Source organism: Acomys minous, assembly GCF_964271855.1.
Source record: "Acomys minous genome assembly, chromosome: 9".
Classification (NCBI taxonomy): Eukaryota; Metazoa; Chordata; class Mammalia; order Rodentia; family Muridae; genus Acomys; species Acomys minous.
This window is the reverse complement of record NC_140490.1, coordinates 80195796-80256743: the sequence shown is the minus strand read 5'-3', so window position 1 is coordinate 80256743 and position 60948 is coordinate 80195796. Positions and strand designations below refer to the sequence as shown.

Below are 60948 nucleotides of genomic sequence, written 5' to 3'. Positions count from 1 at the left end.
GGGGTGGCTTCTCAGGTTCTGATACCCAGTCACACAACCTGGTGTGGGGTCTCAGCTTCCCTGGCATCTGCACATTCGGGGGTGGAGGCATTTTGCTTCCTGTCTTATGGAGACAAGGTCTGGCCTAACAGAGGCTGTGGCACTCAGTATGTGCTGAGGCTGACCCTGAACTCATGATCCTCCGGACTACACACCGCACCTGTTGCTATTTGTTTAAGACTTGCCAAATTGCTCCTAAGTGGAGGTGTGGAGAAGCTGGTTCAGAGTAAGCCCCATCTCTGACGGACTCTGCTGCCCTTATGGGCTAGGGTTGCACAATTAGGTGAGCCAGGGCCTGAGAGGGTTTGACAGGCCTGTCTGCCCAGAGCAGAAGTGACCAGCCAGCTGCTGGGTCCCTGTGGGGTCTATCCCATCAATGCATTTTTGTCTTATAAAGGCTCCTGGGCCCTGTCTCTGCCTGCCAGGTGGGGGCTGGGACTCATAAACCCTGCGGTCCCCAGGGAGGACTCCAGAGTCATTTCCAGATTGTTCAGAGGCTCTTGTGCCATCCTGAGCTCTGAGAGGCATGCAGTCAATATCCACCCCCTCTTTGGTTGTGTGGACAAGAGCCTGAACGATGCGGACCCGGCCCCTTGCTTCTCAAGGTAAACCACTGCTCTGGGGGTGAGCCCCACACAGGCCCCGCTGCCTAATCCTTCATTGTGCCCTGTCCTTTCTGGATGTAAGAGCCACAGGCCTGTCTCAGGACCCTAGGAAGAGCAAGCATGCCGGCTAGGGCAGCACCCGCAGTTGTGGGGGGAGGGCTTGTCTTATGGCCAGAATCCCAGCTTCACCACAGGTATGGGAGTGGGTGCCCTGGACTTCCCTCAGCAAAGGCCCATGAGGACACTGTGTAGGACCTCAGGAAGGTCCTATCCTGTTCTAAGGGTTCCACAAGGAGGGAGCCGCCCAGGGATCTCCAGGTGCAGGTGCGCACTGTGTATATACCCCAACCACTTGGTCTGGGGCAACAGGTTTCCTCAGTGGACGCAGGTGCAGTGCCCTCTGGTGGCTGGAAGGCCAGGGAGGTATCTGAGGGACCACAGGCTGTTCCCTCAGGTCCTCAGGAGACCCTGCCTCCCCTAACCACCACCACTCTGGAATGTGTTGTGCTAGGACCAAAGCTACCTCCCATCTCTCTAGAGCCGGACTATGCAATGCCCCACCCCCACCCAGGGCCAGATCCTGAGTTGGAAACGAGCTGGATGTGAAACTGCCTGACCACGCCCTAGCTCCAGGAAGTCCTCAGCCCCACCTACCTCCCACACCCCAGGACGCCCCCTGGAGGTTAGCCAGAGGACAGCGCAGGAAGGCAGTGATGGCCAACAGTGCCCTCATGAGGCCGGCTTTTCTTCCACACCCTAGGACAGTGGTTCTCAGCCTGTGGGTCAGGACCCCTAGCCATAGTGGAGCACGGGGTGGAGTATTGTGCCATTTTTTTCCCCAAGGGAACACACATTAGGTATTCTGCATAACATATTTACATTACAATTCACAACAGCAGCAAAATTAGTTATGAAGTCGCAGTGAAAACGCTTTCATGACTGGGGGTCATAACATAAGGACATTAAATGAAGGTTGAAAACCAGTGGCCTAGACTGTGCCCATCTGTGATTCCAACATTCGCTGTCATTAAAGATGGGCTCTTGGAGCCAGGCTGCTGGTGCACACCTTTAATCCCAGCACTCTGGAGGCAGAGGGGGGCGGATCTCTGTGAGTTGGAGGCCAGCCTGGTCCATCAATCAGTAAAGGCTACATAGACAAACCTTGTCTCGAAAAACAAAAGATGGTGTCTTGGAACCCTAGGCAGCAAACACACACGTGGTGGGTAGGTCTTTATTTGTGCGGTGCCAGCAGGCCCAGCCATGGTGCCCATGGTGGGGATGGGCAGCCCACCGAGAAGTCAGAGCTTGGCCTGGCCTCTCCTCATGACCAAGGACCAGGCTCCACTCCCGACTCCACAGGGCCGCAGTGACACGCGTAAAAGAGGGAAAGGAAAATAAAAAACCAGAAACCCCTAAGGAACGAATTCTCTGCATAGGAACCTCATTTAGTTTAAACTAGAGATGGGTGATGCGAGTGCCTGGCTTCCTCCAGGTGGGCGTCCGGCAAGGTGAGACTGTCTTCACCGGGGTGGGACAGGTAGGGCTGGGTAGGCTCAGGTCAGGACAGGGAGGGACAGAGTGGAGGCCGACGCTGGCTGGGGTCAGGCACGCTGGCGCCACTCCCACCTGCCCCGCCGCTCAGCTGGCGTTCCTCTGGCGTACGTTCTTGTCGTTCAAGTGATGCCCGCTGCCCTTCCTGAGACACAGAAAAGGCTCAGGCCCGCTTCTGAGTCTGGATTGTCCCAACAGCAACCACCCACCTTCTTTGAACCCACCCAGGCCCATAAAAGGTGGATGCCCACATTGGGGAGCCTGCCCCCCACTTCTAGGGGACCCCAGCAGCTACCCAGAGCCCACAACGAGTTGGACTTACAGTGGGGCGGCACCAGGGTCGTCCTCTGTGATAACGAGCAGCCACAGAGGAGAGAGAGAGAGAGGACAGGTGTCAGTGTCTACCAGGGTCTTCCAAGGGAGCCTTGTGGTGGGCAAGTCCACTGCAGCCCCACACTGCCACCCTTATGACGCTGCACAGGTGCCAGCACCTTCTGAAGCCAACACAGCCCAAGCCCACCCAGCTGTTACCTGAGCTACAGGACACCACCAGCTTATAGCCAAGTGAGGGAGAGAGGGAAGGGTTGGCCATGAGCAGATCAACACGCTGCAGGGCACCCCACCCACTCACCCAGGCCCAGGCCCACTCACCGTCCAGGGCCTGGTCTGGCTTCCGCCGTTTCTCATAGATAAAGATGATGGTGACCAACACCAAGACCTCAGTCACGATGCCTAGGAAGGGCCAGAGGGCAGCCATGCGGCTGCGCACTCGCAGCTTGATGGTGTCCTGGACACTGCCCTCAGAATTGGTGGCGTTGCACATGTAGGTGCCAGGGTCTTCATTCATGTTCAGGGCGTTGATGATCAGCTCCGTCTTCTCAGGGGTGGAAGTCACGATAAACTTGTCAGAGGTGTTGGTGATGAGCTGGGAAGAATGGCTTGTCATGTCGTGCCAGGGCCTTTCCCTCCTTGTTCTGGGGGCTGTGCCATGCCTGCAGCCTCATGCATGTCCCCCGCCCCATGCCCACAATCTCCACCACGCTGGCCCATGGCCCTCACCTCATTCCCAGTGTCATAGACCTTAAGCCAGGACCACTCAGTGATAGGCGGGTGGCTCGAATCGGACTTGCAGACCAGCTTCACCGTCTCTTCCTCATTGGCATGCTCAGATTTCTTTCCGACCTTGATCCTGGGTAGCCCTATGAGGATGCGGAGGGAGCCTGATGCCAGCGCAGAGCCTGCCGTAGCCGCAGCCCCAGCCGCAGGCCTACACACAGCCACCTCCTGGCCCCTCTGCTTACCTTTGACGCTGATGTCACCTCTGCCTACAGGCTCGGGAAGAAAGATGCAGGAATATTCACCAGAGCGGTCATCTGCGTCCACTCTGTGGGGAAGAAGTGCTGAGGTAAGGAGTCTGCAAGGCGTGGTGTCCCCATCTCCACCCAGGTCTCAGTGCAACCACAGGACCTGTTCCCACCATGCTACACAGTGAGGCTGTGTGGAGCCCTGGCACAACTGTGGCAGCTCTGAGGCAAATTCCCCACGGGCTGTGCTTTGTGGGATGGCATCTAATATGGTCCTCTGAGAATCAAGGACTCACATGTACTGCATCTGCAGGTCGGGCAGCGAGTCCTCCAGTAGTAACTTGCCACCTCTCATCCAGCGGTGGCCAACAACCTCGACGCCACTGCTGTTCAAAGAGCAGGTAAGGTGTACCTTGGAGCCAATGTCCTGGACAGAGGTGATGATGGTGCCCGCTGAGAAGACACGGGGAGAGTTAGCTCAGCGCTGAAGAGGCTCGGCCCACCAGCCTGCCCCACACTTCTAACTAGGTCACAGTAGTCAACACCCTGCAGCCCCAGATGTCTAAGGCAAGCCGGTGCCCCACTAGAAACCCATTTCCAAAGTAAGAGACTCAGCTGCCCAGGCCCCACCTGCTGCTCTCACAGCTATATGGCTCATCACTCCTAACTCTCCACAGAGCAAACCACTTAGGTGCCTCATGTTCCCTTCACTCAGAACTGGAAACTAGCCCCCAGAAAGTCCTGGGGAGGCTGGATCCCTCACATTTGCAGTAGACCCCACCCCCACCAGACAAACACAGGGAGGCCGGGAGCCAGGAGGGCAGGTGCGCAGGGCAGAACAGGATGGGAGGGCAGCGTGGAATACCACAGACCACAGGCCTGCGGTGTGAGCTGAGGACCCACCTGCAAGAGGACAGAGCCAATTGGCACCCAGCAAGGTGACACGGATGAGTGTCCAGCCTACCCGTGTCCCCAGGTGGGCCTCAATGAGTGGTAGGGCAGAGCAGGATCTGATTCTACGAAGTGGGAATCAGGGTTGGGTGGCACAAGAGGTTAACAGAAGGTGCCTTGGCCACTCACGTTCAAGGACCACCACGCTCGCCTGGGCACGGACCCACTTGACCCTGGGTGGTCGGGTCAGGTGGTTGCGGTCAGGGTCACTGCTGGCCCGGCATTCGTAGGTGCCTACATCCTCTGCGGCAAGCCCATCAACAGACAGCGTGCTGGCTGCATGCTGGCGGTAGGTGGCATGGATGTGAACGCGGTTCTGCCTGGCGCCGTCCCAGAGCTGGGAGCAGCTGTCGTTTGGGTTATTCCCTTCAAACCACCACTGGATCTCAGGGACAGGGCTGCCCACAGCCTCACAGTGCAGGACCACACTCTCCCCTGCCCATTGCTCCTGTGACAGTGGCGCCTTGAGAAAGCCAGCTATGGGAGAGGGTTAGCACCCATTACCAAGAGGTGAGAGAAACAGGCAGGCAGGCCGGCCAACTGCCGGGCCGGCCACACCCCACTTCTTTTCTGCTTGCAGAGGGAAGTATGAAGTTAGGTGGAAACAAAAACAAAGGGGCTGGTAAATGTGGTTGCTAGCAAGCCTAAAGTCCAAAGTTCAATTCCCAAGACCTACATGGAGGACTTGTGTGCAACCAACACACACATGGGGGGCGGGGAGAGGAAGAGAGGGAGAGAGAGACAGACGGACAGACAGACACACACACACAGAGAGAGAAAATTTAATTTAAAAAAGAAACAAAGCCAGGCATGGTGGCACATGCCTTTAATCCCAGCACTCAGGAGGCAGACAGATCACTGTGAATTTGAGGTCAGCCTGGTCTTCAAAGTGAGTCCAGGACAGCCAGGGCTACACAGAGAAACCCTGTCTCGAAAAACCAAAAAGAAAAAGAAAGAAAGAGAAACAAACAAGCAAGGTATGGTGCATGCCTTTAATCCCAAGGCAGGCAAATCCGAGTTTGAGGCCAGCCTGGTCTACAAAGCAAGTCCAGGACAACCCAGGTGGTTACACAGAGAAACCCTGTCTCAAAAAAACAAAAACAAAACAAACCCCTGAGAACCAGAGCCAGGTGTTGTGGCTCACCTGTAATCCCACTACTCAGGAGTTCCCAGGCAAGATGGGCCACCTGCTTAACTCTGCCTCCAAAACAGAAAATGAAGATAGGGCCTCCCAGCATTTCATAGGGGCCTGGAACACTCAGACCTGTATGCCTGCCCCAAACACATGTCCCGGGGGAAGGCAGGTCCTTTGCATGTCTCCACATGACGTGGACATGAAGGTACAAGTGTGTGGGCTTAGGGCCAGCCTGAGGACCAAGAATGACACCTATCACCTAAGTGGCCCCAGGGCGCCTGGGGTGTAGAAAACAGCAGCTTTGGTGGAGGGATGGTTTCCTGGTACCGTACAGTACAGAGTGGAGATCTCCTAGGCTGCCCAGCCTGCAGCTCTGGGCAGTGGGGAAGGTGGCTGGTGAGTGCTTCAGGATGTCTGTATACACACCATTTCATCATGGACTGTCAGTCAGGAAAGACAGGTGCCCATGGGACCCTAGAGCCCCACCTGGGTTTCTGAAGAGACACTATGGGTGTCATCCACCTGGGACAGGACTGTCATGTTCCAGCAACCACATGCTGGGCTACTAGGAACCACTAGGTGGCCTATCATCTGGTCTTAGGAATGCAGGGTGCCCTGTGGTACTCCCTGGCACCCACCCACTTCTCTACATGGGAACCTCTGGAAGGGTACCATCTGTACTGCCAAGGGGTGACCAGTAACTCTGACCTCAACTTCAGGAGTTTCCACAGGGCCTCGAGAAGTCAAACTGGGAGTCTGGCCACATAATCTGTAGCCCACAGCTTGCAGCCGTCACCTCAGTCTAAAAACAGAACCCTCCTCCCTGCCCACTCACAGCCGGGGCAGGAGCAAGGCCAGACCCAGCCACTGGGTAAACAAGCCAGAATGACGAGGTGCAGGGAGGGGACGCTGTGGTGGAGGGCAGTTCACACCCAGCCTCCTGCTATCCAGTGCTGGCCCAGGCTGGAGCCTTGTCACCTCCCCCACCATGCAACTTGGTCATTTGAGGTACTAGGGTTAAGACAGACCTGGGTGACTACTGGAGTACCCATCTGAGAAAGACACCCTGCAGTGAGTTGTCTGATTGGCCTGGCCAGGGAGGCCACATTGACTACTCACTGAGAAAGCAGGTGTCTTCCTGCTGTGTGAAACCGGGGTGTGGAGCTCTTCAACCATCCTGTAAGAAGCCCTCGCATCAAATCCCAGTCTCACACAACGAGGAAAACAAACCAGAAGTGCCCAGCCCTCCAAGGTGAGCCCCCCACCACACCATGCAGAACAGGCTCTCTGAGTGGAGCCCCCCCAACACTACGTAACAGAAAACACATGGAAGGCTGTCCCGGGCTCTGGCCAGGCTGTAGACGACAGGGACCAGCCTGGAAGCTATACTTTGTGCTTGGCTCCCAGGCATGGCAAAGGTCTGCTTAAGGCCAGGCAGGAAGGCTCTTGTCCAACCAGGCTCCCCACCCAGCTTATCAGCTGCATCCACCTTGCCAGGGGGCAGCTATCTGCACCAGAGAGCCAGACTCACGGGAGAACCTCAAGATGTTTTGATGGAAAAGTGGGTCACGATTAACCCTGGGCAGTGCTGCCAGCCACAGTCCCCTCCCGAATCTACTGCTGATGGGGGTGGCAGTTGTGTGCCCCACTTCTCCAGTGGAGCTTTGGTTCTGCCCTTTGCTTGCTGTCTGAGGAGGCAGGAGAACAGCCCGTGGACTCCAGGCTTTCCTTCCACCTCAACCTTGCCACGACCTTGAGTACCTCCCTTCCCCACCTGGCCAGGCTCCAGGGTGGAGCAGGCTGTGTGCTGGGCCGCAGCCACGGGAAATCCCACCTAGAATGATAATCCAGCAAGTCCCTGTGCCAGAGGTCCAGGGCCAGGTGAGTCCTGGTCAGTCCTCGATCAGATGAGTTCCAACCACCTCGGAATGTCGGCTCCAGCCCAGAGGCCCGGGACTTCCATCTCCCTCCTTGGCCAGGGCCAAGGACAGGTGGCAATTGCCAAGGACCAGTGATGACTGATACAGCCCCTGTGGACCCTGGTGGGCCTAGGAGCTCGCTCTGGTGAGTATAGGGACAGCTAGGAGCACCTGAAGACGTATCTAGTTGGGATGGGAACTGCCCTTCTCGGGGACTGCCACCCCACCGCCACATGATGACACCTGGGCAATGACTCCACTCAGGCCCAGCCCTCCAAGCCCTAGGACACAGTACCCCCAGGGTCAAACGCTCATCCTCCAAGACTTGGGGTCACCACTTACAGGCATCGTTGTCCCCACCCCATGGCGACTTACTGTCATTCTTCAGGTTCCCCAGGCAGTGCTGTGGCCTCCATCAGCGTGCACCACGGTCCCCAAAGCCCCCCCAAGGCTGATGGGAGACTCCACTACTCTCATATTACCACAACATCAAGGACACTGTCCCCCAAATTCCCATTCAACACTCACCCACATGCCCAAATTTGGAGAATCACCTCCAGACACTTCTGTGTTCTGGGTCACCCACCTGCCTGGTCCCCCAAGTGTGGGCCCACTAAAATGGTGGCTCCTTCCACCCCAGACCCTCCAAACCTTGGAGACAGTTTCTTCAAGAAAGGTTGTCCCTCATCCTAGTCTTCCCAAGTGGTGACACCTAAGTGGCAAATCTAGCTCCATGCCCCCCCCCCAAATTAGGGACTGTCACTCCCAACGCTCCCCGAGCATGGACACCAATCCAGCAGTTCCTTCCAGTGCCTGATCTCCCAAACATGGGGTCATTTCCTGACACGTTCCCCTGGGTGGGGACCTCTCCCATGAGGGCAGCTTCCTCAGCTCCCAGAACTCTCCACATCTGGAGGAAGCCACCTGTGGTGCTGCTGTCCCCAACTCCAAGGCCCACAAACCTTCCCCAGACGTCCTACAATTCTCTCCCGCCCATGATTACTTTGCAGTCCTCTCTCCGGCGGCGGCGGGGAGCCCTCAGCGAGGCGGCTTCTTTCATCCTCGTCCTCCCAGGTGCCAAAACCAGGAGGAATCCAATCTCCAGGGTCGCCTCCCAGCCTGCTACCCAGGTGGGGACACCCTCCACTCAACCTTGGCGATGTTGCCCCAGAAATCTTACTGTCCCCGCACCCCCGACCCCCGGCCTCAGGGTCACCTCCTCCCTCCTACACCTTCCCCACCTCCCCCAAACCTAAGCCACTAACAGTCGCTGCTGTACCCCCCCCAATCCTCCAGAGTCACCTCCCAGTCCTATTCCGGGAGTCGGGACAGGAAAGCAGCGGCTCCATCCTCCCCAGCTGTCCCAAATCTGGCGTCTTTTCCACTCCTGGGCTCGAGTCCTCGGGCTAACCGCCCAGCCCGTACCCAGGTGGGAACAACCGCAAGGTGGAGGCGGCTCCCTCCACCCCCGGTTCCGACAACCTTACGATGTCTCCCCGGAGCCCAGCAGACACCTAACCTTGGCTTGTCTGTCCAGGCCGCACCCCTACGATGACCTCCCTCCACCTCGTAGCCCCACCGAGGTCTGGGGGGGGTCAACTCGCCGGTCACCCACAGCCACTGTAATCCCTCCACTAACCCCCAGCCCCGAGGGAACCGAAACTGTGGCTCCCACACTATCAGGTCCCCCTAAAACAGCGGCTCGACCCAGGTGTCCCCAGGCCGGGTCCCAGCGCCTCGCTCTTACCGGCCGCGAAGGCGCCTTGGCCGCCCAGGAGCGTGAAGCCCAGCGCCAGCAGCAGCGCCGCCGCCATGTCGCCTCGTCCAAGCGCGGCCGGGCAGCGGCGCTATAAGAAGGGAGGGAGGGCGGGGCGCGCGCACGCACGCACGCACGCACGTACGCCCGCGGTGGGCGGGGCGACCCGCGCACAGCGAGCAGGCACGTACCCAGCGTCCGCCTCAACGGCTCACGCGGTTAAAGCCGAGCGGGTGGGCGGGGACGCACGTGACCACACAGGCCCCACCCACGAAGGGGTGAGAGCTGGATCCTGGGCGGCCCGTGTGCATCAAGCTCCCTCCCTCCCTCCTTCCCTCCCCCTCCCTCCCTCTTTTTTTTTTTTTAATATTTATTTATTACCTATGCAGTGCTCTGCCTACATGTACGTCTGCAGGCCAGAGGAGGACATCAGATCACATTATAGATGGTTGTGAGCCACCATGTGGTTGCTGGGAATTGAACTCATGACCTCTGAAAGACCAGTCAGTGCTCTTAACCGCTCCCTGAGCCATCTCTCCAGCCTCCCTCTCTCTCTCTCTCTCTCTCTCTCTCTCTCTCTCTCTCTCTCTCTCTCTCTTTGTTTTGTGTTTTGAGACACGGTTTCTCAGCGTAGCCCTGGCTGTCCTGAAACCCACTCTATGGGGCAGGAGAGATGGCTCAGCAGTTAAGACTTCCAGAGGTCCTGAGTTCAATTCCCAGCAACCACATGGGTGACTCACAACCATCTATACCCTCTAAAGCCTTCTGGCGTGCAGGTGTACATGCAGACAGAGAACTTACATAAAAGAAAGAAAGAAAGAAAGAAAGAAAGAGAAATTAATTCAATCTATAGTCCTGACTGGCCTTAAACTCAGAGAGACCCACTTGCCTTTGCCTCTCGAGTGCTGGGTTTTGGGTTTTTTGGGTTTTTTGTTTTTTGTTTTTTTTAAGACAGGGTTTCTCTATGTAGACTCGGCTGTCCTGGACTCAGTTTGTAGACCAGACTGGTCTCGAACTCACAGCGATCCGCTTGCCTCTGCCTCCCGAGTGCTGGGATTAAATGCTTGCCCACCACACGTGCTTTCCTTTACATGTAAAACATTTTTATATTTCAGCCTGGCTGTGGTGGCCCATGCCTTTAATCCCAGCAATCGGGAGGCAATGGAAGGAGGAACTCTGTGAGTTCGAGGCCAGCCAGGGCTTAAGTAGTGAGACCCTATCTCAAAAAAGTACTTATTAAATTAATGAATTTATTTATTTGTTTGTTTGTGAGTGTGTGTGTGTACCACATGAATGCAGGTGCCACGGAGGTCTGAAGAGGGCACCTGATCCCCTGGAGTTGTTATTGTGGGCCTAATGTGGGTGCTGGGAACTGAACTGTGGTCCTCTGGAAAAGCAGCAAGCATTCTAAGAACCATCTCCCCAGCAGGACCTTGTTTTATTTTTCATTATTTTACATTTATTTTTGCCATTTTCGTTTTAAGCCTTGGGTCGTGGATACTTTGTCACAGTTTTGGCTGGACTGGAGTTTACTATGTAGATAGATCAGGCTAGCCTGAGACTCACAGAGATCCACCTGCCTCTGGCTCCTATGCTGGGATTAAAGGTGTGTTGTGGATGGTGGCCCATGCACTCGGAGGCAGAGGCAGGTGGATCTCGGTGAGTTCGAGGCCAGCCTGGTCTACAAAGTGAGTCCAGGACAGCCAAGGCTACACAGAGACCCTGTCTCAAAAAATAAAGAGTGGGAGGCAGAGGCAGGAGTAACCAGGGGGTTGGCAAGCAGCAGCTTCAGGGTTCTGCAGCTCCTTTGTGGAGGGGGTGGGGGAGGGGGGTGGGGGGGGAGGTTGCACACCATGGCAGGGGCTTTGAGAATGTCCAGGAAGGACACAGCATAGACACAGCCAGAGAAAATGGCAAGTGCAGGACCAAGCCTGGGGTAAGAGGGGCCAGGACGCAATGGTAGCTCACTCTGGGCCTGGTGACCCACTTACAGCAGCAGCTGCCTCTCAGAACTGCCTAGAATCCCAAAGCCTCCATGGACAGGCCCTCCCGAGCCCCCTCCAAACTACGTGCAGAACCGGGGCAAAGGCGGGGGAAGCTGCCAGCTGGCATCAAAGCACCCTCGGGGTCAAAACAAACAAGGCTGGGCTCAGTGGAATTCCTAACCCCCTGCATGTTCGGGCCTCTGGGAAATTTCAGGTTGGCCAGGAAGCCCAGCCTGTGTTTACTGAGTGAAGCCATCCCATCCCCCCAGTCCCTGGCCTGGCTTCTAAAGTCTTCTCTGACCCTGCACGGCCCGCGGGCCTCTGAAGTTCTTTAGGCTTACTCCACCCTAACCGCCTGACCTCCCAGCACTCGCTTTAGGATTAGCAGACTGCGCGCTGCGTGCCTCCCATTCCAGCACCTGTGGGTACAAGCCGGAGCAGCTGAAGTTCACGGATCTGTGGCAAAGGGGGAAAAAAAAAAAAAAGGAAAGGGCTCAGCTGTTTAAGAAGAGTACTGGCTGCTCTTCCGGAAGACCTCGGTTCTGTCTCCAGCCCCCACACGGCAACCTACAGACATCTGGAACTTCAGTTCTAGGGAATCTGCTGTTTCTGGTCTCCTCAGACACTAGGCATGCAACCAACACGCAGCATACAGGCAAAACACGGGCACACATAAAACTAAATTAAATTTAAGAAGGAACTAACTACGGGGAGGGGGCGGGGTGCTCCTTTAATCCCAGCACCCGGGAGGCAGAGGCAGGTGGATCTCTGTGAGTTCGAGGCCAGCCTGGTCTACAGAGTGAGTCCAGGGCTATACGGAGAAACCCTGTCTAAAAAACAAACAAACAAACAAAAAACAGAAAACAAAAAACAAAACACGAAACAAAACAAAAAGCAGCCAGCAACAAATGTAGATTTTACAGCTATATCTCAGTGGAGCAAGGGACGAGCAGGTGGGGGCTGGGAGAGGCAGGGAATGGCCACCCCACCCAGAACACATGCGGGTGGAAAGCCTTCCTATGGGGCTGGGCTGTACTGGCGCCTGCTGTTTCTTCTGTGGGATACTACTTCCTGTCTGCTCCTCAGAAGAGCCCACACCAAAAGTCAAAAGTCCTCACACAGCTTCAGAAAAAAAAAAGAACTGGCTGTGCGCTCTCATCTGCAGCCAGAATTCCAGACCTTGGGCTGGCAGGTGTTGCCTGGGAGGGCCCTTCTTGCTCTCCAGGCCCTGAGGCTTCCACGCCAACCTCTCCCCCAGATTCTTCTGCGTGTCTTTTCTTACTTACAGAGCCTCATAGGAGGCTGGAAAAATTAGTGACTGGCGGTGTGGGTGCAGGGAGAGCTCCTGCCTAGAATTCCCCAGGGTGGGGAAGGGGGGCAGGGAGGGGGGACTGGGGCGTGGCTCAGTGGCAGGGCTCTTGGTGAGCATGTGAATCTCTGAATTTCATCTCCAGCATAGCAAAAAATATTACGTTAATTAAGAATCCTGAATTTGGGCTGGAGAGATGGCTCAGAGGTCCTGCTCTTCCAGAGGTCCTGAGTTCAGTTCCCAGCAACAACATGGTGGCTCACAACCATCTATAATGAGATCTGATGCCCTCTTCTGGCCTGCAGGTGTACATGCCAGCAGAGCACTGTATACACAATAAATAAATACATCTTTAAAAAAAAAAAGTGCTGGGTGTGGTGGCACACACCTTTAATCCCAGCACTTGGGAGGCAGAGGCAGGTAGATCGCTGTGAGTTTGATGCCAACCTGGTCTACAAAGTGAGTTCAGGATAGCTAAGGCTACACAGAGAAACCCTGTCTCCAAAAACTACAAAAAAAAAAAAAATCCTGAATTTTAGCCTGACATTGTGGTGGTGGTGTCACACACCTTTGATCCCAGCACTGGGGAGTCAAAGGCAGGAGGATTTCTGTGAGTTCAAAACCAAGCTGGTGTATAGGGTGAATGTGCCACTACTGCACAGCTTTATATATTTTTTTAACTTTACATCTTTATATTTTTTAAATTTTTTAAAAAAGATGTATTTATTTATTATTATGCACACAATGCTCTGCCTGCATGTGCACCTGCGGGCCAGAAGAGGGCATCAGATCACATCCTAGATGGTTGTGAGCCACCATGTGGTTGCTGGGAATCGAACTCAGGACCTCTGGAAGAGCAGTCAGTGCTCTTAACCGCTGAGCCATCTCTCCAGCCCCCATATTTTTTAACTTTAATAAGAATGTTTATTTAATTGTATTTGATGTCTATGTGTGTTCGCCTTCATTTATGCGTGTGCTGCATGCGGGTGAGTTCCCAGGGAGGCCAGAAGAGGGCGCTGGATTCCCCCAAGAACTGGCGTTCCAGAGGGCTGTGAGCAACCCGGGGCCTCTGAGAGCAAGTGCGCTTAGGCACGGCGCCATCTCTAGCCTCACTTTTCTTTTGTTCCCTTTCGGCTCAGGGTTTCTTTCGGGTTTTCATGCAGTCTCGCCTTCTGAAACGCGGGGATGACGTGTCAGCATAGTCTCGGCCGTTTGAACTTGGTCCTGGGATGGTTTGAGGAGGTGGGTAGGCCCACTCTCTCAGCTTCTGCACCAGCAGCCGTGCCTGTGGCCGTGACAGACTCTACCCCTTAGAATCCGTAAGCCCAAATAAATGGATTCTAACACAGCAGGCATGGCCGCCGCCGCACATGAGCTCTGGATCCTCAGGGTCTCCCGTCCTGCGTCCTGTGCTGCGTCCTCCCTGCCTGGGCCTCCAGGACACTGCTAGCTGTGGCGTGGCTGTCTTCCACTTGGCTCTTCACCGTGTGGTGTTTCCTGAGTCCTGTCCTACGGCCCTCAGCCTGGCCGGTCCCATCCTGTGGGGTGTTGGTGTCTGCTGAGGGGCTGGGAAAGCCGGTGTGCTGGCACAGGTCTGTCATCCTGGCACTCAGGAAGATGGAGCAGGAGGATCGCCGCAAGCTGGGGGGTGGCGGGGAGAGCACACAGGGTCTCCGTCGCCAGGTGGGGCAGGCACTCCAGCCTCCGTTTTCCCTCCTCTGCGGAGGTAGTTCCTGTCTGGCTCCTGGCTCCTCATGGGGTTAGGTGGGACTGATTCTAGAAGGAAGCGCAGCTGAGAAGGCTTGGACGGCAATGGTAAACACCTTGCTGGACACACAGGCCTGGCCCCTCTGATCTGTGTCCAGCTGGAGCCACCCCAGAGCCCTGCTAGGGTGACTGAGAGCCCAGAGGAAGTCCAGCCGGCCATGAGTATTCAAGCCGGTGGCTGAGGCCCAGCTGGCCTCTTCTTCTTCACTCGAGGCTTTACCAGTGTTGTGAGAGGGACAGTCAGAGACGGAGGCCACCACACTTCTGCCTAAGCTGGGAAGGGGCTATGGCTGAGTGCTTGAGGGTTTATGGGATAAACCTCAAGAATTTATTTATTTATTATTTGGCTTATTTTATTTTATTTTATTTTATTTTTTGGTTTTTCGAGACAGGGTTTCTCTGTGTAGCCCTGGCTGTCCTGGACTCACTTTGTAGACCAGGCTGGGCTCGAACCCACAGCTATCTGCCTGCCTCTGCCTCCCGAGTGCTGGGATTAAAGGCATGTGCCACCATGCCTAGCTTATTATTTGATGTTGTTTTTCGAGACAGGGTTTCTCTGTGTGGCCCTTGCTGTTCTGGAACTTACTCTGTAGATCAGGCTGGCCTCGAACTCACAGAGATCGTCCTGCCTCTGCCTCCGGAGTGCTGGGATTCAGGGAGTATGCCACTGCCTCCTGGATCAGCCTCAAGGGTGTTAACTGGCAGAAGAAAGTATCAAAGGAGCTGGTTGCATAAATCGAAGTGTCTTGAGTTCAATCTGCTGAGAAAGCCTGGGCATCAAGGCTTTGTAAGCCCAGTGTTGGAAGGGAGAGAGAGGTGGGCAGGTCCCAGTCAGAGAGCCTGTCTCAGAAAACCAAGCTGGGGCCAGGTGTGGTGGCGCACACCTGTAATCCCAGCACTCGGGAGGCAGAGGCAGGCAGATCGCTGTGAGTTTGAGGCCAGCCTGATCTACAAAGCGAGTCCAGGACAGCCAAGGCTACACAGAGAAACCCTGTCTTGGAAAAACAAACAAAACCGAAACAACACAATTCAAACAATTTTTGTTGATGCCCAGGGTTCAGCTGCATACACAACCTGAAGTTTTCAGGACTGGTTTTGAAGGGCCAGAGATAGGACAAGCACAAATGTCCACGGCAAATGAGGTGACCAGACTTAGTGGCTCACTGTTAATAGGTTCAAGAAAGAAAGTCTAATGATACCATAAGAATCGCATGCAGGGCCTGGAGAGATGGCTGGCTCAGAGGTTAAGAGCACTGGCTGTTCTTCTGAAGGACCTGGGTTCGATTCCCAGCACCCACATGGCAGCTCACAACTGTCTGTAATTCCAGTTCCAGGGGATCTGACACCCTCACACAGATGTACATGCAGGCAAAATAAAGATAAATAAGATATATGTGTGTGTGTGTGTGTGTGTGTGTGTGTGTGTGTGTGTGTGTGTATATATATTTTTTTTTTTTTTTTTAAGGGATGAGCAGCTTCTGGTTCTGTTGAGCTAAGTGTCTCTTCTCTCTCCAGCTGCCGTCCCGCAAACAGTCATAGATCAGCTACACAATTTGTTGAGCTAAGCCGACAGTTCATAAAGGACTCAATCTGGTTGGTTAAAAGATGCCACCACGCCCAGCTTTCATTGGCTTCTTTGTGAAACTAATCCATATCCTCATCAATAACATCATTGTGGGGGGCTGAGTTTTTCTCATCCTGGGAACTAGTGAACAAATGAGGGTGTGACAAGCTCATGAAGTAAAAAGTTGCCTGCATACTTTGTGTCTTTCTTTTCTCCTCCCTATGCGGCTTCCTATTTCTAAATTAAAATAAATTCAAAATAAACATTTTTCCATAAAAAAAAAATCAGCTGGGCGGTGGTGACATATGCCTTTAATCCCAGCACTCTGGAGGCAGAGGCAGGTGGATTGCTATGAGTTCAAGGCCAGCCTGGTCTACAAAGCGAGCTCAGGACAGCCAAGGCTACACAGAGAAACCCAGTTACGGAAAAAAAAAAAAAAAAAAAAAAAAAAAGAAAGAAAGAAAGAAAGAAAAGAAAAGAAATCGATACAGCGCGGAGATTGAGTGGAAAGAGAGGGCATTTGGTGCAGAAGATACTGTTAGGAGGCAGCTGGGCCGGGAGGAGCTGAGCTAGTACTGGGGAAACTGGGAGGAGGGACGGTTTAGCAGACTGTGGGGGGAACTGAGGGAGGAACAGCTGGGAGAAACCTTTGAAGAGGCTGGGCTGGAAACGGAGAGGAAAGGTTTGGAAAGGAAGGATTCAGGGATGCTCCCCCCTCCCCCACCTCTCCCCCCACCCCCAGCCCCACCCCCTCCCCACCTGTGCTGGGCTTTTTCTGTCTTACTATGAAGGTCATAGGGTCAGGTAGCTCTAATTGCCTAAGAGTTCTTCCAGGGCCAATTGACCGCCACCCAGGGATCCCTTAGAGGGATCTGCCCAGCCCGGTGCTCTTAACGCTTACTCATAAACGTCATAGGTCTCCATGTCAATACTGGGCAGCTGAAACAGGAGCAGAAATGGCACATTGCAGCTCACCCTGTGACTCCCCACACTCTGAAGGTGGAGGCTCCAGGTTACCAAGAGTTTTCAAGGCCAGCCTGGCCTGCAGATGGGGTGTAACAGGACAGGCGGGGCTGCAGAGACCCTGTCTCAAAAAAAAAAAAAAAAAAAAATCAAAACAAACAAAGAAAAAGAGAAAAGACAGGGCCAGGCTAGGACGTAACTGGTATGCGCAGTGGCCTGGTGTGGGGGCTTCCACAGTGAAGAGATGTGTGGTACCTGCCTGTCTCAGGGAAGTAGAGGCAGGGGAAGGTCCCTTGTAGCTCAGGCTGGCCTCAAACCCCTAAGTAATTTCAGAACTTCATGCCTCCACCTCCCTTTTCTTTTAAGATTTATTTTAGCCAGGCACGGTGGCGCACACCTTTAATCCCAGCACTCGGGAGGCAGAGGCAGGTGGATTGCTGTGAGTTCGAGGCCACCCTGGTCTACAGAGTGAGCCTAGGACAGCCAGGGCTACATAGAGAAACCCTGTCTTGAAAAACCAAACCCCCTCCCCCCAAAAAAAAAGAAAAAGAAAAAGAAAAAAAAACAACCAAAAAGAGTGGGCAGTGCTCTAATTAATGAACTCGTCTGTCTAGCCTTGTTTTTTGTTTTGTTGTTTTGTTTTTTGATTTTAGCTTTGTGGTGCAGGCTGACTTGGAATTTTTGCCCTACCCACCTGAGCCTTCTGAGGGCTGGGATCCCAGGTGTACTCACCACTCCCAGATCTGTTTCTTCCAGGCCCTTCTATAAAAGCAAGTTAATCAGCTGATACCTTTGAAACCTCTTTTAGCAGAGCCAGGGCCACCCAGAGTCCAGAAGCCAGGTGAGGCAGGAAGGCCCTCCCTGGGGCACGGCAGAGAGCAAAGCTGAGCCGCCAAGAATTCTGGGACAAAGTGCAGGGTGGAAAAATAAGTCAGCGGAGGCATTTAAGCTCCATTGCTGTAATTCCGCCCTCTGACTTCTGGCTGGCCCTTCTGGCTGTTTTTGTGAAAGGAAGTAGGGAGCAGCTCAGAGCTTCATGCTCGCCCAGCACGAGGTTCAAGACGGTGCGTGGCACATACCTGTCACCCCAGCACCTAAAGGGTAGAAGCAGGAGGACCAAGATTTTAGGGGCATCACCGCCCCCCTCCCCCTCACACACACCTTGAGCTCATGGTGACTTTGGTTTTGGATTTTGTTTTGTTTTGCTTTTTAGAGATAGGGTGTCTCTGTGTAGCTCTCTGGCTGTCCTGGACTCGCTTTGTAGAGCAGGCTGGCCTCCAACTCACAGAGATCTACCTGCCTCTGCCTCCCCAAGTGTTGGGGTTAAAGGCAACTGCCACCATGCCTGGCTTTTTTTTTCTTTTTTTGTATTTTAATTTTAATTTTATTTTTATGTGCATTGCTATAAGGGTGTCAGATCCCTTGGAATTGGAGTTACAGTTGTGGGGTGCCAGGTGGGTGCTGGGAATTGAACCCAGGTCCTTTGGAAGAGTAGACAGTGCTCTTAAGCACTGAGCCATCTCCCCAGCCCCATGCCTGGCTTATTTATTTACTTCATGTGCATTCTCTGTGAGGGTATTGGGTTACCTAGAACTGGAATTACTGACAGTTGTGAGCTGCTGTGTGGGTGCTGGGAACTGAACCTGGGTTCTCTTGTTGTGAAAGTTTTGGTTTATATATAAATATATTTTTGTTTTAATCCCAAGTGTGGGGTATGGGGGCTGCTCCAGTTTGTCCACAGTTGCTAACTGCCTCATAAGAGGGCACGCGATATTTGTCAGCTGCGAACTGCCTTGAGCAGCGTTGGCATGTGACATGTAGCAATTGGAAGAGACCAGAGACGGAGAGAATTGTGGTTTGGAGCAGACAGATGGAGAGAAACACGAACGCTTTGGGGAGCAGTGGCTTGGAGGAGACCGCTGGCTGGTGCTGTTGGAGATGGGTATAGCCCAAAAGAACCAACTTGACCCTAAACATCTGGGAGAAGAGGCCCATCTCCTCACTAGCCGTCTCCTATGTAGGGTTGGGAGGTTGAGGCCTAAACATCACAAATAGAGTAGAGTTTAAAAGAAAGAGCACTAGCCAGGCGTGGTGGCCCATGCCTGCAATGGTAACACTTGGGAGGCAGAGGCAGGCGGATCGCTGTGAGTTCGAGGCCAGCCTGGTCTACAAAGTGAGTCCAGGACAGCCAAGGCTACACAGAGAAACCCTGTCTCGGAAAAACAAAAAACAAAAAACAAAAAACAAAAAACAAAAAAAAAAAAACAAAAAAAAAAAAAAAAGAAAAAGAAAAAGAAAGAGCGCTCCATTCTCTGGAAGAACAGCTGTTGCTCATAACTGCTGAGCTGTGTCTCTAGCCCCTCAGATTGGCTTTGAAATGGAGGTTACCCTCCTTTCTCAGCCTCCCAACTGCATATGGCAGGCAGGCGAGGGCCTATTTTCCAGTCACCCTTGGTGCTATCTTCTCTAATACCCAGTGATGGTTTCTCTCCTGCTGATCCGTTTTCTGTTGATCTAACTTAGAGCCTAAGATAACCTGGGAGCGGAGGAGGGAGGGTCTCCCTCTCGTCACCATATGAAGGGACCTTGAGGACATCATGCTCAGTACAGACCCAGATACAAAGGCCACCCAGCGTGGGCCTACATGACAGGAAGTACCTAGGGGAATCCAGAGAGGGCAGATTTATTGGGACTGGGGAGGGGAGGACGTGACCTCTCCTGGGGGTGGGCTTCGTTTTGGGGTGGAATCACAGTGATGGAATGTTCTGGAACTGATAATGCATGGGTTTACAGCCACTGGGCTGACTGACACTTGAGCTGTTCCTGTTGAGGTGTCTGCGAGCATCTTGTCTCTCCGAGGGCAGGTGGTGCCCCCTGCTGGCCACACTGGTCCCACTGCTCTTGCCTTTGCTCCCAGAAGGCCAGTGCCTTCTGTGTCTGCCTATCCTGTGTCCAAGGGCTTTCCTGACTGCCATTCAGAAGGGTCATCTTGGGTCTTACAGGGGAAACAGAGGCTTGCAGAGACCAAAGGCAGACAGGAGTGGATGCAACAAATATATCAGGATTTATTGGTCCCTTCCCTGCCCTGGCCAGTGAGAATGTCCTGGTCATCTGGGGCATTAGGCCAGAGGTTGAGGTGCCCAGCGACCTATGATCTTCCGGATCCAGGAGCTGTAGGGGGCCACTGCAGTGGCCACAGGGGGATTGAAGATGTCTGTGCAGTTTTTGGAGCTGAAAGATAGGATCCCAGCCACCTGGCCTTTTCCACATACCAGGGGCCCTCCAGAGTCACCCTGCCAAAGGTAAGAGACACACAGGTCAGCCTTTGTGCCTGCAAGGGGCATGGGGGTGGGGGGGTGGGGTGGAGAAGGGAGCAGGGGCCTGGGAGGGCTCTTTGCAAACTACACACGCACCCTGCCCTCCTGTCTCTTCCCCTTTGCCCCTCCTCTTCCCTTTTCTATCCCCTCTGTCCCCAAGGCCCCAGATGACTAGTCTGTGGCGCTGGAGTTCAAACCACAACTCTCTGGCTTCCTGACTTCCAACACAGACAGCATTTTTTATTCTCCCAGGGCCTTGATTTCTGCCTGTGAGAGGTGAGGGGAATTGTTAGTCCCACCCTCCTGCCACTTCCCAGAGACTGGGTGGCGGAGGCCAGCTTGGGCTGCTGCCCAGACCAGGCCTCCAGGCCATCCCTGTCACCTTGCAGGGGCCCTGGCTGTTGGTCTCAGCCTTCAAACACAGCATGCTGTCCACCAGGGCGCCATTCCAGAAGCGGCTGTTGTTGCACATGCGGGTGTCCAGCACACGCAGATCCAACTCCTGCAGGGCCCTGGCCAGGTGACCACCCTGCTGGGTCAACCCCCAGCCAGCTGTGCTACATCGAGCCCCTGCAGCCGGCCTGGCACGGGGCTTTCTTGGCAGAGCCAAGGGTCGGACATTCCTGCTTGGCTGCACTCGCCCATCCAGCTGTGGGAACAGGAGAGTCAGTGAGTGGCTGAGGGAAACCAGCCGCGGCTGGCCTTCAGCTCCTCTGTCCCGCACCTTAAGCAGTGCCAAGTCATTTTCGTAACTGTACTTGTTGTAGCCAGGGTGTTTAATGGCTTCCTTGATGTAGAAGGTGAGGCCAGGATCTTGGGGGTCGTGGAGCCGGTGCAGGCCGAGCACCAGCCTCAGCTGCTGCTTTACCCTGCAATGCAGAATGATGCTCGCCCAAGGCTGCATCTCCTCCTTCCCACCCGCGCACGCACACATGGCAGCCTCCCCAGCCTACTCCCGGCAGATCATCTTCCATCTTCTAAATCCTCCTCACCCAGTGAGGCTCCGGACTCTGGCTCCCGCCCAGCGCCAGATTCTTGAACACTCTCAACGCGCCACCCCCTGACTGCAGCCTCTCTCTCTTCTGTGATTTCCTTATGCTGACTTCCTGCATTCGTGCAAGCTACAGAAAAACGACCCCCCTCCCCTGCACTCTGGCGTCACACTTGCAGCCGAGTGAGCACCTCAGGGAAGTTACCTGGATCAAGCCGTACCTGAGGCCTAGGCTTCTGGAATGCACGAACTAGCTAACGATCCCTTTTGGTGCAGTTTTGTTTGTTCATTTTCAAGACAGGGTCTCTCTGTGTTAGCCTTGGCTGCCCTGGACTCACTTTGTAGACCAGGCTGGCCTCGAACTCACAGCGTGAGTTCACAGGCCTGCCTCTGCCTCAGGAGTGCTGGGATTAAAGGTGTGCGCCACCACGCCCTGGCTTATTTAGTGGTTTCTAGATGGCAGTTTCCTGCTGTGCTGGCTGTCTTAGTGGCAGGCTGGCTCTCACAGATGCTGGGTGTCTGTCGCAGGTGGGTTGGAGGGAAGCTGCCCTTACAGGCCAGGCCTTAAGCCACGGTGGAGAGTAGGGAGAAATACTCACGGCTCAGACAGGCAGTGGGCAGCCGTCAACACCCACTTTGGATGCACGAGGACTCCCCCGCACACGTGGGACCTTTTTTTCTGGAGAGAGGCCATGTACGGGCGGGAGTGCGGGACTGCCTCTTGACCACCAATGATTTGGGTCTCAGATGTGTTGTCTGCTGCGAAGGAAGGGCGAGAGGGAGGGTTGGGGGTGATGCAGCCCAGCCCTCCACTGAGCCCTGGCTAGAGCCCACTAGGCCCCACTGTTCAGACTCTATTCAGCTGTGAGAGGCCAAGGTTAAAGTGTGAATGAGGAACACTCAGGGGGCAGAGGCAGGAGGATCGCTGTGAGTTCTAGGTCAGGCTGGTCTAGAAAGTGAGTCCAGGACAGCCAAGGCTACACAGAGAAACCCTGTCTTGAAAAACAAAAACAAAACTGTGAATGAGGGGGTGGAGAGAGGGCTCAGAGGTTAAGAGCCTGCTCTTCCAAAGGTTCTGAGTTGAATTCCCAGCTCACAACCACCTATAATGAGATCTGGTGCCCTCTTCTGGCATGCAGGTGTATATGCAGGCAAAATACTATACATAATAAATCTTAAAAAGCTGCGCGTGGTGGCGTAGGCCTTTAATCCGGTCTTGAAAAACCAAAACCAAAAACAAAAACAGAAAAAAAAATAAATAAATAAAAACAAATCTTAAAAAAGTTTGTTTTTAAAAAAAATGTGAATGAGGGGCTGACGATGGCTTAGAGGGTTAGCGAACAGGCTGCTCTTGCAGAGGACCTGAGTTCAATTCCCAGCACCCACTCCAGGGGATTCACTGCCGCCTGTGGCTGCAGCTCAAGCTGCTCTGATACTGGCTTCTGGTCTCTTCGGACATTGCACTCACCCCTCCACAGTGCCCTGGTAGCCATAGGGGAGGGCGTGTGTGTGAGGAGCTTACCTGTGTTCTGCTCACACACAGGGGAGGGCATGTGTGTGAGGAGCTGACCTGTGTTCTGCTCACACACAGGGGAGGGCGTGTGTGTGTGTGTGTGTGTGTGTGTGTGTGTGTGTAGCTGACCCATGTTCTGCTCATACACGGGGAAGGGCGTGTGTGTGTGTGTGTGTGTAGCTGACCTGTGTTCTGCTCACCTACCGCAGTTACTCAAGCACAGATGAAGTGGGGATCTGACACTTGCTGTGGCAATGGCAGAGCCTTGTGGACACGATGCTCAGGGGAAAATCAGTCACAACAAGGCAGTGTGAAACTCATGACAGGAAGTAGATTTGTGGGTGCCAGGGTGTGGGGACGAGCGTTGCTGGGGCTGTGGGAGTGCCTATACTCTTGTGTGCCTTCTGAATTTCAGTGAGCCTTGCAGGGTATGAACTATTTCTCTGCAAACTTCTCTGAAGGGTTGATATAGAGTTGGTAGCACCTATACACACACGAAGCCCTGCCTTCCATTCCCTCCACACTACAGAATCCAGGTCTAGTGCTGCACACCTGTCATTCCAGCCCTAAGGAGCAAGTAGAATCAGGGAGCTGGGTATCGCGGTGCACATCTTTAATCCCAGCACTTGGGAGGCAGCAGGTGGATCTCCCTGAGTTCAAGGCCAGCCTGGTCTACAAAGAGAGTTCCAGGACAGCGAGGGCAATTATACAGAGAAGGCCTGTCTTGAACAAACAAAAAAGAAAAATAAAAAACCCCACAAAAACAAAAAATCAACCCCCCCCCCAAAAAAAACCCACACCGCTGCCTCACCTGGGCCATGTGGCCAGTCCACACTTACTCCAAGCTGCTTCTGAGGTCCCAGAGCTACTTTCCTGGGGCTGGTTCCAAGACCTTTATACATGGACGAGAGCCAAGTCCTCTGTTCTCTGTGATTCTTAAATATTTATATATTTTTATTGACTTATTTTTAGGATTGGGGTTCTCTATGTATCCTTGGCTGTCCTGGAACTCACTCTGTAGACCAGGCTGGCCTAGAACTCAGAGATCCGCCTGCCTCTGCCTCCCAAGTGCTAGAATCAAAGGTGTGTGCCATCACTGCCCAGCAATTCATGAAGCTTTAAAAAGAAGAAAAGAAAGAAAGATTCAACCAAGCCTAAAGAGAAACCAAAGATTTTCTGGGAAAGTGTTATCTCTGCAGCTTTGTGGGCAGTTCACACACTCTTGTCAACCTGTATCTGTAGCTAGGACCCACAACTGAGTAGTTTTTCACCACCCACATATGCCTTTTCTTCCCTGCTTAAAAAAACAAAACAAAAAACCCCTTAGCTTGGCCTGAACTCCTGACCCTGTTTCCAGACAGGCATGTGCTACTATGCACGGTAGGCGCAGGCCCAGTCGCTCTCCATACTGTAGCGCCCTGTTGTAGAGGATCGACTTGCGAGGCTGAGACACACTGTTAGGGGCATGACATCAGTTTTGGCTGCACTATGCCAGGGTCTCCACCAGCTGAGAGAGACCAGTGTATAGTCCGTAACTTGAAAAACGGCTCTTGGGCCGGGCGTGGTGGCACACGCCTTTAATCCCAGCACTTGGGAGGCAGAGGCAGGTGAATTGCTGTGAGTTCAAGGCCAGCCTGGTCTACAAAGAGAGACCCTGTCTCAAAAAAATAAAAAATAAAAAAAATAAAAGAAAAAAAGCTCTTATACCTGCAAAAGCAAATTTTCTCACTCCTTGTCCTTTGGAGACGGTCCTGGTCCAAGGAAATATGGGTATCAAAAATTGGGAGGGGTGGTGCACACCTCTAATTCCAGCACTCGGGAGGCAGAGGCTGGCAGATCTCTGTGGGTTCCAGGTCAGCCAGGTCTACAATAGTGAGACCTTGTCTCAAAAAGAAAATTGTGACTTTGCCTGTGTGTATGCATATGTGTACAGAGGTCAGGGACTAAGAGTGCTCTCCTCTTAATCAGCCTCTACTTAATTGACACAAGGCCTCTGACTGATCTTGCGTCCCCCTCCCTAGTGCTGGGGTTAGACACGACACATACTTATTGTGTCACTGTGCCCCCTCCACACTGTAGTTCTGGCTGTTTTGGAACTTACTACCTAGACTAGGCTGGCCTTGAACCCACAAAGCCTCCCAAGGATTAAAGGTATGTGGGGAATTTGTTCCACTTTTTTTGGCTTTCAAGACAGGGTGTAGCCTTGGCTGTCCTGGACTCCTTTTGTAGACTAGGCTGGCCTTGAATTCAGAGATCCACCTGCCTCTGCCTCCTGGATGCTGGGATTACAGGCGTGCGCCACCACTCCCGGTATACCACTCTTTTTAGATAGGTCTCGTGTGGCCCAGCTGGCCTCAGACCCTGGAGCTGAGGAAGGCTTTGGGTCTAGATTCTTCAGTGCTGGGGTAAGAGGCGTGCTCCCCCGTGCAGGAGGGGTGTATGCCAGGCACATGGCCACCAACTTGAGCTATATCCTTAAGCCCTGTTTTTGTTTTGTTGATGGAGTCTCACTCTAACCGAACTAATGGCAATCCTCCTGCCTCAGACGCCTCAAGTATTGAGCTCCCAGGCCTGTCACCAGGGCAAGTTCTGCCTGTACTTTCCCTCAGGGATCTGAATCACCCACTTGCCCTGTAATGAAACCCTCTGCCACCCACACACCCCTGAAGATCAGGCTCTAGGCCTCAGTCTCCCCTTCACGCTCACCTGCCCACAGTGTCTCCAGGGCCAGCAGGAGCAGCAGGGACTGGTGGACCTCCATCCTGGCCAGGACTGGCGGTTCCGGGGAAGGAGCGCCCCACCCACCTTGCACAAGTGTCAGCTCCTCCTCCTCCTTCACACCCTGCCCTTCGTGGCTTTAGAAAGCATCTGAGGTCAGACCCAGCTCATCTCTGGGGGTGTCAACTAGAGCCAAACAACAAGATCCCCAGCGCTCACTTTCCTGGTGTTTTAGGCACCCTTCTCCCCCCCCCCCTCCCCCGTGAACCCTGGGTATGGCTCAGCTGATACCCCAACTCTGACAGAGGACAACTTGCAGTGGTCAGTTCTCTCCTTCTACCACATGGGGCCCGGGTGAACGCCTGTCCTCGGCTTGGTGGCCAGCCTTTTCCACTGAGCTCCATCGCAGGCCTTGAACGCTATGTAACCAGGCCGACTGTGTGGAGCAGATGGCCTCAACTCCTAGTGCCTTAGTTTTTAGACATTGGGTCTATGTAGCTCTGGCTGTTCTGGGATTCACTTTGTAGAGCAGGCTGGTCTTGAAGTGACCAAGATCAGAGCGCTGGGGCTTAAGGAACGTGCCACTACGCCCCTCTGAACTATCTTAAGCAGCAACACTCAGTGGTAAGAAGTCACTGCCATGGTGGGGCAGTGGCCTCCTTCTGCAGCCAGCTGTGACAGGCAGGGGTCTTGTTAAGTGCTGTTCAATAGAGCAAGGCCTTTGTTGTGGAAATTGAAACTGGAGGTAACAGACCCACTTATGGGAAGTGACACTTTCTTTACAGGCACCTGTGAGCCATTGGTCGGAAGCACGGAGGTGCAGGCGGGTGGAGGGCACTCTGGGCCACTGTGGGTACCCTGTCCCTTGGGGAGTCATCAGGCTGTAGCTCAGTCCCTGGCCACAGGGACTTCTCAGGCAAGCAATGGAGTTTCCAGGGCTGAGAAAGTGCCTGGAACACAAGGACTGCTGGGAAAACAGCTCCTCTGTATGCTGCAGGGCCTGGGCGGGCCTCCTGCCTGCAGGCTTGAGGTAGATGTAGGCCGAAGGTGCAGCCACAGGCCCAGGTGGGGATCTGCAAGAGTGGCAAGCTGCTTCTGGGCCTTGGGGCCCTGTAGACCGCCACGGCGGCCTCTTCCTGACCATCCTACTGCCTGGCTGGGCTACCCAGGTGGTCCTCAGCGCCCAGTGCCACAGGTGGCCTGGCTGCTTCTCCCAGCTTCTCAGAAAGCCATTTTATTTGGATTTCACACACACCAAAGCAGAGAGGAGGTGACTGTGGGGCTGGCCCTGCTTGGGCTGGGATGGAGTCTTTGGCTCCCCATCGGGCGGCCCCCAGCATCCTGGGCTTGTCACCATCTGTGAGCTGAGTGGGGTGTCTGCCTGGCTCTTCTCTAAAGCCGAGGAAAACCCACGGGGACACAGGGCTGAGAGGACCTAAGGGTCATGAACAGGAGCCCACATGGAACCTCGGTGAGGTAGTCTGTCGCCTGAGGCCCACACGGGTCCTGCTGAGGTAAAATCTGTAAGTTTATTTCGGGGACTCGGTCAGGATTCCTCGGTGCCGGAGTCGTCCTCGTCATCCCCAAAGCAGCTGTCTGCCTCCTCCACCTCGCCGTCCTCATAGTAGTCATCGTAGAAGAGGTCTGAGCCCTCGTCGGGCGCCGGCGCCTTGGTCTTCACGCAGTACTCGGCCAGTGTGGTGGGCACCTTCACGCCGTCGCGCTCTGCGTCCACCTTGGTCCCCAGGACCTGCTTCCTGGGGAGACAGGGCAGATGAGGCCTTGGCCCAGACACGGGGTTCCAAAGGAAGACAATGAGTGGAGGGCTAGGAGCAGGCCAGAAGGGGACAGGGGACAAGGGCAGCTCAATGATCAGCTCCAGGCAGGACGGTCTCCCAGTACCCACAGAAACGGCTGGCACGACAGCATGCAGGCCTGTAACTACAGCACCGAGAAGCACATAGGACCGCGGCTTGCTGGCCACTAGCCCAGTTCCAGGTCAGTGAGAGGCCTTGGGCAGAGTGACAGTGCTGGACACCAGCCTTTGTCCTCTGGCTTCTCAGTGGGCGCACACCCACACCCAGCACACTGTCATCAAACTCTCACAAAGTGCAGCTTGAGCTGAGCTGAGGCACTCTGACGAAGGGCAGTCCTGGAGGAAGCGAGGTTCCAGCCATCAAAGGCCACAGGCGAAGTGACAGGGATAAGATGAAGCAACACACATCAAGAGCTTCCTTGCATAAGGGACAGCAATTAACTACACAATCGGGCCTGGCTGGAGCCTCAGAGCTCGGTCCTAACAGGAAGGTGAAGAGCAGAGCAGATGCCATCTTAGCTTCCCAGAGACAACAGCACACCCTGGCCAGACCTGTCTCAGCCCTGTGCCCCAGCAGGGACACGGCTAGACACTGGCTCTCAGGTTGAGTCTCAGGAATAATAAAGGCCTCGTGGTCAAGCAAGTGGCTCCTGGAGTCAGAATGACAAAAATAGCCTGGGGCTCCTGCTCTGGGACAGGAGAACTGGGCTAAAGGCTGCCAGGAGGCCGGAGACCTGTAGCCTTGGGGCCAGACCTAGAGTCCCTATTGGCTCCAGCACCCAGTGGTGCCCCATGCTGGGCGGGGTCCGCTGTAGCCCACCAGACACTATTCAAGTGGTGTCAGATTGACAGGAAGTGGGCAGTGGAAAAGGGCTGTGTATACCCACAGCAATGTCAAGGTTAAAGCGTTTACTTACAAGGCCGGGTGTGGTGGTGCACGCCTTTAATCCCAGCACTTGGGAGGCAGAGGCAGGCGGATCTCTGTGAGTTTGAGGACAGCCTGGTCTACAAAGTGAGTCCAGGACAGCCAAGGCTACACAGAGACCCTGTCTCGAAAAACTTAAAGATTATTTATTTATGCAGCATTCTGATTGCAAGAAGGGGGTACCAGATCTCATTATAGATGGTTGAGAGCCACCATGTGGTTGCTGGAAATTGAACTCAGCATCTCTGGAAGAGCAGGCAGTGCTCTTAATCTCTGAGCCATCTCTCCAGCCCTTTTCTTTTATTCCTAAAAAGAAAAGTCCCCAGAACTCCAAATGTCACACAATCACAGAAACTATCTGCAGCTGGCAAAGTCATGCTTCTGCCAGAGTACCAGGCCAAGCAGTCGGTTTGAAGCAACCCCACAGCTCACACCTAGATTAAAATGAAAGCACATTCTTCTAATATTTGTGGGATTTGTTGTGTTTTTTGTTTTGTTTTGTTTTTTGTTGTTGTTGTTGTTGTTTTTTTTGGGGGGGGTGGTTTTTTGAGACAGAGTTTTTCTGTGTAGCCTTGAACTCACAGAGATCCACCTGCCTAAAGCTCCAGAATTCTTAAAAAACATCACTACATTAGCAAGGAAAAGTAGGTCATAACTAAGTTTAGTGTGGTGGTCCACAGCTTTAATGTTCGCACCCACGAGGCAGAACCAGGCAGATATCTGAGTTTGAGGTCAGGCTGGTGTACATAGCTGGTTCCAGGACAGCCAGTGGTATATAGTGAGACTTTGTCTTAAAAAACAAAATAAAAGGCCGGGAGTGGTGGTGCACCTCTTTAATCCCAGCACTTGGGAGGCAGAAGCAGGAGGATCACTGTGAGTTCCTTCAGGCCAGTCTGGTCTACAAAGTGAGTCCAGAACACCTAAGGCTAAACAGAGAGACCCTGTCTCGAAAAACCAAAAACCAAAACAAACCCACAAGACAGTTGGTCTTCTTCCCAGTTGGAGGGCAGGAGGGTGGTGAGCTGCAGGCCTCAAGAGAAAACCAAGGGCGCAGCGTTACAGGGACTTTCAGGCCAGGCTTCCATTGCTAGCCCAAGCCTGGTGGAGGTGACACCTCCACAGCACAGGCTCAGCCCTTCCTGAGTAGCTAACACCTCCATGCAGGACCATGGTGGCTACATCTATCTTGTTCTGAGGCCGGAGATGAACCCTAAGGTCTTGCACATGCTGGATCAGCACTGACCACTAAGCTGCAGCCCAGATCCATTCCGGTTAGGGAGGCCTGCCTGCTTTCTGTAGCACAAGGCTGCAGGGCTCTTTCTGGGCGGGTGTTCACCCTGTCTGTGGCTTTAGGCCCTTGGCTGACAAGCGTGGCTTGCCCAGCACGCTGGCTGATGGGCCTAGGCTGCTGCTAGAGCATGGAAAAATACAGGCCCCTGGGAGGGGGTCAGTGTGTGGACAAGCACCTGTCCTGGGTCAGTGCTGAGACAGGGGACAGCTGGCTGTGAGGTGTTATTAGGTTAAGAGGTAGTGTGCACTGTCACCCTGACAACAGAAGATAACACGAGAGGATCTGGGTTGTATGAAAGCCTGTCTCAGGAAACACAGAAGCTAAGCTACAGGGACTGGGAATGTGGGTGCCAATGTAGACACCCAGCATGGCTGGGCAGCGGCAGGGTGTAACGCTTGCCTAGAATCTCACAAGTGCAATTTCATACACAGCTTTGGGGGTCAGGGGAGACCACCTGACCCCGGAACAAGGCAGGAACTGCTGGAAAGTGGACAGTGCCATCACAGATGACAGCAGGAGGGGAGCAGGCCACAGCCTGGGCCATCAGAGCACCTGTGGACGCCACCCGCAGGCTCCTGAGGATGGCTCAGCCACCTCTGCAAAGCAAAGCACAAATACCAGCCATGCTTAGGCAGACAGTGAGCATGGCCCAGTCATTCATGAAGATAAGCTGACGGACAAGGCGGAGGATCTTGGCCACCCTGGATGGTGAACATGGTGGGGCACACAGCCCCCGACATGCAGCTGGAGATGCAAGAATGGAAACATACAACAGTCCGCACCCCAAGAAACAACTGTGTTATGGGAGACAGAAGAGAGCGGACACATGGGTGGGCATAGCCCGCCACACACACATCAGACACCGACCACTGACAGCAAGCAGCGTCTGTCACAGACCCAGCAGTACCAGCCAGGCTGTGAGCGGTGCAGACACCGACCACTGACAGCAAGCAGCGTCTGTCACAGACCCAGCGGTAGCGGCCAGGCTGCGAGCGGTGCAGACACCGACCACTGACAGCAAGCAGCGTCTGTCACAGACCCAGCAGTACCAGCCAGGCTGTGAGCGGTGCAGACACTGACCACTGACAGCAAGCAGCGTCTGTTACAGACCCAGCGGTACCGGCCAGGCGGTGCAGACACCGACCACTGACAGCAAGCAGTGTCTGTCACAGACCCAGCGGTAGCGGCCAGGCTGCGAGCGGTGCAGACACCGACCACTGACAGCAAGCAGCGACTGTCACAGACCCAGCGGTAGCGGCCAGGCTGCGAGCGGTGCTCACCGGATGATGTCCGTGTACTCGCGGTCCTTCCCCTTGCTCTCCTTCCACTTTCTGTACATCACTGAGGCGTCCACGTTGGCAGGCGAGAAGGTGTTGGGCTCATTCAGCAGGGAGATCACACTCAGGAGGATGGTCCTGACATTCTGTGTGGGGTTCCACCGCTCTGAGGGCAGCTCCCCACTCTGTGGGTCGTCAACTGGGGGATGGAGGATGGAGATGCACACGTCCCCTGTCTGTAAGAGTGACCACAATCAGGTGAGATGTGGGGCGTGTGCAAGGGAGGCATGCGGTGTGTGCGGTGGGGTGTGCCCGGGGCAGGCACTGTCGTGCCGGCAGTAACTTACCTCATAGATGTTTGGGTGCCACATCTTAGTGAGGAACCGGAAGGCTGGTGGGGAATACGGGTAGTCGATGGGGAACTTGAGGCGCGCCTACAGATGGCAGAAAGTGGGGTGGCTCAATGGCAGCCCACTGAGCACTGGAGTTAGGGGCTGTTCCCAGAGGGGACAAGAACAGGGCCTGTTCAGGTGCTGAAGACAAGGCCACTCTGTGCTAGTGCACTCTGCGACCTGGCCTCCAGGTTAAGAGAGCTTAGAATGACAGTGTCACCTGGTGTGGGCTAGCCAGGGGAATGAGTCAGCAGGTCTCCTGCCCTCAGGGAGACCTGGTCACTCTGGACTCCTACCAACACCACCCAGGCTCAGCAGCCCAGGCCTAGGGTGGCTACCAGAGACAAGCTGGAGCCACCAGCTTGGCCACAGCCGCTGCTTATGGCTGAGGCTCACCCTGTCCACTGTCCCCACACTTTGGACAGGTAGAGGAAGAAGGGCTGAGGTTTTCCCTAGTCTTGAGGCTCCCCAAAGGCAGCCTCTAGAGTGTCCCCCAGGCAAAAACTGTAGCTTGACGTTTACTACTTTGTGGGTTCTTCCCCCCCCCCACCTTTTCTCCCCTCCCTGCTTAACCTCTAGCACTAGCTAGGAGAGAAATTAAGGACAGAGGGAGAGACAGACCCTTGAACCCAGCTTCTTTTTGTTTCTGGAGCACAACTACTAACACACTGCAGCGGACTCCTCTCAACAATCAACCCAACCCAGCCTACAGGAGCCCTAGCATTTATGACCCTCTGAACAGACCCCAGCATTCACACACTCACAGGAACTATCTGCAGCTGGCAAAACCACACCTCTGCTAGAGCACGAGGCAAATCATAGTCAGCTGCTGCGAAGCAGCCCCACATTCCACATCTGGGATTAATACAAAAAACATAGTCTTATAATATTGCTGTTTTTCAAGAGAAATCAAAACTTCAAAATTGGCCCTGCAGGGAGCACCTAGGGGAACTGGCCTGTGGCCTCAGAGCCAGGCAGGAATCGAAGCCGGAGGACCCGCCCGCTAGTTCCTTCACGCCTGACAAACACAAGCCTAGTGTGGAGTTTCCAAGCCTGATCCTCTTCAGAACAGTGAGGGAAGTGGCATTGCTAGAACAAGATCCCACACTTCTGAGGCTCCAGATGCTTTTTAAGGAGCAAACGGAGGCTCAGTAACAGGAAGGTCACCCCCAGTCACAGTGAGACAAGCTGGGCTGCCCAGAGGAGGCACCTCCCAGCTCCTCTCTTACAGGGTCTCTCCATGCCTTAGCCACCCACACCATACAGGAAGCTCCCACGCTGGCAGCCTGACATCTTGCAGGGCCTCCTCCCAAGCTGTCCTCAGAATAAAGCGAGCCTAGGAGGCTCCGCCCACAATCCTTTACAGCTCCAGTCCTCCCTCTGAGCACAAGTCCTGGCAGCCCCACCCTCTCCCCCAGCAGACACAGAAGATAGGGTGCTATCAGCATCTGGACTTCCAGGGTGACTTGCTGCTCTCCTGGGCAATGACCAGGAAGGGTGAGGCCATCAGCCAGAAATGACAACACAAACATCTGCCACAGCCTCACACCTGGGGCACTAGATCGGCTGGGACTTGTGCGTCCACCTGGTCCTCCCCTTGGCCCTGTGACTCTGCTAGGCGGTCTAGCCCCCAGCAGCCAGGATGATCAAACTGTGCTACTGTGGGTACCTGTGCTTGGTCACACACATACCCAGTGTGGGACAGTCCCGGGCTCCCTGCTCCCAACCACAAAAACATCTGGTGCATTGAGCCTTAGGCCACCAGAGGGCAGATAACACTGCCTAGGAGGGAAAAACAGGGCCCCAAGTGGCCACTGGTTGGTGGAACCTGAGAAAGGCTGCAGAAAGGGGGCAGGGCAGACAGAGAGCTCGGGGTCCAGGGCCCTTGGCAGGAACTAAGGGTGTGGTTCTGGGAATAAGGGTGGGGAGCTGGGCCGCTGCCCCCACTATCCTATTGGAATGCATTACATAAAGCCTGGCCAGGGCTAAGGGTGGCTGTTGTCCAAGCAGGCACGGCTGCCAAGGCCCTGTCAGGGCCTCTGCTGGAACTAGAGCAGGTGGCTGTCCAGGCTGCACGTCCCTTCCCCTAGGGACAGACCAGCCAGCAGCTGCCCTGGGTCTGTGTCCAAGGGTGGGGGACAGCGCGAGGATGTCAGCCAGCTGCTGCCTGTGGTGGTCCTCTGTCCTGGGTTGAAGACAATTTACGGAGACCTCTCTCAGGGGCATGCTGGCGGGGTGGGCCAAACAGCCTAGGAACATGCTTGCCAGCAGGGGGCTCCGGAGGCTTCTGGGTCTTGTATGTGTGTGTGTGGGGGAACCAGCTCGGGACCAAGAAGGCCAGCAGCTGTCCCTCCTGGTTGGTTAGACCTTTCACCAGAAGCATGCTGAAAGGGTGGGCACAACCTGGGGAGATCTGTCCCCAGCTACATGTTTAGTCCGGTGCAGAGCAGCCTGGGAACACGGCGGCCAGCAGCAGGCTCTGGAGGCCCCTGTGTCTTATGGTGGGAAATTGCCTGGGGAGACACGCCAGGCCATTAGCGGTCTCTGATCCTCTGTGGCCTGTTGGGAGGACAGTCCGGAGAGACCAGTCTCCGGGGTGAGATCAGTATGTGCCCAACAAGACAGGGAGTGGCCTCTTTGCACGCGGAGCCTCAGCCAACCTGGGGGAGGAGCAGGCACAAAGGGGAAACTGAGGCCCAGCTCACCTTGAAGTAGCCGCCCTCGTAATAGGTATTGGGGGGGCCGAAGATGGCCACCTCCCAGTTGTACAGGTCGCCCTCGTCCACCAGCGTTACCCGGAAGCCCTCCACCGGCTCCTCCTGCAGCCCCTTCAGCTCCAGCAGCAGCGCCTTCTGCGAGCTGGGCACCAGCGGCCGGGCCATGGCGGTGGCGGCGGCGGCGGCGGAGGGGCCCGGGGCCGGGCCGGGCCGCGGGACCGGCACGAGTTCGTGGGACGGACCGGGTCGCGCGCCGGCAGGGGGAGAGCCGCCGCCTTCCTCCTCTGCGCCGCCGCCGCCGCCGCCACCCGGGGTCCCCGAAGGCTCCACTCGCTCTGGCGCCGCTGCCCGCCCGGCGTTCGCTTCGGCCCGGCCCGGCCCGCGCCAAATGCGCCTGCGCGCCGCAGCCGCCGGGCCTCGAATGCGCCTGCGCACCGGCTCCGGGCCCCAAAAGCGCCTGCGTGCTTCCTTCGGGCCCCGAGTGCGCCTGCGTGCCACACCCGGGCTGCGAATGCGCCTGCGTGCCGCTGCCGCCGGGTCGGAAATACGCCTGCGCGCCACTGCCGGGTCTAGAATGCGCCTGTGCGACGCCTCCACCGGGTCCGGAATGTGTCTGCGCGCCCGCCCGCGGGGCACGTCGGGAAGTGTAGTCTTCTTCCCCCGCCCTGCCGCGCAGGCGCCTTGAGTTTTCGAAGCCCCGGAGGCCGCCGTCGCCTCCGGCCCGAAGAGTTCCGCGGATGCCTGTGTGCGGGGTGGCGGGCAGGGCAGGGCTGCGCGTGGCGGCTCCGCAGCTGCTGCTTTGGGGGCCTTTTTTGTGACGTCCACGGGGCGTGGTTGTGGGCGGAGATTTGGGTGTGGCTTAGGCGGAGGAGGAGCAGGGTCCACCCTCTTTACCCTACCTATGGGAAGCTGTAGACGTGTCTTTTGGTTTCTTTCCTTTTTCTTTTTTCTGCATTTTTTTGAGACAGGGTTTCTCTGTGTAGCCTTGCCTGTCCTGGACTCGCTTTGTAGACCAGGCTGGCCTCGAACTCACAGAGATCTGCCTCTGCCTCCCGAGTGCTGGGATTAAAGGCGTGAAGGTGTGCCCCACCACGCCCGGCCACCTTTTGGTTTTTAAGGGCACACGTAGGAGGGCTGACAGAATCGACGACTTGGGGTCCCCAGACTTGGCTTCCAGTAGGTGGGGTCTGAACCCCTGTTCTGAGAGGCCCCTCATGTTAGGCTGACCCACACCCTAGTCCTGCTTAAATAAACCAAAAAGCAGCCGAGAGGTATCCCAGGAGGTTACAGGAGCCAGATCAGGTGTGCAAAGACTCAGACATCTACACTCTTTACTTTGACATGTGGTTATGAGTATTGGGGGCGGCAGCATAGTCAAGCCTTGCAGGAGGGTGTGTGGGGTGTACATATGTGATCTCTAGGGGTGGGTGCTTCTGGCCCTAGGTTGCCTGGTGACTGACCCTGACTGTGGGCGTTCTGAAGAGCTACAGCTGCATCAACATCTAGGGCTGGGACCCGGCAGCTCCCTGCCTCAGGTGCTCCTACATCCTGTCCTGCCTGGGGAGAGCCGGTAGTCCTGTTTAGGATCAGGGAAGCAGTGTCAAAGGTGCAGCCGGTAGGTGTGGCCAGGAAGAGCCTAGAGTCTAAAGTGGCAGAACCTCGCCTGTCCTTGGGGGGGGGGGGTTCTTTAGACCCTTGGGCTAGAAGGCTTTCTGGTCCAGCTTCTTCGTGTCAGACTGTCCATCTCACTTAGTTGTCACAATGTAGCAGATAGCCCAGGCTTTCCTCTCACTGTGCCTGGGATTACCTCTCCCACAGCCTAAGCCTGGGAAGCCCTGATGTGCTGACAGACAGGTTCTGCTCCCTCCAACTGGGACATAAATGCCCCAAGGCAAGCCTGGACCTGGGCTCACAGACATCCGGAGCATCTGGGAAGGATGCTGGCTTCTGGTGACTAGGGTCACCTAACTTCTACCTCTGCATGTTCAGACATGGGTGTCATGATGCCAAGTCCCCAGCCACAGAGAATGGTCATCTGATGAGGATAGTACAAGCCTCCTCAAATAAGGAGCTATCCAGTCAGAGCTTTCTTTTATTTATTTATTTATTTTTTTTGGTTTTTCGAGACAGGGTCTCTCTGTGTAGCCCTGTCTTGAAAAACCAACAAATAAATAAATAAATAAATAAATAATGAAAGGCATGTGCCACCACAACTGCGTTTGTTTATGTTGTGTGGGGGTTTTTTTGTTTGTTTTTCGAGACAGGGTTTCTCTGTGTAGCCCTGGCTGTCCTGGACTCACTTTGTAGACCAGGCTGGCCTCGAACTCACAGCGATCCTCCTGCCTCTGCCTCCCGAGTGCTGGGATTAAAGGCACACCCAGTTTGTTTATGTTGTGGAGGCTGGCCTTGAGTTTCCTCCATACCTCAGATTAGCTTAGAATGTAATCCTTCTGTAAAATTAAAAGTATTAGTTTTTCTAGGCTCAATCTAGCTCCCAAGTAATGACATGGAGACCTGTTACATTTATTAATAAGCTTTAAGCACTATAGCTGGGCAGGTGCTGTTCTAACACATCCGCGCTAGCTTGCCTACCTCCCAGCCATGTGCCCCATCAGCTGCCATCTCAGTCTCGCCCTGGCTGCGCCTGCTCCGCTCCATTTGTGTCCTCATGTAGACCTCCTCTTGGTTACTTCCTCGTGGCAACCTTTCTCTCTGTCCACCTTGGCGCCCCCACCCACCCATCCTGGGATTTCAAGTCCTGTCTGGACTCTCCTGCCCAGCTATTGGCTGTTCGGGTCTTTGTTAACCAATCAGGTGATGAAGAACAGTTTTTACACAACATTGAGATGGGAGAAGTTTCCATAATCCAGACTGTAGCTAGATCTCAGGGTACAGAAGTCAGCACAAAATCATCCCCCAACACCCTGCCCAAGCTGCTTTTTCTGGGGTCCCGAATGTTTACAATTAGGCCCTATATCTTTTAGTGTTCCTGGATCCAGCCATACCTGGCTTCCTTTAGATGGGGGCCTCTAGCATTGTTTGTTTGTTTCTTTTCTAGACAGGTTTCTCTGTGTAGCCTTGGCTATCTTGGACTGGCTTTGTAGACCAGGCTGGTCTTGAACTCACAGAGATCCTCCTGCCTCTGCCTCCCAAGTGCTGGGATTACAGGCATGCGCCACGGCACCTGGCACAGGGAGCATTCTTTACACAGCCTTGATACAGTACTGTAGCAAAAGTTTTCGTTTCTTCAAAACCCAGTTAAGTTTTTAAAATTTTAATCCCAAGTGTGGGATATGGGGCTGCTTTTAGTTGCCCACAGCTGTAATTTGCCTTGTGTGGCTCGGAGAGGGGCGTGGCTTTTGCCAGCTGGAGGCAGTTTAATTCTGGTAGAAAACCAGAGCACACAGAGAGAAAAGGAATAATAGTTAGAAGGACACTTTGACCAGATGGTTGGAAAGTGCTCTGAGAGAGAGAGAGAGAGAGAGAGAGAGAGAGAGAGAGAGAGGGAGAGAGAGAGAGAAATGGGGGGGCTGCATTGGAGAACTGGAGAGAGAAATCCGAGCTTCTGAGCTTCCGGCCCACTGTGTGGGGAGTTGGAGAATTTGGCTGCAGTGGTGAGCTCGGTGGAGACCTCCAAGTTTGGTGCGACTTCTTCTTTCGGGTAGATGATCTGCTAGACTCCTGAGAATTACGCCAGGGGAACTGCCTCACGGAACTGATACCCAGAAGGCTTCATTCCTGTTCTCCTTAAACTCCTTTCCTTCCTATTTAGGGCAGTTGGGTTGTAAGGGAGTTACATGCCTTTAATAAATCCCTAATAAAGTAGGATCATTAAGGAATCGGAGGCAATGAGAGGGAGAGGGAGATGGAGGGAGGGAGAGAGAGGGAGAGGGAGAGAGAGAGAGAGAGAGGGAGAGGGAGAGAGAGAGAGAGAGAGAGAGAGAGAGAGAGGGAGGGAGGGAGGTACTTCAAGGGACACTTCGAAGAGATGGTGGGGAAGGAAGGCTGCTGGCTATTGGACATCCTGATGAGTGAGGTTGGGATTGCCCTAAAGAACCCAGTGACCCTAACCTGTCAGAAGCAGCCAGAGAGAACTCCACCCCCTCTCCCCACTAACCTTTCTCTCCTACCTAGTGTTGGGGTATTGGAAGGTATTGAGGTGGAGAAGGGAGTAAGAGGTATAAGAAAACCAAATTAAAACAGATTTTTGAAAAATTATGCCTACCCAGCTAGACGTGGTGGCGCACGCCTTTAATCCCAGCACTCAGAAGGCAGAGGCAGGTGGATCACTGTGAGTTCGAGGCCAGCCTGGTCTACAAAGTGAGTCCAGGACAGCCAGAGCTACACAGAGAAATCCTGTCTCGAAAAACAAAACAAAACAAAACCAAAATAGTACGCCTACAGAGTAGATTCTTCATAGAATTGACAAAGTCATTTCCAGACTATAATCTGATCTCCGGACACAGAAATCAGCATCTGAACACACAGGGCACAAGATCATCCCACAATAATCTTCCCTTTTTATTTTGTTTTTGTTTTTTGTTTTTGTTTTTCGAGTGCTGGGATTAAAGGTGTGCACCACCACGCCCGGCCCCCCTTTTTATTTCAATAAAAGACCTTTTCTCTTAAAATAATAAACTATATACAATAAGAGCAATTATGAAAACTGTAATGTAAAAATTACATTTATTAAGGAAATCGTAATAGCCAAGTCCTAGGAAAACTAGCTGCACCATTTGTTGCCCGGTCACTGTGTGCTGGGAAAGCGCAGGCCTACCTATATTCACAGTGTCCAGGCCATTTGTACTTGGCAACGTAGCAGAAAGCACTCTACTATCTGTTTTTTTTTTTTTTTTGGTTTTTCGAGACAGGGTCTCTCTGTGTAGCCTTGGCTGTCCTGGACTCACTTTGTAGACCAGGCTGGCCTCGAACTCACAGAGATCCGCCTGCCTCTGCCTCCCGAGCGCTGGGATTAAAGGTGTGTGCCACCATGCCCGGCTTAAACAGTTTATAATAGCATTGGAAAGGACTAGAACATCACATTGCATTTTGAAATGAGTTGTATATGTACAATATCTTAGACAAGAGTTGGAACACACATTTATCTTTTTGCTGTAGTTATAACAAAAATAGCCTTACATTTGTATCAATATACAACAATCTATACCAAAGTCAAAATATTTGAGGGGGCTGGAGAGATGGCTCAGAGGTTAAGAGCACCGTGTGCTCTTCCGAAGGTCCCGAGTTCAATTCCCAGCAACCACATGGTGGCTCACAACCACCTGTAATGAGATTTTGTGCCTTCTTGTGACGGGCAGGCACACGTGTGGGCAGAATACTGTATAAATAATAAATAAAGCTTAAAAAAATATTTGAAAAGTTGGACGTGGTGGCGCACGCCTTTAATCCCAGCACTCGGGAGGCAGAGGCAGGCAGATCACTGTGAGTTCGAGGCCAGCCTGGTCTACAGAGTGAGTCCAGGACAGCCAGGGCTACACAGAGAGACCCTGTCTCGAAAAAAAAATGAGATTAGCAGTTGCTCTTTAGTTTAAAAGTAGGTTCAATAGTCTATCCTTATCCTCTCATCCCTGTACCCCCTTTTCTTCCCATCCCTTCTCCCCCTTTTCTACTTAACATTAGATAGGGTCAAAAGAGGAAAGAAAAAGGGAGAGAGATCCCTGAGTCTAACCTCCTATGTTTTGTTTCCTCCCTGACCCCGGTCCCGTAATGATGACAAGCATCCATCACCAACTGAATGACTAAAAACCACCCACCCGGGGCTGGAGAGACGGTTCCGTGGTTAAGGCCACTCACTTGGTGCTCTTTCAGAAGACCCAGGTTCGATTCCCAGCACCCACACGGCAGCTCACAACTCAGTTCACAGAGATGAATGTGCAAGCAAAACACCGATGCACGTAAAATAAAAATAAATACACTTAAAAAGAGGCACAAGCCGGGCATGGTGGCGCACTCCTTTAATCCCAGCACTCGGGAGGCAGAGGCAGGCGGATTGCTGTGAGTTTGAGGCCAGCCTGGTCTACAAAGCAAGTCCAGGACGGCCAAGGCTACACAGAGAGACCCTGTCTCAAAAACAAAAACAAAAACAAAAAAGAGGCGCTAAAAACTACCCACCCCACTTCTCGGGAGTGAGGGTGTCATGTTCTTTAAATTTGCTTCCTGTTGTCTGCGGGTGATATTCTTTTGGGAGCCCTAAGAAAATTTGGTAAACCAGTTGTCGTGGCTCGTTCCTTTACTCCCAGCCTTCAGGGAGGCAGAGGCAGATGGGTCTCTGTGAGTTCAAGGCCAGCCTGGTCTACAGAGTGAGTCCAGGACAGCCAAGAATACACAGAGAAACCTTGTCTTGAAAACCCAAAATAAATAAATAAATAAATAAATAAATAAATAAATGGTAATTGTTGAGTCCTAGGGAAGCTAGCTGTATCATTTGTTACCTAGTCTTTGTCTGCTAGAAAAGTGCAGGCCTAGGCCTGGAGAGATGTCTCAGAGGTTAAGAGCACTGTTTGCTCTTCCAAAGGTCCTGAGTTCAATTCCAGCAACCACATGGTGGCTCACAACCATCTATAATGGGATGTGATGCCCTCTTCTGGTACATAGACATACATGTAGACAAAAAACACTGTATATGTAATAAATTAAATCTTTTTTAAAAGGGGGGGGAGGACTTTCCTATTGGGGAGCATTCATTATTCAAAAAAAAAGAAAGAAAAAGAAAAAGAAAAAAAAGTGCAGGGCTTAACTAAAATCCTGTCTGGAATAGCCTGTGATACTGGACATCCTAGCTAGCTGTCTTAAAGTTGTTCTGGATACAGATTTTGAGGGATGAGCTATTGAAGGAGTCTGTGATGCAGAATCAAGCAGGATGCTGCAATAAATATGTCTCAAAGTGTGGGTCTCCCCTTCTTTGGGCATTGTGGTCCATGGGCCCATGAGGGCACGGGGGAGTGGAAGTGGCAAGCAGGGTTGGGAGGGCCAGCGAGTAAGACATAATGACTTCTGGTAACTGTCAGATCAACTTTATTCATGGGAAGGAAGAGGAGTGTGTAGGGCGGGGCAGCAGTTGGGGCATCACGTGAGGAGAGTGTGTAGGATGGGGGCAGCAGTTGGGGCATCACGTGAGGAGAGTGTGTAGGATGGGGGCAGCAGGTGGGGCATCACGTGAGGAGAGTGTGTAGGATGGGGGCAGCAGGTGGGGCATCACGTGAGGAGAGTGTGTAGGATGGGGGCAGCAGGTGGGGCATCACGTGAGGAGAGTGTGTAGGATGGGGGCAGCAGGTGGGGCATCACGTGAGGAGAGTGTGTAGGGCGGGGGCAGCAGGTGGGGCATCACGTGAGGAGAGTGTGTAGGATGGGGGCAGCAGGTGGGGCATCACGTGAGGAGAGTGTGTAGGATGGGGGCAGCAGTTGGGGCATCACGTGAGGAGAGTGTGTAGGATGGGGGCAGCAGGTGGGGCATCACGTGAGGAGAGTGTGTAGGGCGGGGGCAGCAGGTGTGGCATCACGTGAGGAGAGTGTGTAGGATGGGGGCAGCAGGTGGGGCATCACGTGAGGAGAGTGTGTAGGGCGGGGGCAGCAGGTGGGGCATCACGTGAGGAGAGTGTGTAGGATGGGGGCAGCAGGTGGGGCATCACGTGAGGAGAGTGTGTAGGACGGGGGCAGCAGTTGGGGCATCACGTGAGGAGAGTGTGTAGGATGGGGGCAGCAGGTGGGGCATCACGTGAGGAGAGTGTGTAGGGCGGGGGCAGCAGGTGGGGCATCACGTGAGGAGAGTGTGTAGGATGGGGGCAGCAGTTGGGGCATCACGTGAGGAGAGTGTGTAGGATGGGGGCAGCAGGTGGGGCATCACGTGAGGAGAGTGTGTAGGATGGGGGCAGCAGGTGGGGCATCACGTGAGGAGAGTGTGTAGGGCGGGGGCAGCAGGTGGGGCATCACGTGAGGAGAGTGTGTAGGATGGGGGCAGCAGGTGGGGCATCACGTGAGGAGAGTGTGTAGGACGGGGGCAGCAGGTGGGGCATCACGTGAGGAGAGTGTGTAGGGCGGGGGCAGCAGGTGGGGCATCACGTGAGGAGAGTGTGTAGGATGGGGGCAGCAGGTGGGGCATCACGTGAGGAGAGTGTGTAGGATGGGGGCAGCAGGTGGGGCATCACGTGAGGAGAGTGTGTAGGGCGGGGGCAGCAGGTGGGGCATCACGTGAGGAGAGTGTGTAGGATGGGGGCAGCAGGTGGGGCATCACGTGAGGAGAGTGTGTAGGATGGGGGCAGCAGGTGGGGCATCACGTGAGGAGAGTGTGTAGGATGGGGGCAGCAGGTGGGGCATCACGTGAGGAGAGTGTGTAGGATGGGGGCAGCAGGTGGGGCATCACGTGAGGAGAGTGTGTAGGATGGGGGCAGCAGGTGGGGCATCACGTGAGGAGAGTGTGTAGGGCGGGGGCAGCAGGTGGGGCATCACGTGAGGAGAGTGTGTAGGATGGGGGCAGCAGGTGGGGCATCACGTGAGGAGAGTGTGTAGGATGGGGGCAGCAGGTGGGGCATCACGTGAGGAGAGTGTGTAGGACGGGGGCAGCAGGTGGGGCATCACGTGAGGAGAGTGTGTAGGACGGGGGCAGCAGGTGGGGCATCACGTGAGGAGAGTGTGTAGGGCGGGGGCAGCAGGTGGGGCATCACGTGAGGAGAGTGTGTAGGATGGGGGCAGCAGGTGGGGCATCACGTGAGGAGAGTGTGTAGGATGGGGGCAGCAGGTGGGGCATCACGTGAGGAGAGTGTGTAGGGCGGGGGCAGCAGGTGGGGCATCACGTGAGGAGAGTGTGTAGGATGGGGGCAGCAGGTGGGGCATCACGTGAGGAGAGTGTGTAGGATGGGGGCAGCAGGTGGGGCATCACGTGAGGAGAGTGTGTAGGGCGGGGGCAGCAGGTGGGGCATCACGTGAGGAGAGTGTGTAGGATGGGGGCAGCAGGTGGGGCATCACGTGAGGAGAGTGTGTAGGATGGGGGCAGCAGGTGGGGCATCACGTGAGGAGAGTGTGTAGGATGGGGGCAGCAGGTGGGGCATCACGTGAGGAGAGTGTGTAGGATGGGGGCAGCAGGTGGGGCATCACGTGAGGAGAGTGTGTAGGATGGGGGCAGCAGGTGGGGCATCACGTGAGGAGAGTGTGTAGGATGGGGGCAGCAGGTGGGGCATCACGTGAGGAGAGTGTGTAGGGCGGGGGCAGCAGGTGGGGCATCACGTGAGGAGAGTGTGTAGGATGGGGGCAGCAGGTGGGGCATCACGTGAGGAGAGTGTGTAGGATGGGGGCAGCAGTTGGGGCATCACGTGAGGAGAGTGTGTAGGATGGGGGCAGCAGGTGGGGCATCACGTGAGGAGAGTGTGTAGGATGGGGGCAGCAGGTGGGGCATCACGTGAGGAGAGTGTGTAGGGCGGGGGCAGCAGGTGTGGCATCACGTGAGGAGAGTGTGTAGGATGGGGGCAGCAGGTGGGGCATCACGTGAGGAGAGTGTGTAGGATGGGGGCAGCAGTTGGGGCATCACGTGAGGAGAGTGTGTAGGATGGGGGCAGCAGGTGGGGCATCACGTGAGGAGAGTGTGTAGGATGGGGGCAGCAGGTGGGGCATCACGTGAGGAGAGTGTGTAGGGCGGGGGCAGCAGGTGGGGCATCACGTGAGGAGAGTGTGTAGGATGGGGGCAGCAGGTGGGGCATCACGTGAGGAGAGTGTGTAGGGCGGGGGCAGCAGTTGGGGCATCACGTGAGGAGAGTGTGTAGGATGGGGGCAGCAGGTGGGGCATCACGTGAGGAGAGTGTGTAGGGCGGGGGCAGCAGTTGGGGCATCACGTGAGGAGAGTGTGTAGGGCGGGGGCAGCAGTTGGGGCATCACGTGAGGAGAGTGTGTAGGATGGGGGCAGCAGTTGGGGCATCACGTGAGGAGAGTGTGTAGGATGGGGGCAGCAGGTGGGGCATCACGTGAGGAGAGTGTGTAGGGCGGGGGCAGCAGTTGGGGCATCACGTGAGGAGAGTGTGTAGGGCGGGGGCAGCAGTTGGGGCATCACGTGAGGAGAGTGTGTAGGATGGGGGCAGCAGTTGGGGCATCACGTGAGGAGAGTGTGTAGGATGGGGGCAGCAGGTGGGGCATCACGTGAGGAGAGTGTGTAGGGCGGGGGCAGCAGTTGGGGCATCACGTGAGGAGAGTGTGTAGGGCGGGGGCAGCAGTTGGGGCATCACGTGAGGAGAGTGTGTAGGGCAGGGGCAGCAGTTGGGGCAACACATACTAGATGCCCACAGGGTGTTTTATTTGCCTTTGGCAGCATGGTCCCGTTATATGGACCGCAGCACAATATCTAATTATCCTATGGGCTGCAGGGAACTGTGTCAAAGCTTATACTCCAGGTATGGTCAGGCATCTGTGCCTAGAGATGCTCACCAGAGACAGCAGGCAGAGGAGAAGAGGCCCCACTGGGAAGAGGAAGCACTCCATTTTGTGCCATTGCACATGGTGGACTGTGACCTTAAATAGCAGAGTCCTCCAACACAGCATCTCAGCCTCCTCGGGGATAAAACTTGTCAGGGCTGCTTCTTCCCTGTCTAGTCCTTTAGTTCTGTAAACATATACACTTTTAAAGGGAACGTACATTTTTTTTCATTAACACATGTGTGACACGGGATGTACAGTGTGCACAGACCAGCTGCAGATGAGTCTCTGTTGTCTGAGCAGTGAAAGGCATCCGTCTTTCTTTATAAGTTCACTTTGGTCTGTGTAACTGAACTAATATACATTTTCATCCGTGCCATAGGAAGTGATGGCCTGAGGACTGTGTAGCCAACAAGATTTATTGGCTATGCGTAACTGAAGTCCTGTAGGGAGACATTTTTATGACCCAGTCAGTCTCAGAGCTGTTCCCATATAGAGGGATCAGGAATACATGTTTCCAGTTTTGTTGATCTTCTTGACTTCTTTTATTCTTTTCTTTTCTTTTTTCTTTTTTTATTTTTTTGGTTTCTCTGTGTAGCCCAGGCTGTCCTAGACTCACTTTGTAGATCAGGCTGGCCTTGAACTCACACCTGCCTCTGCCTCTCGAGTGCTGGGATTAAAGGCGTGAGCCACCATGCCCTGCATTTCATTTCCTTTCTCTTTGTTTGCAGTCAAGATCTTCAGGGGAAGCGTGGCGTGGTGGCCCACACCTGTAATCCCAGCACTGGGGAGGCAGAGGCAGGTGGATTTCTGTGAGTTTGAGGCCAGCCTGGTCTACAGAGCAAGTCCAGTGGGGCTGGAGAGATGGCTCAGAGGTTAAGAGCTGCTCTTCCAAAGGTCCTGAGTTCAATTCCCAGCAACCACATAGTGGCTCACAGCTGTCTTTAAGGTGATCTGGTGCCCTTTTCTGACCTGCACATGTATATGCAGGAAGAGCGCTGTACACATAGTAAATAAATAAAAATTTAAAAAAGTGTGCACTTTAGCCGGGTGTGGTGGCGCATGCCTTTAATCCCAGCACTTGGGAGGCAGAAGCAGGTGGATCTCTGTGAGTTTGAGGCCAGCCTGGTCTACAAAGTGAGTTCAGAACAGCCAAGGCTGCATAGAGAAACCCTGTCTCGAGAAACCAAAAAAAAAAAAAAAAGTGTGCACTTTGGGGCTGGAGAGATGACTCAGTAGTTAGACACTTCCTGCTTTCAGGACCAGAGTTTGGCTCCCAGCACCTGTGTCTGTGACTCATGACTGTCTGTAACTTCAGGTCAATGCGATCTAATGTCCTCCTCTGGACTCTGTAAACTTGTGGTGTACACTTCCAAGTACATACCTTCATACAGATAAATAAAAATTAAAGACAAAGTGAGTCCAGGATAGCCAAGGCTACACAGAGAAACCAAAACAACAACAACAACAACAACGATAAAAAGACCTTGGTCCAGGGGGTGGGGTTCTCTCCTAGTCAATCTGATTTTTACTAATTTGGATGGAACCCATATCTTTTCTTTCCTCCTGTTGAAATGAATAAAAAACCTCTTCCCCACCAGAACACATTTCCTGACTTCCATTCTGAAGTTAGGAGAACCCCCCCCTAATATAAATAGGTTGATTTTGTAAGACCCCCTCCCCTGTGCACCCGACATAACAAGCATAGCAGCAGTAACGCTATCTTGCAAGGCAAGACTAGAATAATAGGTTCCCGGGATAAGATAAGGCCTGGGGCTCAGAGAAAAAAAGATAAAAGCGTGCTTGTCCTTGTCAAACAAGATATTTATGGTCGGCCATCTGGCCCAGGGAGTGGGCAAACTCCCCTGTTCCCATCCGATGGCCGGGCCATAACCTCGCTCCATGTCAAACAAGATATTTATGGATGGCCACCTGGCCCAGAGAACGGATAAACTCCCCTGTTCCCAGAGCCCACCTAATGACCGGACTATAACCTCGCCTCATTTAAATTTACCAATCAGAGCCCTGTAACTATGCTTTTTTGCTTCTGTAACCGAGCTTCCCGCCAAACTCCCTATAAAGGACCCCCTAAAAACTCGCTGGGCGCGCCAGCCTCTCCAGAGACTGAAACGCCCGGGTATCCGTCCCTTTAATAATAAAGCCTCTTGCTTGTTGCAGCCGAAGCCTTGGTCTCGTTGGTTCTTGGTGGGGGTCTCCGCGTTAAGACCGCCGTGTCGGGGGTCTTACAATTTAAAACAGGTTTTTTTATTAGCATTTTTTTTTTTTTGAGACAGGGTTTCTCTGCGTAGTCTTGGCTGTCTTGGACTTGCTTTGTAGACCAGGCTGACCTCGAACTCCCGAGTGTTGGGATTAAAGGCGTGCTCCACTGCGCCCGGCTTCTTATTAGCATTTTTAATAAAGATTTTATTTTATTTATTATGTATATGTTGCTCCATCTACATGTACAACTGCAGGCCAGAAGAGGGCACCAGATCTCATTATAGATGGTTGTGAGCCACCATGTGGCTGCTGGGAATTGAACTCAGGACCTCTGGAAGAGCAGTCGGTGCTCTTAACCTCTGAGCCATCTCTCCAGCCCTTCATTAGCATTTTTAAAATGTAAAGTTAATAAATCATTATGTAATCTGCCTCTGGGGGTCTTTGTTACCCTTTTCTGTTTTTTTAAAAAAATACTTTATTGGGGCTGGAGAGATGGCTCAGCGGTTAAGAGCACTGACTGCTCTTCCAGAGGTCCTGAGTTTAATTCCCAGCAACTGCATGGTGGCTCACAACCATCTATAATGTAATCTGATGCCCTCTTCTGGCCTGCAGGTGTAGATGCAGACAGAACACTGTATACATAATAAATAAATAAATAAATAAAATACTTTATTTAATTTTAATTTATGTGCGTTGGTGTGAGGGTGTCAGATCTTGGAGTTACAGACAGTTGTGAGCTGCCGTGCAGGGCATTGGGAATTGAACCTGGGTCCTTTGGAAGAGCAGGCAGTGCTCTTAACCACTGAGCCAACTCTCCAGCCCTTTCTGTTTGTTTTTTTGTTGATTTGGTTTGTTTGGTGTTTCGAGACAGGGTTTCTTTGTGTAGACCCAGCTATCCTGGACTCCATTTACAGACCAGGCTGACTTTGAACTCGGAGATCCACCTGCTTCTGCCTCCCAAGCGCTGGGATTAAAGGTGTGCGTGACCATGCCCAGCTAACATGATGCTTCTTTCTTTCTTTTTCTTAAAAATGAAACTCTGAAGCGTCTAGAAACTATTCCCCATCAATAGTTGACCAATTTCATCATAATCTTGTTCTAGATAGCCTGGTAGACACATATGGGATCTCATATGCATTATATATAATGGATAATTTATATTTTTGTTTTTGTTTTTCAAGACAGGGTTTCTCTGTGTAGCCTTGGCTGTCCTGGACTCACTTTGGAGACTCGATCCGCCTGCCTCTGCCTCCAGAGTGCTGGGATTAAAGGCGTGTACCAGCACCACCTGGCAGGATAATTTCTATTCCTGATCACTTGTTTTAGTTGAATAAACAGCAAACTTAGTTCTGAATCATCCTGAGTAAGTTCAGCAGTTTCTCTGTGCACAAGAACTCTTGACATATTGAGAGTCACTAACTATATTAACAGATTCAGGAAAATCATATAATATCCTAAGAATGGCATATATATCTTATCTCTGAAATGGATCATAGGGACTCTTGGAGGAGATATAAACAGGTTTTTTTTTGTTTAGATCAAAAGTGGGGGATGAGAAAAAGACTCGTGAGAGAGCGGGTGATGTTTATCCCCTTAGAAGTCAAACCACTGTGTGGGAGAGATTGGTTATTAACCAGATGAAAAGCATCCTTAACAAATACCTTAAACAGATATAAGGTATTTATGTAAGGTATAAATGTGAGCCAAAAACAAGAGGCGAGGCCTTTGGAGACTTGGGATAGTTTTGGCTGTTTATTGCTCTACTTCGAGACGCTCCTAGAGAGAACCGCTTGAGGGAAGGCTTCGGGGCTCCGACTCCTGCTGAGGCTCCAGGTTCTGGTTGCTCCAGGTTCCAGCAGAAGAAATCCTACTGATTATGGCAGGAGAATCGTTCCTCAGAACTGATATCCTTATGGTTTTGTTGTTGTATTCTTTAATCTCTTTTTCCTATTGTTTAGGTTAGTTGAGTTATAAGTGAGGTACTCTCAGTTAATAAGTTAGCAATAAAATATATTTGCTAAGAAAATTGAGCCTACAGACTCTGAGCCACTTATTTTTTCTCACTTATAACCTGCCTTTCCTGATTTATTTCCGTCAATATAGAATGTAGGGGCTCCAGCAATTGGTGTCCCTTTTACTATATAAGGGAGAGCCAAATTAGTTCTTTTTATAAACTGAATTTGTTTGCTTTTGGAGTACTTGTTGTTAATTTCTCAAAAAAAAAAAAATTACTGCAAGCCCTTCGCCAGTGTTCATTCTCTGCCCATAATGAGGCAATTTCAGCATTAATAAAAGGTACCACAGGGGCTGGAGAGATGGCTCAGAGGTTAAGAGCACTGTCTGCTGTTCCAGAGGTCCTGAGTTCAATTCCCAGCAACCACATGGTGGCTCACAACCATCTGTAATGTGATCTGATGCCCTCTTCTGGCCTGCAGGTGTACATGGAGGCAGAGCACTGTATACACAATAAATAAAAAAAAAAATTTTTTTTAAAGGTACCACAATTTCGGCTGGGTCAATTTCTGCTAATTGACGAAGTCTCATTTTTCCTTTTAGAATCAATTCTGAAACCTTTTCTATATAGGTCTTTAATTTTTTTAAATCTGTGTGCTAAAATTATCCATTCTAAGATACAATCTTCTTTCTTTCTTTTTTAAAAAAATATTTATTTATGTATACAGTGCTCTGCCTACATTTACATCTGCAGACCAGAAGGGGCATGAGATCACATTATAGATGGTTCTGAGCCACCACGTGGTTGCTGGGAATTGAACTCAGGACCTCTGGAAGAGCAGTCAGTGCTCTTAACCTCTGAGCCATCTCTCCAGCCCACAATCTTCTTTCTGCAAAAGAATTCCTGTGGAAGAATGAGTAGAAGGCGAAGTAACTGAAGTCCAGTCCAGTTGTAAATCTAAACGGTCCACACTTGCATCTTGCAATTTCTTTTCAACCAGAGCCTCAAGCTGTTAATCTTCTTGGACTATTTAAGCCCTTATCACCTTGTAAGGTTTGAAATAAATTACTTAGCTCTTGAGTAGTTAATCCGTTTGTGGGATTAGCCAATCAACATCTTCCCCCAAATTTGAAAACCATTAAGAGTTCTTAGTTGGTTTCTCCTGACTTGTGCTGTTATGCCAAATTTTGAGAGACTCCCTGAACAGACCACCCAAGAGCCGAGTTTAAACATAATGGCAAGGAAGTCTTTTTTGCGTGTTCGAACCCAGGCCACCCCTTCTATGCACTGACACAGCAGGTGCAGGGAAGTGGCCTCGAGTCTCAACTGAGAGGGTTTTTTTTTTTATAGGTTTTAGACAAAGAAAAAAGAAATGGATTTTACAGTATATGATGGATGGCATTTGGGCAGAAAATCTGCAAGCAGGGAGTTATAAGTCTTGGCGTTTCATGGTTGGGTAATAGGTGTAGGGGCAAGTTGGCTGATAAAAAAGATTGGTTGAAGCAGTCAAGGGAGCGTTAGGAACTTTGGCCTGGCTGCTCCTAATTGGCTGTTGCTATGTGCTCTGCTTGACCAGCAGAGAGTATATTTGGACTTTCCAAAGGTGTTGCTAGGGAACATTTTTGGTTTAGACTACTTTGTGGTTTTTCTGGAATCTGGGTTCAGCCCTTGGGTAGGTTTAACACAAAATGGAGTTTGTCTGGTCCTTACAGTACTTTCTGTGGTTGAATTTACTGCAGATTTATCTTTTTAAAACATTAATTAATTTGCCAGGTGGAGGTGGCGCACACCTTTAATCCCAGCACTTGGGAGGCAGAGGCAGGTGGATCGCTGTGAGTTTGAGGCCAGCCTGGTCTCCAAAGCAAGTCCAGGGCAGCCAAGGCTACACAGAGAAACCGTGTCTCGAAAAACCAGAAAAAAAATTTTTTATTTAGTATCATGTACACAGTGTTCTGCCTGCATGTACACCTGCAGGCCAGAAGAGGGCATCAGATCACACTTTATAGATGGTTTTAAGCCACCATGTGTATGCAGGGAATTGAACTCAGGACCTCTGGAGGAGCAGTCAGTGCCCTTAACCTCTGAGCCATCTCTCCAGCCCTGTAGATTTATCTTATATCCTAAATAATTAATAAAATCTTTTTAAAAAAATATTTATTTGTTTATTATGTATACATTGCTCTGCTTTCTTGTACCCCTGAAGGCCAGAAGAGGGCACCAGATCACATTATAGATGGTTGTGAGCCACCATGTGGTTGCTGGGAATTGAACTCAGGACCTCTGGAAGAGCAGTCAGTGCTCTTAACCGCTAAGCCATCTCTCCAGCCCCTTTGGTATTTTTTTTAGGAGCAATTTGTAATCCCAACAAGGCAAAATTCTCTTCATCCAACTTTTTTTGACAGGGTTTCTCTATGTGATCTTGGCTGTCCTGCACTCACTTTGTAGACCAGGCTGGCCTCGAACTCACAGAGATTCATTTATCTCTGCTTCCAAGTGCTGGGATTAAAGCTGTGTGCCACCACACCCAGCTGAATATCCAAACTCTTGAAGAGGCAAGTCTGGAGGCCCGGATTTTGTTGAAATTATTGTTTCATCTTTTCCAGTGTCTACTATTGCTTCAATTCCAATATTATGTATAGATACCTTTAGTTTTGGCCTCTGATCATCTATAAGTTTTCCATTACTTGTTTTTTTGGTCCCGCCTATGCTTTTTGTATTATCTATAGAAGTTGCTCTGTCTTTGATATCTGCGTTTTTATGTCTATCTTCAGAGTAGTGCCGTTTGGTTGTTTCATGAGCAGATATGGCTGATTTGAGTGTTGGGGCCTGCCAGAGTGGCCCGGGCTGCTGTTGGGTGAGGAGTTACCTTGTCCGTGCCCTGTTGATGTGCATTCACCAGTCCACAGCAGCCTCTGCCACACCTTCTGCGTATTCAGAAAGCAGAGGCCTTCTTTCGGAATTAGTTTGGTTCTGTCTACAATTCTTTTTGAAAGGACCTTGATGACCACAACTAAGACATTTGAGAGTCTGGATTTTCTCAGATTTTTGAGAGATCACTTCTATTAAAGTCATAGCATGTCAATTGCAAGGACCAAACTAATGCTGTATCTTGTATGTTCTGTAACTAATGCCATGTTCTGTATGCGCTGTAACTAATACCGTGTCCTGTATGCGCTGTAACTAATGCCATGTCTTGTATGTTCTGTGAGAACTTGTCCCCTAGGTAACCCTTATGTCTCCCTGCGTTCAGAGAGTGACCACATAGCGCTGTAAACTGCACCTGCCAGCAGTCTCCAGAAACCCCACCCGGGCGATTAGATGTAATCAGGTCCCAGTGTTCCACTGAGATAAAAAACTTCCCCTTGAGACTCAACCTTTACCCAACCTACCTAAAGTTTGACACTCCTGTGACCCACAACCCTCACTTATGGTTTTTTTCCCTTTATAAACCCATTGCGTGGGTCCTGGAGAGATGGCTCAGTGGTTAAGAGCACTGACTACTCTTCCAAAGGTCCTGAGTTCAATTCCCAGCAAACATATGGTGGCTCACAACCATAACCATCTGCAATAAGATCTAGCGCCCTCTGTACATGCAGACAGAGCACTGTATACATAATAAATAAATAAATAAATAAATAAATAAATAAATAAACCCATTGCCCTTGAAGCTCTGCCCCACTTTCCTATCATGTTGCCTCAGGAAGGATTGGGGTCTGAGTTTGAGCCTGTAATACAGGACCCTGTCTGTGTGTGTTGCATCGGTATCGAATCCTGGTGATCTTTTTCGGGGCTCTTGTGATCTGGGTACTACATTTGGGGCCTTGTCCGGGATTCCCCAGAACCACTCCCTCCCCACCCCAGTACTCCAAATCAGGAGGGTCCAACATTGGCCGGTAAGTGTTTGTCTGTGTGTCTGTGTGTCTGTGCCACAGCTCTGTCTATTACTTTTGTTTTGTTTTCAGGCTTCCTGGGACTTCTGTATCTGTGGCGCCAGGAGTGACTTAGTGGACTCACTGTATAGTCATGGCTGCGGGAGTCTGGAAGACATTTCAGACCTGGTCAGGGGGGACTTTGGTCCCCACCAGGAGGGAACTCTGACCACCATCAGGAGGTTTTAGAGCTTCATGCTGGGGGCTTTGGTCTCAATCAGGAGGGAGACTCTTACCCACCTCAAGAGGATTTAGACCCTCACGCCTGTTTACTGGATCTGGCCACTGAATGCTGTCCCGAGTGGCCGAGCCAGTACTTTCGTTTCCTCTTGAATCATCAAGCTGGATGTATTTGTGTGTCCATGACTATTTTGTGTGTGTGTGTGATAGTGTTGATTGAGAGTTTGTGTAGGAGAGATAAACCTGTTTTTGTTTTGATCCTAAGTGTGGGATGGGGAAGAGAGCAGGATGTTTACCAGTTGGATGTGAGAGAGCAGGATGTTTTTCCACTTAGAAGTTGAACCACTTCCTGGGGAGAGCTTGATTGATGCCAGCTGAAAAACATCCTTGAACATACATACATCCAAAACAGGGAGCTTGGAGCTTTTGGTTGGGACTTGTTTTTTGGCTGTTCATGCCTGCACTTTGAGACACTCTTAAAGATAACTGCTCCAGGGAAGATTTCAAGGCTTTGGTTTCTGGCTGAGGCTTCAGGTTCTAACTGAGGCTCCTGGTTCAAGCAGCAACTTTGGTGGGATTGCTGGTCTGCTGAGGGCTTGCTGACTATGCCAGGAGAATCATTCCTAGGGACTGACACCTAGGTTTCATCTTTATTTTCCTTAATCTCCTTTTCCTCTTATTTAGGCTAGTTGGGTTATAAGGGAGGTATGCTCATTTAATAAGTTCATAATAAAGTATAATTGTCAAGAAAATTGAGCAAGGGCCTGAAAAAGCCTTCACAGAATTTTGCAGAGATTAGGATCAGTGCTGGATCAAGGAATAACAGATGCTGACACCAAATAGGCATTGAAACTCATTATGGCACATGAGAATGCTAACAAGGAACGTAAGAGGGCAAACAGACCCTTAAAGGAAAGAGGAGCGCCATTAGATGAATGGGTAAGAGAAACAGTTAATATTAGCTTTCTAGAACATTAAAACAATATTGTGGGACAAGCTATGGCCAGAGGTCCCAGACATCATAACACCCCGTGCTTTAATTGTGGCAGACTTGGTCATGTACAAAGAAAATATAAGGTTAAAAGTTCCAGACTTCAAAATAATAGATGCACTCACTTTGGAGTAAATGATACTCATAGGACAGAAAAAGGGATTGTTAATCTAAGGAAGATGAGCAAGGTAATATCTTGCCGGCAGGAAACTGTATATTCTACATTGGTTAAAACTTAAGATCATGGGCTGGAGAGATGGCTCAGAGGTTAAGAGCACTGACTGCTCCTCCAGAGGCCCTGAGTTCAAATCCCTGCATACACATGGTGGCTCACAGACATCTATGATGAGATCTGGTGCCTCTTCTGGCCTGCATGGGTACATGCAGGCAGAGCATTGTATACATGATAATAAATAAATAAATCTTTTAAAAAACCCTTAAGATAATTTTGTTCGATGTTTACTTAATGTATTATACATGTGCAACTCATTTGAAAAGGCGATGTACAGTTCTAGTCTTCTGAAAGGTAACTTTACAACCTGTTCAGGATGGTCGGAGATAAAAAGTTGGGTAGTTAGTCACCTATAAATCTTTTTTGTTTGTTTGTTTTGTTTTTCGATACAGAATTTCTCCGTGTAGATGTCATGCACTCTCTTTGGCTTTTAAAATGTCCCACCACTTGTGATGAACAAGCACCAGGGGGACACTGGAACGGCAGGGCTTTTGGGCAGCTGCTGTTTGGCCTTGGTGAAAGCTTTTTCCAGCTTGCAGTCTGGTTGTAAGCCTGGCCCTCATGCGTGGGACACCGGTCACGTGATCTGGGACACTGCTGGAAAGCCCCAGCTCCTGCCTGCATCAATTGGGTTCAACAGGTGACAAGGTACTTTTCCCTTGAAATTATAGCTAGAGAAAATAAAAAATAGTTTTGACTGTCTATCTTAAATGTATTAATGTGTGTGGCTACTATATGTTTGATTTAACTTGTTTTATTTAAATGTATAGATTTATTGTGTTCTGTACATCTTGTTTATAAATTACTGGTTATTGAAGACGGTTAAAAAGATTTTTAACATCTGTAACAAAAAGGTTAATTTAAACTTGTAAGTTAGAGCTGGGGGCCATTCTAAGCAGCATAAGCAGCAAGTGGCATAAGCCACCAGGTCTCTAAAGGTACTTTTAAATTAAGTTTTTGGGTTTTTTTTTTTTTTTTTTTTTTTTTTTTTTTGGTTTTTTGAGACAGGGTCTCTCTGTAGCCTTGGCTGTCCTGGACTCACTTTGTAGACCAGGCTGGCCTCGAACTCACAGCGATCTGCCCGCCTCTGCCTCCCAAGTTAAATTAAGGTTTTTATGTAATTCTTGTCTGTATTTAAAACTAGGCTTATACAAGATAGAATTTAAAATAATGTTTCCTTAATTAGGTATTAAAGCTACATCTCGGGGCTGGAGGTTAAGAATACTGACTGCTCTTCCAGAGGTCCTGAGTTCAATTCCCAGCAACCACATGGTGGCTTACAACCATCTACAATGAGATCTGGTGCCCTCTTTTGCCATGCAGGCAGAGCACTGTATATATAACAAATAAAAATCTTTAAAAAAAAAAAAAGCTGCATCTCCAGGCTATGTAGCTTAAGATTATACTGTGAACTCTTATCTAAGGATTTATACTTTGCTTATTGGGTATGATGTTTAAAATTTTAAGTTTTAACTCTTATTTAGAACATGCATATGTGTTTGTAACACAGATGTTTTTAAATAGCAACCATGTAGACCGCATGATCTGCAGGCTGCCATGTGATTCCATCATCTTGAGATAAGTCACATGGCATAAGGCAACAATTTTAGAGCCTCTTGGTTCTAATGAGCTCTCTGCTTCTTATAAAGGTTGATTCAGATTAAAAGGCTGCTATATTGCAGATTTTGGAAGTGGGTAATTCGAAAAGATACTTTTAAGTTAAAAAAATAATACTTTTAGAGATATTCAATTGTTTATACTGTTAAAATTTGGGTTTTGTCTTCTAAATTTATGGTTACTATGTTCTACCTTCATAATAAAAAAAATCACTGCCTTAGGAATATGTTTGGCTTTATTTTCTGAATACAGTGTTGTTTTTAAATTGCCCACCATGGCCTCTAATACCACTTGGCTGGCTGCCATGTTGATTCGGCGATAAAAAGGGAGGGCCATAGCCTCTAAATCATCTTGGCTAAGGGCAGTCACATGGCTGGGAGCCATCTTTCCACAGCCTCTCTGCCATCTTGGCTAAGGGCAGTCACATGGCTGGGAGCCATCTTTCCGTAGCATCCCTGCCATCTTGGTTAAGGGTAGTCACATGGCTGGGAGCCAACTTTCCACAGCCTCTCTGCCATCTTGGCTAAGGGCAGTCACATGGCTGGGAGCCATCTTTCCGTAGCCTCTCTGCCATCTTGGTTAAGGGCAGTCACATGGCTGGGAGCCATCTTTCCATAGCCTCTCTGCCATCTTAGCTAAGGGCAGTCACATGGCTGGGAGCCATCTTTCCATAGCCTCTCTGCCATCTTGGCTAAGGGCAGTCACATGGCTGGGAGCCATCTTTCCATAGCCTCCCTGCCATCTTGACTAAGGGTAGTCACATGGCTGGGAGCCATCTTTCCACAGCCTCTCCACCATCTTGGCTAAGGGCAGTCACATGGCTGGGAGCCATCTTTCCGTAGCCTCTCTGCCATCTTGGTTAAGGGCAGTCACATGGCTGGCAGTAATTTTTGGTTGTGGGAGACTCAAGCCTCTCTATTGAAGGCTGCCAACCGCATTCAGTGGCCTTGCTTAGCACCAAGGGCAACCTCTGTCTTTCAAGTTAGCTTTTGCTCTTCAGCCTCAATGATGGAATTTGGCAGAATCAGCAAGATTGCCAGTCCCTCAATGGACTGTATCTATAATTAAAAGTTTTGCTTTGATATTAGTTCAGAAATATATCTAAAGTTGTACTAATAACTGATGCAGTTTATGGTCAGCTATATCAGTGAATCAGTTGCCTGGAAATAGAAACATGCCACATTCCCTAGGTGAGGTAGATGGTTTTTGGTTGTGCAAATCTTTGCATACTGATACAAAATTAAGGTTATATTTAGATTACAGCATACTATGTTATCAATTCTTTTTTAAAAAAGATTTAATTATTATTATTATTTTTTGTTTGTTTGTTTGTTTGTTTTCGAGACAGGGTCTCTCTGTGTAGCCTTGGCTGTCCTGGACTCGCTTTGTAGACCAGGCTGGCCTCGAACTCACAGTGATCCGCCAGCCTCTGCCTCCCGAGTGCTGGGATTACAGGCGTGCGCCACCACACCCAGCTTTAGATTTATTTATTATTATTTGTACAGTGCTATGCCTGCATGTACAACTGCAGGCCAGAAGAGGGCATCAGATCACATTACAGATGATTGTGAGTCACCATGTGGATGCTGGGAATTGAACTCAGGACCTTTGGAAGAACAGGTGGTGCTCTTAACCACTAAGCCATCTCTCCAGCCCCATCAATTCTTTTAAGATATTGTGCCTATGTAATTCTTAAAAGTGCTATGTGCAGATCCAGTCCTGTTAAAAGGCACTATCACAAACTGTTTAGATTAATTGAAGTTTATGGTCTTGTTGGATACTAGTTCTGTTAATCACAGGTGTTTTCTAAAATAATCAGCCATATAGAGCTAAAAACAAGCAACTCAGATATACTAAAATAAGACAGATGTGGTCCTCTAGCGCTTAACTGCAGATTATAGATTATAACATTCTGTTCTATGTTTGTGAGATGTAGCTTAGAGCAGATAGCTAAAGACAGACGAGGGTTGAGCACAGATATGCTGGCCCTCAGGCTTGTCAGAGATCTGCTGAATGTGGCATTAAATATATTTATAAACTAAGTATGACAGAGAATCCTATATCCTAGCAGTAAATCCCCAAGGTCTGATGTGGCATGGCAGATAACTTCAACTCTGAGCAACTGCTCAGCTGAGCAAAAGTGTTCTGAACATCTCATCCTCTGCTACGGATGAACCTAACTGTAGACAAACTGGACACCCGGAGAGCCATTGTCTCACGTTGCTGAATACGAGGTAAGGTCAATCTCTTCTGTGTTCTCCTCTCACAGAAACAGCCTTTTGGTCTCCTGTGCCTCTGTGCGTGATAGCCAGACAGTCTCTGCCAATGGTGCCGTGTTACCACAAGAGACAGCTGAGACCTGTTTAGGCACTGGGATATAGGGAGTCATCTCTGTCATTTTAATTGATACATAAATTTGTCTAGATTACAATTTATCCTTCTCAGGCCTCTGATTACATTGATGGCTGAGCTAATGGTAGCTTGACAGAGGACAATGAGATCCACTATTAGTACACTAGTCAGTTCATTAGCTAGTTAAAAGTACTAGGTACTAGGTCTCTTCTCTTATTTAAAAAGGCAAACAGGCTTGTTCTGCTCACAGGCTTCATGTTAGACAGTAAACAGTTTTTGGTGTAACTTTTTATAAATCCTTCATTTGGATGACTGCTCTCAGTATTCAGCTGCCTGTGCCTCTTTTTTAAAAGATTTTTTTTTGAGACAGGGTTTCTCTGTGTAGCCCTGGCTGTCCTGGACTCACTTTGTAGACCAGGCTGGCCTCGAACTCACAGACATCCTCCTGCCTCTGCCTCCCGAGTGCTGGGATTAAAGGCATGCCTGTGCCTCTTGATGAATAACTGGATAGAAAAGAAGTATAGTTATATAAGGTCTGAGGACATGAATGTTTAAGTTATGTGAATCTAAAGTATTTGAGGATTTGAGAAAGCATTTAAAAGTTGACACACGCCGGGCGTGGTGGCGCACGCCTTTAATCCCAGCACTCGGGAGGCAGAGGCAGGAGGATCGCTGTGAGTTCGAGGCCAGCCTGGACTACAAAGTGAGTCCAGGACAGCCAGGCTATACAGAGAGACCCTGTCTCGAAAAACCAAAAAAAAAAAGTTGACACACGCATGATAAGAATGTTAGAAGGTCTAATGAAGTGTTCCAAAAAGGTGTTTTAAGGTTGTCTATAAATGTTAGAAGGCCTAAGAAAGTGTTTCAAGTTGGTGAATACAAGTTATAAATGAACAACATGAGGGTCTAAGAAAGTGTTTTAATGTTGATAAGTGCAAGGATCTTAAGAGAAGTTTTAAGGTACACAAATGCAAGTTGCAGATTTAAGATAGGTGAAAAATGAGATCAATAGAGTTATGACTGTTTATTAATCAGTCCCAAGCTCAAGATTTTAATTTCCCTTTGGTTGTATTCTGAATGTAGACTTTTTTTTTTTGAGACAGGGTTTCTCTGTGTAGCCTTGGCTGTCCTGGACCTGTTTTGTAGACCAGGCTGGCCTTGAACTCACAGCGATCCACCTGCCTCTGCCTCCTGAGTGCCACCACGCCTGGCTTCTGAATGTAGACTTAGAGGTGCATCTCCTCATGCTGAAAACGAGTCTGTCCAATCTGTATATCAAGTCTTCTGGCCTGAAAAGAACGTTCATGCTTTCACTGGAGTGTGGGTTTCAAAGGCATAACCCTACTTCAGCTGTCTTTTTTTTTTTTTAAAGATTTATTTATTTATTACATATACAGTGTCCCGCCTGCATGTACACCTGCAGGCCAGAAGAGGACAACAGATCTCATTATAGATGGTTGTGAGCCACCATATGGTTGCTGGGAATTGAACTTCGGACATCTGAAAGAGCAGGCGGAGCTCTTAACCATTGAGCCATCTCTCCAGCCCTAGCTGTCTTTTTTTTTTTTTTTAAAGATTTATTTATTTATTATTACATATACAGTGTCCTGCCTGCATGTACACCTGCAGGCCAACAGAGGGCATCAGACCTCATTATAGATGGTTGTGAGGTACCATGCGGCTCCTGGGAACTGAACTCAGGACCTCTGGAAGAACAGCCAGTGCTCTTAATCTCTGAGCCGTCTCTCCAGCCCTTCAGCTGTCTTATAGACACAATTTTCCTACTTTATAGGCTGAAATGCTAAGTCAAGGGCTACTCTCTGGCATGAGGGACAAATGTCTACAAGAAAATAGACTCAATTCTGCTTTCTGCTCTCCTGATTTCAAGCAAAGATTGGATGCCATCCACCTAATAGTCATGAGGGGGCAGTACCTGGCCCGTAATGGTCAACTCAGAGGAATAAGTTTCAGGAAGACCCATGATTGGGCCTTCAATGAACCAAGGACCAAAATAATGCCATGTTCTGTATGTGCTATAACTAATGCCATGTTCTGTATGTATGTTCTATAACTAATGCCATGTTCTGTATGTGCTGTAACTAATGCCATGTTCTGTATGTTCTGTAACTAATGCCATGTTCTGTATGTGCTGTAACTAATGCCATGTTCTGTATGTATGTTCTGTAACTAATGCCATGTTCTGTATGTGCTGTAACTAATGCCATGTTCTGTATGTATGTTCTGTAACTAATGCCATGTTCTGTATGTTCTGTAACTAATGCCATGTTCTGTATGTTCTGTAACTAATGCCATGTTCTGTATGTGCTATAACTAATGCCATGTTCTGTATGTATGTTCTGTAACTAATGCCATGTTCTGTATGTTCTGTAACCAATGCCATGTTCTGTATGTATGTTCTGTAACTAATGCCATGTTCTGTATGTGCTATAACTAATGCCATGTTCTGTATGTTCTGTAACTAATGCCATGTTCTGTATGTGCTATAACTAATGCCATGTTCTGTATGTATGTGCTGTAACTAATGCCATGTTCTGTATGTGCTGTAACTAATGCCATGTTCTGTATGCGCTGAGAACTTGTCCCCTAGGTGACCCTCCCTACTTCCTGAGTTCTGGGAGTGACCTCCTACTGCCATAACAGCACCTGGCAGCAGTTTCCAGAAACTCCACCCAGGTGATTAGATGTAATCAGGTCCCAATGTTCCTCTGAGATTAAAAAAAAAAAAAAAACAACAAACTTCCCCTTGAGACTCAGCCTCCACCCAACCCGCCTAAAGGTCGACACTCCTGTGACCCACAACTTTCCCCTTGTGATCCAGCCTCCATGGAACCCACCTAAAGTTTGACATGTAAGACCCCCTCCCCTGTGCACCCGACATAACAAGCATAGCAGCAGTAACGCTATCTTGCAAGGCAAGACTAGAATAATAGGTTCCCGGGATAAGATAAGGCCTGGGGCTCAGAGGAGAAAGATAAAAGCGTGCTTGTCCTTGTCAAACAAGATATTTATGGTCGGCCATCTGGCCCAGAGAATGGGCAAACTCCCCTGTTCCCATCTGATGGCCGGGCCATAACCTCGCTTCATGTCAAACAAGATATTTATGGACGACCACCTGGCCCAGAGAACGGATAAACTCCCCTGTTCCCAGAGCCCATCTAATGACCGGGCTATAACCTCGCCTCATTTAAATTTACCAATCAGAGCCCTGTAACTATGCTTCTCGCTTCTGTA

At 51.3% G+C, this 60948-nt stretch overlaps 3 protein-coding genes across 8 annotated transcripts; all 3 read right to left on the bottom strand.

Annotated features, from left to right (window-relative positions):
• Positions 1-1861: 1861 nt before the first annotated feature.
• Positions 1862-16814, bottom strand: BSG (basigin (Ok blood group)). Of its 3 annotated transcripts, none has more exons than XM_084795585.1 (8): positions 16787-16814; positions 4580-4927; positions 3796-3952; positions 3497-3579; positions 3255-3394; positions 2847-3120; positions 2518-2542; positions 1862-2340 (listed from the first exon to the last, which is right to left on the bottom strand). In XM_084795585.1, exons 1-8 carry the CDS (start codon positions 16797-16799, stop codon positions 2283-2285), a joined length of 1098 nt encoding a protein of 365 aa, XP_084651711.1. In that variant the 5' UTR covers positions 16800-16814; the 3' UTR covers positions 1862-2282. The 3 variants fall into 3 exon arrangements, with proteins under 3 accessions (XP_084651711.1, XP_084651713.1, XP_084651712.1); XM_084795587.1 differs by lacking the exon at positions 16787-16814 and adding an exon at positions 9252-9347; XM_084795586.1 differs by lacking the exons at positions 4580-4927; positions 16787-16814 and adding an exon at positions 9252-9392.
• Positions 16815-19889: 3075 nt separating this feature from the next.
• Positions 19890-26473, bottom strand: GZMM (granzyme M). Of its 3 annotated transcripts, XM_084796236.1 has the most exons (7): positions 25376-25391; positions 23481-23785; positions 23222-23388; positions 21756-21912; positions 20890-21034; positions 20548-20814; positions 19890-20141 (listed from the first exon to the last, which is right to left on the bottom strand). In XM_084796236.1, the coding sequence occupies exons 3-7, from the start codon at positions 23226-23228 to the stop codon at positions 19968-19970; spliced, it is 750 nt and encodes a 249-aa protein (XP_084652362.1). In that variant the 5' UTR covers positions 23229-23388; positions 23481-23785; positions 25376-25391; the 3' UTR covers positions 19890-19967. The 3 variants fall into 3 exon arrangements, with proteins under 3 accessions (XP_084652362.1, XP_084652360.1, XP_084652361.1); XM_084796234.1 differs by lacking the exons at positions 23222-23388; positions 23481-23785 and having other exon boundaries at positions 21756-21915; positions 25376-26473; XM_084796235.1 differs by lacking the exons at positions 23222-23388; positions 23481-23785 and having other exon boundaries at positions 25376-26473.
• Positions 26474-26605: 132 nt separating this feature from the next.
• On the bottom strand, positions 26606-34587 carry CDC34 (cell division cycle 34, ubiquitin conjugating enzyme). 2 transcript variants are annotated; one of them, XM_084796237.1, is made up of 4 exons: positions 33794-34585; positions 31044-31130; positions 30700-30932; positions 26606-27144 (listed from the first exon to the last, which is right to left on the bottom strand). In XM_084796237.1, the coding sequence occupies exons 1-4, from the start codon at positions 33968-33970 to the stop codon at positions 26934-26936; spliced, it is 708 nt and encodes a 235-aa protein (XP_084652363.1). In that variant the 5' UTR covers positions 33971-34585; the 3' UTR covers positions 26606-26933. The 2 variants fall into 2 exon arrangements, with proteins under 2 accessions (XP_084652363.1, XP_084652364.1); XM_084796238.1 differs by having other exon boundaries at positions 26898-27140; positions 33794-34587.
• Positions 34588-60948: the final 26361 nt, after the last annotated feature.

Bases quoted from the DNA above. Each gene is read 5' to 3' on its own strand.
- GZMM (XM_084796234.1), bottom strand. From the start codon at position 25,430: ATGGAGGTCCACCAGTCCCTGCTGCTCCTGCTGGCCCTGGAGACACTG. The intron at 21,035-21,755 runs GTGAGTATTTCT...TCTGCATTGCAG, and splicing joins GCCCACTGCCTGTCTGAGCC to GGTAAAGCAGCAGCTGAGGC. The intron at 20,142-20,547 runs GTGACAGGGATG...TACCTTTGGCAG, and splicing joins ACAGCCAGGGCCCCTGCAAG to GGTGACTCTGGAGGGCCCCT.
- BSG (XM_084795587.1), bottom strand. From the start codon at position 9,318: ATGGCGGCGGCGCTGCTGCTGGCGCTGGGCTTCACGCTCCTGGGCGGC. The intron at 4,928-9,251 runs GTAAGAGCGAGG...CCTCTCCCATAG, and splicing joins CCAAGGCGCCTTCGCGGCCG to CTGGCTTTCTCAAGGCGCCA. The intron at 3,580-3,795 runs GTGAGTCCTTGA...TCTTCCCCACAG, and splicing joins GACCTGCAGATGCAGTACAT to AGTGGACGCAGATGACCGCT.
- CDC34 (XM_084796237.1), bottom strand. From the start codon at position 33,970: ATGGCCCGGCCGCTGGTGCCCAGCTCGCAGAAGGCGCTGCTGCTGGAG. The intron at 30,933-31,043 runs GTAAGTTACTGC...TCACTCTTACAG, and splicing joins GGCACCCAAACATCTATGAG to ACAGGGGACGTGTGCATCTC. The intron at 27,145-30,699 runs GTGAGCACCGCT...CTGTCTCCCCAG, and splicing joins GAGTACACGGACATCATCCG to GAAGCAGGTCCTGGGGACCA.